The 70,069-nt window shown below is 35.1% G+C and overlaps 9 protein-coding genes across 11 annotated transcripts in view; 4 read left to right on the top strand and 5 right to left on the bottom strand.

Annotated features, from left to right (window-relative positions):
- LOC140890154 (DNAJ protein JJJ1 homolog) overlaps positions 1 to 270 on the bottom strand; it is a 3,477-nt gene extending 3,207 nt beyond the window's left edge. Inside the window, exon 1 of the mRNA XM_073297913.1 lies at positions 1 to 270. This exon is cut by the window's left edge and continues 256 nt beyond it. Within this exon, the coding sequence (XP_073154014.1) occupies positions 1 to 221 (221 nt within the window). The 5' untranslated portion in view covers positions 222 to 270.
- A 3,586-nt stretch (positions 271 to 3,856) lies between these two features.
- Positions 3,857 to 5,640, bottom strand: LOC140875290 (UDP-glycosyltransferase 86A1-like). The gene is made up of 2 exons (XM_073278945.1): positions 5,023 to 5,640; positions 3,857 to 4,914 (listed from the first exon to the last, which is right to left on the bottom strand). Exons 1-2 carry the CDS (start codon positions 5,540 to 5,542, stop codon positions 4,004 to 4,006), a joined length of 1,431 nt encoding a protein of 476 aa, XP_073135046.1. The 5' UTR covers positions 5,543 to 5,640; the 3' UTR covers positions 3,857 to 4,003.
- A 1,921-nt stretch (positions 5,641 to 7,561) lies between these two features.
- Positions 7,562 to 11,546, top strand: LOC140875239 (uncharacterized). Of its 2 annotated transcripts, XM_073278875.1 has the most exons (4): positions 7,562 to 8,640; positions 8,752 to 9,076; positions 9,668 to 10,002; positions 10,802 to 11,546. In XM_073278875.1, the coding sequence occupies exons 1-4, from the start codon at positions 8,236 to 8,238 to the stop codon at positions 11,501 to 11,503; spliced, it is 1,767 nt and encodes a 588-aa protein (XP_073134976.1). In that variant the 5' UTR covers positions 7,562 to 8,235; the 3' UTR covers positions 11,504 to 11,546. The 2 variants fall into 2 exon arrangements, with proteins under 2 accessions (XP_073134976.1, XP_073134975.1); XM_073278874.1 differs by having other exon boundaries at positions 7,562 to 9,076.
- A 704-nt stretch (positions 11,547 to 12,250) lies between these two features.
- Positions 12,251 to 14,041, top strand: LOC140875327 (large ribosomal subunit protein eL42). Its single transcript, XM_073278991.1, has 4 exons — positions 12,251 to 12,338; positions 13,181 to 13,360; positions 13,500 to 13,574; positions 13,820 to 14,041. Exons 1-4 carry the CDS (start codon positions 12,336 to 12,338, stop codon positions 13,877 to 13,879), a joined length of 318 nt encoding a protein of 105 aa, XP_073135092.1. The 5' UTR covers positions 12,251 to 12,335; the 3' UTR covers positions 13,880 to 14,041.
- A 593-nt stretch (positions 14,042 to 14,634) lies between these two features.
- On the top strand, positions 14,635 to 16,486 carry LOC140878717 (protein SPIRAL1-like 3). 2 transcript variants are annotated; one of them, XM_073282333.1, is made up of 3 exons: positions 14,635 to 14,734; positions 15,586 to 15,877; positions 16,165 to 16,486. In XM_073282333.1, exons 2-3 carry the CDS (start codon positions 15,605 to 15,607, stop codon positions 16,243 to 16,245), a joined length of 354 nt encoding a protein of 117 aa, XP_073138434.1. In that variant the 5' UTR covers positions 14,635 to 14,734; positions 15,586 to 15,604; the 3' UTR covers positions 16,246 to 16,486. The 2 variants fall into 2 exon arrangements, with proteins under 2 accessions (XP_073138434.1, XP_073138438.1); XM_073282337.1 differs by lacking the exon at positions 14,635 to 14,734 and adding an exon at positions 14,773 to 14,883.
- A 97-nt stretch (positions 16,487 to 16,583) lies between these two features.
- LOC140878711 (RHOMBOID-like protein 12, mitochondrial) lies at positions 16,584 to 21,313 on the bottom strand. The gene is made up of 8 exons (XM_073282326.1): positions 20,809 to 21,313; positions 19,188 to 19,308; positions 18,981 to 19,100; positions 18,664 to 18,774; positions 18,156 to 18,200; positions 17,289 to 17,393; positions 17,165 to 17,206; positions 16,584 to 16,905 (listed from the first exon to the last, which is right to left on the bottom strand). The coding sequence occupies exons 1-8, from the start codon at positions 21,144 to 21,146 to the stop codon at positions 16,804 to 16,806; spliced, it is 984 nt and encodes a 327-aa protein (XP_073138427.1). The 5' UTR covers positions 21,147 to 21,313; the 3' UTR covers positions 16,584 to 16,803.
- Positions 21,314 to 40,534: 19,221 nt separating this feature from the next.
- LOC140874608 (histone deacetylase 5) lies at positions 40,535 to 46,955 on the top strand. Its single transcript, XM_073277926.1, has 14 exons — positions 40,535 to 40,741; positions 41,372 to 41,573; positions 42,160 to 42,306; positions 42,432 to 42,544; positions 42,861 to 43,072; positions 43,857 to 43,921; positions 44,132 to 44,302; positions 44,483 to 44,569; positions 44,795 to 44,918; positions 44,989 to 45,110; positions 45,275 to 45,468; positions 45,699 to 45,828; positions 45,977 to 46,041; positions 46,531 to 46,955. Exons 1-14 carry the CDS (start codon positions 40,545 to 40,547, stop codon positions 46,694 to 46,696), a joined length of 1,995 nt encoding a protein of 664 aa, XP_073134027.1. The 5' UTR covers positions 40,535 to 40,544; the 3' UTR covers positions 46,697 to 46,955.
- Positions 46,956 to 51,576: 4,621 nt separating this feature from the next.
- Positions 51,577 to 62,764, bottom strand: LOC140875714 (uncharacterized). The gene is made up of 26 exons (XM_073279487.1): positions 62,506 to 62,764; positions 61,187 to 61,348; positions 60,134 to 60,299; positions 59,936 to 60,052; positions 59,725 to 59,852; positions 59,469 to 59,628; positions 58,530 to 58,597; positions 58,049 to 58,147; positions 57,839 to 57,954; positions 57,141 to 57,315; positions 56,943 to 57,053; positions 56,778 to 56,856; positions 56,543 to 56,686; positions 56,345 to 56,458; positions 55,111 to 55,232; positions 54,964 to 55,046; positions 54,754 to 54,878; positions 54,545 to 54,662; positions 54,192 to 54,329; positions 53,296 to 53,392; positions 53,064 to 53,180; positions 52,608 to 52,700; positions 52,423 to 52,528; positions 52,158 to 52,300; positions 51,983 to 52,060; positions 51,577 to 51,903 (listed from the first exon to the last, which is right to left on the bottom strand). Exons 1-26 carry the CDS (start codon positions 62,668 to 62,670, stop codon positions 51,760 to 51,762), a joined length of 3,168 nt encoding a protein of 1,055 aa, XP_073135588.1. The 5' UTR covers positions 62,671 to 62,764; the 3' UTR covers positions 51,577 to 51,759.
- A 2,871-nt stretch (positions 62,765 to 65,635) lies between these two features.
- Positions 65,636 to 69,487, bottom strand: LOC140889697 (probable LRR receptor-like serine/threonine-protein kinase At1g74360). Its single transcript, XM_073297423.1, has 2 exons — positions 69,163 to 69,487; positions 65,636 to 68,903 (listed from the first exon to the last, which is right to left on the bottom strand). Exons 1-2 carry the CDS (start codon positions 69,236 to 69,238, stop codon positions 65,722 to 65,724), a joined length of 3,258 nt encoding a protein of 1,085 aa, XP_073153524.1. The 5' UTR covers positions 69,239 to 69,487; the 3' UTR covers positions 65,636 to 65,721.
- Between the last annotated feature and the right edge of the window lie 582 nt (positions 69,488 to 70,069).

Raw genomic sequence — 70,069 nt, 5'->3', positions numbered from 1 at the left:
TCGTACCAAGCGCGCTCCCGAGCGTCGGAGAGGACCTCGTAGGCATTGACAAGCTCCTGGAAGGCGGCGGTGGCGTCGGCTTCGGAGACGCCACTCTGGACCAGCTTATCGGGATGGCGCTGGAGAGCAAGCCGCTTGTAAGCCGAGCGAATTTCGTCGGCGGTGCAGTCGCGGCTCAAGCCAAGGACTTCGTACAGGCATCGTTTTTCCGACGATGCCATTCGTAGAGTCTAGCCTAGGGCTGCCCTTTCTTCTTTCTGATCAAAAAACACCGACTACGGTTTTGACCAGATTTTTGACAAAATTTTAATTTTAATTTAAATGAATGCTGAGTTTCTTTCTTGTATTTACTCAAAAACAATATTAAAACCTGTTTCCCAAAAAAAAACATAAATAAATAAATAAAATAAAACTTGACGACAGAGTCTCAAATATGAGACCATGTCCAATTCTAACAAGCCAAATTGCACTTGAAATTATAAAATTATATTTTAATTTTATTTAAAAAAATTCTTTCCAAAATACATTAAAGATAATTATATAATTTCAAGTGCAATGTGTAACCCAACGTGTAACCTTTCACCCAACTAACAATCCCTTTATATTAGTTAAAAAAATATTGAAACTTAATATTTTTATTAATTAAAAATAATAATTTACCATGTATACCATTAATTAGTGATTTTATCAAATGGTTGAAAGAGATGTTACACAATATATTTTATAATATAATTAACTACAAAATATTTTTGTAATTGAAAAAAATAATATTTTAAACACAAATTTGAACATTCTAACCGTAACATTAGTTTTTTGGCAAAAAATTTTATGAAACGGTCTCAATGGTCATATTTATGAGATGGATCTTTTATATGGGTTATCCATTAAAAAGTATTACAATTTATGTCAAAAGTATTATTTATTATTATAAATATGTGTAGAATTAACTCGTCTCACGGATGAAACTGTAGTAGCCCGAACCCTAATTGAGTAATTAAAGGATTAATGCTAATTAAATAAATTGGGGATTGGACGGATCGGAAGCTCCGAAGGGACGATCGGAAGCTCCGATCGGGATCGGAAGCTCCGATGAGGATCGGAGGCACCGATGATATTACGTCATCCATGACGTGTGACTGGATCGGAAGCTCCGATCAGGACCGGAGGCTCCGATCACCCCTATCCGGAGTCAACAAATGATATTTTGACACGTGGCAGATCAGGATCTTCGGAAGCTCCGATGGCAGGATCGGACGTTCCGATCCAGGTTCGGACGTTCCGATCGAGGATCGGAGGCTCCGATCGTTGTCTATAAATAGAAGGCCGAGATTTCATTTCTCCTTGCCAATTCCGGATTTCCTCTCTATTTCTAGTCATATTCGAGCTGTTCTAGTCTTCTTAGGCTTGGTCCGGAGGTCGGAGAGGCGTTCGATAGTCGTAGCGGAGTTGTGCCCAAGTTTTGGAGGCATCGACATCAAAGGGCTAACGACGGACGAAGGTATAGCTTTTGCTTCCTATAAATATTTAGGAGTATACAATAGCTTAGTTAAGGCTTTTAGAGCACTGTAATGATAGTAGTATCATTTCGCTGTGTAGGCGGACTTTAGGCTTGGACTTAGAGCTGGTAGTGCCTACCTGGTATTTGAGGTACGAAAGTACTGTTCGAGATATCCTGACTGAGTATGCATGTATTATGTGACCGCATGATTTATATGCCATGATATTATGCTGCATTCATTTGCATCTTGCTGTATCTCCTTCGAGATGTCTGTTAGTAGGGTTGTACCCTATCCTGTTAGTGGATGGACTTCCATCGATTTGGGTCCGGCGTATCCACAGTTATCTCGGTATGGGAGCCACCTCCTGAAGCGACGGCACAGCGTGCTACATACCAGGGCCCGGTCTGTCTCTGTTATCTGATCCTTGACCTCGAGTTTATAGGGAGTTCACTTTGCATGCATGTATACTCATACTCTCGCACTGAGCGTTTTATGCTCACGTCTCGTACTCTGTATTTTCTGGACACCCTATTCCATGGGGCAGGTTTGCGATTGGACGAGGAGGGTGGATCCAGGAGAGGCTAGTCAGTGGTTGGCCGGCTGGAGCTTCGCTTAGGTTTTATTACTGTTGTTTGGGTTTATACAGCTATTCGATTTGGTTGTATATTATTGGATAATTACAGATTCCTTTACTTGGGATTGTATAATGTTATTGGTTTCCGCAGTTTTATTCTGATATCTGTTTTATTAAGTTAATTGCATGCCTAAGTTCTGTTTAGTAGGTGATCCGGGTAAGGGTCACTACAGAAACCATCTCACAAGAGTGTTACTCTATTGTTGTTGTTATTGTTATACCTAAATCATAAACAGTAATAACATAAAGAAACTATTTTACAACCTTCACGATTAATGTATTGAGTATTTTTGTTTTAAATAAATAAATCTAATATTTTCTCGTTGTTACAAATAAAAAAACGTAGTTTCCCCACATAACACTTCGCCACACATTACAAATGATAAGTATATAAATTGGTTAATAAAACATTATTTTTAAAGGTCACGAACACTTTTTTTTTTTATACGAATGATCCTTTAAAGAAAATACCCATGCACATCCTTATGCAACAATGCACATATATTTTGTTTTTTTTTTTTCAAAAAATAAAGATATACAGTTGTAAATAAAATATCTTATATTTGACTTTCGTTTGAAATTACCTTACATAGTCCGTGATAATCGTGGACGATGTATAGTCCTAAATCCCGCTACGATGAGTCCATCCACTATGTCCAAATCCAATCAACATTACCCATAAATTATAGTTAGGGCATCCGTAATCATAAATCTGTCGTAAAGGTTTATGCCCTGCCATACTGCCACATCAAAAGTTAAAAACCTCACACATTTTTAAAACCTTTTTCCGTTATCATAAATCTCTTCAACAACTTTTTATGGGCCCCACTTTCAATTCTCTTATTTTAATTCTAAATTTCATTTTTTTTATTTGTAATTTAATTTACCATATTTTCTTAATTCATATATCTTCAATTAAAAAAAATAATATTTAAATTTATTACTTTAATTTTTATGATATTAATAATTTAACCAAAATAAACTAAAAAACTATAAAAAATAAGTATTTATCGACTAGTTTGGATAATTTAAAATGTAGTTTAATGAAAATTAAATTATATAAACTAAGAAAATAATATTACATAAAATGGTGAAATAAAAAACAAAATACGAAATAAAAAGTACCCAAATTTATACCAAAACAAAAAAAAAAAGCAAAAAAAAAAACAAAAATCAGAAAAAAGAAAAATATAAAATAAAAATAAAAAAAGGCAGCAGGTCCCGCCACCTGCTTCCTGACGCGCGCGTGTAAATACACGCGCGTCCCAACATGGGGAGTGCAGTGCACTCCCCCTCCTGCGCCTACAACTAAAGTTAAAAAAAAAAAAGATAAACCGGTCCCAAGATTTTGGACCGGTTTATAGAAAAAATTATAAACCCCACCCTTACAATGGGGTGAGGTTTATAATGAGAGGTTTATATTTTTATAAACCTCTCATTACGGATGCCCTTATAACTTATAAGTTATAATAAAAAAGAAAAAGAACCAGCAGCCAGCATCTGACTTCTGAGCATCGGTTTCCACAGGCATTTGGTGAATTCGACGCTAAGATAGAGATAATGGGCAATAATTTTTTATTTTTTAAAGCTTAATTGCGACACCTTTTTTCTTATTACATGTGCCAAAGTCGAGAAAAAGACATGCATTGCTCATGATAAAGTTAATAGCACGAGGGATTTCAGACAAGATATCATGGGCATTAATTTTTTAGCTTCTTTTATCTTATTGGATCCACATGCTCTTAGTATCATTTTTCCAAAGTGCCAAATGAAGAAAAGTAGCAAAGATTGAGACTCAACTCTAAAAGAAAGAATCATTTATCTCCATATTCAATGGTTTCTCCTTGTTTTACACAACTTACGAGTACTTCTACTCCCATGACATTAGTTTCTTCTTCAAATCACTGATAAATTTATCGAGATTCCGGTTCGAAGATCCATCGATTTCGACGGCGTTATGCAGCTTTTCCATCAAGCTAGTAATCTCATTCCTCAAGTCCCCTGCAACGCCTCCGTTGATGAAGCCACCGATCTTTTCCGCAACAGCTTCCCTTTGAACCGAGACTAATCCATCACAAAGATTAGTCCCGATCCTCCAGTCATCAACCACTAGTTTCCTGTTGGTTGGTTGATCGAATGCTATGGGATAACAAATCATGGGAACCCCACACCAGATGCTCTCCAGTATCGAATTCCAACCACAATGCGTCAAAAACCCGCCAACAGCCGGATTCGAAAGCACCGTGATTTGGTCACACCATGGAACAATCAACCCTCTATCGACGTTGCTCAATGCGTCCTCGAATCCGCGGGGTAAAATTTCGTGATCTTCTCGAAAAACCCATATGAAGTTCACTTCACTGAGGAGGATCCCATATGCTATTTCTTCAACAACCCGCTTGCTGATTTTTACGAGACTGCCGAAGGAGACGTAAACAACTGAGCCTGGACGCTTCGTTTCCAGCCACTGGTTGCAGTCTGATTCGGCCCACAAACTCTTGGGCACGGCCGTGATCATTGAAGTGCCATTTTTCATGAAATTAATCGGCCCGATCGCATAATTTGTCTGGTTCTCTTGATTCAGAGAAGATAACGTGTCAGATTCTAGTTCTTGCACTGTGTTGTATAAGATAAAATCTGCCCTCTTCACTTCCTTAAATGCCGACACCATTCCCCTGTGTACCAAAGTTCTCGATTCAGATTCCTTCAAGTACGGCATCAAGTCCTTTGTGCTTATTGAATCAACTCCGGGCACGTAACTTATCAGCTCCTCCGTATCATCTGCCAGACAGAAATTAATTAAACACCAGCTAATATTAATTAATAGTTCATAAAATCAGCTAGCTAGCTAGCAAGCAAAATGTAAGTTTCGAAAGGAAGAATGCGTACCTTTTGCGGGATAGTGACCATTTTCTTGAAGAAGATCTATGTGATACCCCAAAGAGAAAACGAGGGCCGGCTCGGTCCAGAACGAAACATTCACAAGATTGTACTTAGTGGCGACATTCGCAGTCCAAGAAAACGTAGTATCGGTCACCAAGAAATGGACCGAGTGCGGATCAGACCGTATCATCTCCCCCACGAACTGGTCGGCAATAGACGGGAAACTGACAAACATGGACTCCCAGTACTCCTCTAAGTGGAGAGTACGATCGAATTCGAGCGGAAATCCGTCGCTGATCGTCTTGTAACATATGTCGAGCCCGGCTTCTCGTGCTTTTGAGAATAAATCGAGTTGATCTTTGTGGACTCTTGACAATGTGTGGTGAATATGCTCGGTGTGGACGAAAGTTATAGCAAAGCCAGCAGAAGCAATCTGGAGGGCGAGATTCAGAAATGGTGTAATGTGGCCTTGGTATGGGACTGAAATCATGATGGCATGATGCTTGGAGTGCATATTTGAAGCCATTTTCTGCGTCAAATAATTAACAGGGGATGTATATATATAGAGAGATGGATATCTATTGTAAAGCAGTTTCTCTATCTTTATGGACCTGATAAGAAGATAAAAAATAATAATTCGTTGCTAGCTTTAATGTTAATTACAAATTAATGAATAACACTGCCACATGGTTAATAAAGGTCTTTTTAAGCATATAAACCGTGGCGGTGCTTCAAAAGGTTCAAATAAACTGGTAAAGATGATATTTGATTAGGTTTTTTTATTTGCGATTTATAAATATTGTAAATTTTCTAACGTCAAGATCTCTTCTTTACATAAAGTTATCTTTTTTGCGAAGTGGAAATATTTATATATTGCTGGATCAATCTTCATGACGATGTACATTAATAATTCTACAAGTTGATCGTCGGCGTGCGTGCTCCCATCACGTAGGCACATCCCACTGGTCTACATTAATTTTTTTTTTTAAAAAAAATAACATTGTTAAATAAAATTTTAAGGAATTTACAAATTTTACTACTCAAATATATATATATATATTTTATATGTAGAGAGAGTTGAGAAAAAAAATGTTTTAATTGTATCTCAAATTTGAAACTTCGTTTAAAGTTTAATATCAAATAAACTACAAGTCATTCACGGTTAAGTCGATGGCATCCACACGGCACGAATTTTGATTAGTTGAAATCAGTGTACCCCACATGAGACCCACTGATTTTAACCAATCATAGGGTTATCAAATGTATTTTCTTATAATAACTCTATTTCTTTTTCAGATATTAAATTTTGGTTTTTTTACCTAAATAAATATATAGAAAATCTTTTTTTAAAAAAAATGAAATGTTATGTTATTTTCCTAAAATATTATGTAGAATGCATAAAAAAGTTTACAATAATTACATTAATATTTTAAAATTTTAAAATTCAAACACTTTAATTATTGTTTTTGAATTTCATATTTGGAGACCGAAAATAGTTATAGTTTACTTCTAACATTTTCCCAAATTTTTTTTACCGTCTATAAAAGTTTAAGGGAAAATTGTAAATTTAGTCCTATATATTTGTCACTTTGCGATTTTGGTCCTCTATTTTTTTACATTTCAGTTTTAGTCCGCTATCTTTATTTTTTTGGCAATTTTAGTCTTTTTTTCGACGTGGCGCTGACGTGGCACCAATTCAGTGCTGATGTGGAGCTGACGTGTACAGTGCCACGTAAACATTTTCGAATAAAAAGGACCAAAATTGCCAAAAATCAGAACATGCATGACTAAAACTGAAATGTGAAAACATAGAGGACCGAAATCGCAAAGTGACAAACATACATGACTAAATTTGCAATTTTCCCAAAGTTTAAATATATCAATTCTTAAAAATGATGTTATTGGTCATAACATATTTTTTAATTATATTTTTAAGATATTAAAAGCAAGGTTTTAAAAAATGTGAAGTACCATAATTAATATACCAACGAGATATATATTCTTTCTGTTCCAACTATATAGACTACGTTTCTTTTTTTGTTTGTCCCAAATATATAAACAGATATTATAATTTACATTCCTTTACTGATAATATATATCCATATTAATTATATATTGAAAAATTGTATAATTATTTTTTAAATACATTAATAAAAATAAAATAAGAAGTTTATACAAAAATTTGTTCACTTATTGATTTTTCATAATATGTGTGAAAAAATAGTTAGTTTGTTTAATTGGGACAGAAAAAATATAATTTTCTTGATGATTTAGAAAGAGAGGGAAAAAAAAAAGAAGAAAATTACAAAATAGCTCACCAAAATTTCTCCTGGTCCGTCGTCGTTTTGTGAGCTTGGGTCCTTTGATTTGCCCTCGTCCTCGTATCGTAACGTATCACGTGGCATGCCTCGCTAGAACCTACAAAGGGGTTTTTTTTTTTTTTTTTTTTTAAAGATATTGATCCTTCACATAATTAATAAAATTTATGCATTCTTTGGGCCAATCCTTTTCATTTTGCCCTTTACACATCAATCGGAGGCTCGCAGCTCCACACTTGCCTATTACACTGTCGCATTTTCGGTTTGGTGAGTTTGGTGAGAAAATGGGCCCTTCCCTTGTTGGGTTTTGCAGTTCGCATGTGCCTTTAGTTAGATTTTATTAAAGATCGTGAAAAACAAAGAAAAGCTCGAGTCTTTCTGGGAAATCGATTCTTTTTTTTTTTTTTTGCCCTTTTTGATGAGTCTTGCAGCTAAGGAAGTCTGCTATATTGCTGGCAATTGCATTTTCTTCATGCACTCAAAGTATTTAGGGATTCTGAGAATCGGTTCTAATTGATTGATGAAAGGTTAAAGGCGGATATGTTTGTGTGGTAATATTATTCTTTCCTGATTTTGATGTTGGAATTTGGATACCCTTTTGTACGAATCTGAATTTGTGTTCATATTTTTAAACTTGAATCCCGAGCTGTTCTATCGATTTGGATTTGGAAGCGGGGAGCGGCTATGTTGACTGTTTCTCTGAGATTTTACGTGAAGACTTTAAGATAAATTTTTAAACATACATTTCTTTCGATCCTCGACGAAGGCATTTATTGGGCATTGGTTAATTGGTTTGGTAACTCTATTTGTTGGCATTTCTATTGAGGGTGATACTTAAATCTGAAAGAACGAACTTGTTTTCGAGAACTGGATTAAAACTGAAGAGGAAAAACTAGTAAACATGGATGTTTGGTTTTTTGCTGCTGCTGCTGGTGCCGGCTATTTAGCTCAGCGTCTGAAGAATATTAATCATGATAAACACAAATTGTTGACTTCTAAAAAAAACCTTAATGTTCTCAAACAAGAGGTACCGGCAGTTCTGCCAAAGATTCAGGATAATATGCATAAATTGTACAGAGTGCTATCAAGTGAAAATTTAGGTGAATATGATTGTACAGAAAAAGAATCGGCTTGTCAGGATGCTCTCGGTCCAGAAATGGTTTCAACTGATGAATTTCAAAGTGAAACTTTGGCAGAGGATGCAAGTTCTTCAACCATAGTTTTAAGCGACATGGAAGGGGATTGTGGAGGCAGAGTATTCATTGACGACACCGATGATTCTTCGCCTCAACCTTCTAGTATAGAAGTGGGGTTTTCTTATGATTTTAGAAGAAATAAACGTAGCATTAGGAGTAGACAAATCAACAGTCAATTCATAAAACCTCGTACATCTCTTGAAAGTTGTCTTATTGCTCAGTTACTCGAGGAACGTGCTGAGATTGAAGAAAGTGTGAGCTCTGTCAATCTATCAAACCAACCGACAACGCGGCCTTTTCATGTGACTGATGAAAGCTCATTAATCAGCAGAGAACCCCGTGCATCTTGCTATGCAGCTTGGAGATGTAAGTTGCTCAAGAAAACACAATCAGAAGAGAATAATGATGTGCTAGGAGTTCCAAGATTGCCGAAAGCTGTACCCATGGAGTTACAGGGGAGCACCAAAGGCAGAACTGAAAAAAAACATACTCCAAGGAGGAACAACTCTAGCACAATGATGAATGGAAATCAGAAGATTGCACAAGGTGGTAATATGTCATTCACGTGATTCATTTTTCCTCTAGGCATATGAGCAACCTCGACCATTCGATATTTTAATATTTAAAGAATTAAATGCTTTCTATTTTACTTTGTGCTTTTAATGTCTCATATGGAGAGGAAGTAATGACCCATCAGTTTCATGGCTACATTCTTAATTTTCTTTTTGCTGTCCCAATTTCAAATCCATTTAAATCTATGTTTTTATGTGGAGAATAGAAATACAATACTGCTGCATCTTGTGAACTGTAAACTATGTAATGCGCTATTCAGTGTTAGATGAATGTCATGGTTTTTCCATCTGTGTAAACAAAAGCTTTAATCTATGCTTTCGTGTTCTTCGTAAAATTGAAACATTTTATTTCGAAAGAAAAGTCATAAGTTATCAATCAAATGTGAACTTGTTCAGAAACTATCTTTACAAGTTTGTATTAAAAATGGTTACATCATAATTATTTCTTTCTTCTCATACTTGATTATTAGGAAATTTTTCATTGCGGAATGCAGTATAAATTGGATATTGTCGCAGGATAAGAGTTCAGCTATGATGTTGATGATTTATCTTCGATTTTTATCAGGATCATCTGATGGGACTCTTCTTTTTTATCTTGGACTAACAATGGGAATGGTCTCGTCTTTTTTGAAAAATAAAAGAGAAATGGAAAAATTGGATAAGTTGTTGAGGCAGAAGGAGAACCTGGTTCAAGATTTGCAAGAGGAACTTGAAATGAAGGATTCGTTGACTGTGAAAGAGCTTGCTGTGGAGGATTATGAATCTCAAGACAATTCCTGTGATCAAATGGCTGAGGAATCATTGAGTAAAATCGAAGCAGAGCTCGAAGCTGAACTGGAGAGGCTGGAATCAAATATGAACTTGACTAGATTTGAAGCAAAACTGCCCAATGTAACTGAGGTAAGCATAGTAAGTCCATGATCGCATCTTTCTTTCTTGGATGTCAATAATCGTTAAATTAATGTGGGATTCTTGGATAATCACGTCCTATTATCATTACAGTATGGAAACATTAAGCTAAAAATTATCCTAAATTGGTCCCATTCAAGTACCTATTGGGCAGCACCTTTTCATGTTATATGTTAATACAATATGCTGCTGTAAATTTTCAATAGACAGTTTATAGAGATGTCTATATTTTCGGAAGGTCCATTTTTCGATGGGAAGATGCATATTTACAGTTGGATTGCTTGGCATCGTTGATTGGGTATGTAGTATTAAGTATATGCATAGTGATCCGTTGTTGACGAGTTTGTTGTTTATGTGTAGAAATGAAAAATTAAAATAAGCTTCTTTTGAGACTGCTGACTTCATTTTTTTTGGAGTTGCAACGAACTTAAATCGCTATGATCTTTATTCCTTCCAAATGTTGAATTTTGTGGTGTTAAAAAATGAAATATCGACCCAATTATTACGATAGATTCTTATATCCATTAGATATTTTTTTACTTCCGAATTCAAAATAATTATTTATCGATGGATTGAGGAGCCCACCTATATGTTAGCACCACCGCTGATTATGCTTGTGCTGGGGGAGAAAACCCTGCGCTATGTGACTATTCATTCATGTGACACTGACATTTTTTGCCTCCACCATAACAATTGACAGCAGAAATGGCATATAAAATCAGCACGTCAAGTAAATTTGTTTGGTATTAGGACGTATGTATTTGACATGCTCTAGATGGCTACATTGCAGCTTGATCCAGATTTTGTCTCAGATGTTACCGAGTGGGAGTTGAGAGCTGATTTGTTTGATGCGAAGAAGGACGCTCGACTATATACAAATAGACAGGGGAGATCCCCTCCCTCGGCCCAGTATCCAATCTCCCCCAGAGAACTAAGCTTGCGGCTACATGAAGTCATTCAATCAAGACTCGAAGAACGTGTGGTTGAACTCGAGGCAGCACTTGCAAACAGCCAGAGGAATGATATAATTGGAACGTCTTCCAGTCATGATAGCCCGGTTCCTGAGGACGAGCAAAAGTCTGTTATTTTAAATTTGTCGGGGGAAACTTTGGTTCCATATACCGAAGCATACGAGGAGTTAATGAAGGTATCTGAGTCTGATGATGAAGATATTCCTTTTCCGTTTGAGGAGAGAAACGGCAATCAAGATAACATGACGAAAGACGTGGATATGGTTCGAGATAACGCCTCAAACGTCTACTTGGAATGTTCTAACGGATGCATAGAAACGGAACTAAATCTTGGAAGTGTGAAAAATCTTGATGTTATGGATGATGTTGTGTGTGACAGTAGAGATGCGGTTGAAGGCGGTGGTGAGGAGGAGATGGAGAGGTTGTTGATAAGACAACTTGTAGAGAAAGCGAGGCAGGGCTCTCCTGTAGTTTTGAATGCTCAAAAGGCATTATTGTCAATTGAGCAAATTAAATTTTGATTATCAAACTATCAATCAAAGGGAAAAATTAATAGAAAAAATGTTTTTGCAGGATACAAGAATTGAAATGAACCAGTGGATCTTTCAATTTAACACCATTATATTCAAACAAACAACCTTAATATTTTATTCAATTGTGACAATTAATCATTTGTATGATTTATTTCATACTCTTTTTTTACATATAATCTTCAGTAACGAAATTTATATTTAGGTGAGAAATAAATTATTTGTTATAAAATAAAATATAACGACAATATAAATTATTGTACTCCATAAAAATATGCAAGTATCACGAATTGGTACAGTGTGGCTTGGACGGGATCATGGTCGGTTTACTGTATCTATACTATATTATAATATAAGAAACTTTGGTGCCGTCGTTTTTATATCATGAATTTATCAGTATAATTTAATCGAAATTCAATAATCATATCGTCTTAAATTTAAATTTTTTTATAAAAAGTGTGATCATATAAAATTAATGTATATATATATTTATATTTTTCTTACTACTACTATTATTATTATTATTATTATTATTATTTTATTTTTATTTTTTTACGTATGCACCCGCAATCCCGCATAGTGGTCACGGTACTAGTTTATATAATGTTTTCATATGTATGATGAGCCCAACTAGACAAGACTTTTGGGTCTGTTATTTTAATAAGCCCGAGAATTGAAAAGGCCCAGTTTTGTTTAACGGGCTTTCGAATTTGAACAATAACACAATGCCTATGCGATGCTATAAATCGGGCTATCTTCTTCGTGAGCTAGGGTTTTCAGAAGTCCTTCGGCCGATATTCAAGTCCATTCTTTGCCTTCAGCCATGGTAAATTCTCTTCCTTTAGCTTTAATTCGGATTTAAATGGATTTCCGATATGGTGGTTTATTATTGAAATTCATGTTTTTCCCCACGGGAGCGGTTCAGTTTAATGTTTTGGTGGATTTTTATTAGTTCGTGAATAATAGATTACGCTGTAAAATATGACTTTTTCTGAGTTTGAGCTGGTTCTTTTCTCTGGCATTCATACTCCCAACATTTATTGAGCTATAAGATCTGTTTATTATCATGTGGCATGTTGTTATAGAGGTTATTGGATTCTGTTTTTGAGTTTTTTTCCTCGTGAAAAGAGCTGATATTGACTTAGTTTTCCTTGCTTTGTCCAAATTTGATTAGAAAATTAACTGGCTTGGTTGAAGAAATTCGTTACTTTCACGATTTAACGAGAATGCGGGATTATGATTTTGCACAATGTGTTAGAATTATGAATTGGAATGATTTTGTCGAACTTTTGATTGTTGCTGGCAATGAATTACTAATCCATGGCATGCTTATGTTTTTCTTTTTTACTTGATTGAAGTCTATATTTCTTAGCACGCTTGATATCATTCATTGACTCGGATTGGACTCATTTACTAATTGTTCTTTACCCAAATTGCACTTGTTATGTATTGGATTGTTTGTCATTGTTTATCGCACCGGCTTTACCTTATTTTCTCTTGATGTACAGTTTTGCTTCTTCGTGATTTGGGAATTTCGAAGTCATGATTTGTGGCTTATGTAGTTCATTTTTTACATGTTTCCTAGTTCAGTAAATCAACCTATAATATGTCAATGCTTAGTTTATTAAGTTTTATTATCATGGAGTTGTGTCTGATTTTGAATTTCAGGTGAACGTACCCAAGACCAAGAAGACTTTCTGCAAATCGAAGGAGTGCAAAAAGCACACCTTGCATAAGGTTACCCAGTACAAGAAGGGAAAAGATAGCTTAGCTGCTCAGGGGAAGCGGCGTTATGATCGAAAGCAGTCAGGTTATGGTGGGCAGACCAAGCCTGTCTTCCACAAGAAGGTGTTAATGTTTGACCTACTTAAACTAGTGGAAATGATGAATGTGCTGTTAGACGATCTACTCAATATTTTGCATTTTTGAGATCAAATACTCTTTACTTTTTTGGATGAATGTAGCTCAAGTATTCTTTGTTGATCAGGCAAAAACAACCAAGAAAATTGTGTTGAGGCTTCAATGTCAAGGTTGCAAACACGTTTCCCAGCATCCTATCAAGGTTAACTTTCATAGCTACATTTTCGTTCTGTTCGAATTGAGCCTTTTTTTATTTTTATTTTTCAGTACGATTTGCCAATTTGGGGGAGAGGGAGGGTGTTTTGACCAGCCATACCCCCCCCCCCCCCCCAACCCCCCTCCCTTGAATGGGAAGTATTAATGCCTACACAAGTAACACAACCACATGAAATGTTGACATCTTTTTTTATTCTGTTGGAGACCTTATATAATGTACGACATTTGCAGAGGTGCAAGCACTTTGAGATTGGTGGAGACAAGAAAGGGAAAGGAACTTCACTTTTCTAAGTACACCCTTACCCAGCAAATTGTGATGCTTTGGATTTTGGCTCTGTTTTGTGGACTTTTGTTGTCTTTAATGTTAGATGGAGAGAGACCCCATTATGAATCGCCGAGACATTTATATGTTTTGTCATTTATTATATTATGTTTTTGAGGCCGTCTGAAGTATCTCTGTTCATTTTGCTGCTTCCTTTTGTCATAATGATGATGATTATTATAAAATAATTCAATCAAACTATAATTATATAATTAGCGTGTTCATATAATTTAATTAAACGCGGTCTCTTGAAGTATAATTAGCATGTTCATATAATTTAATCAATGTTCAAGTTCTTATCTTCTTCAGCAGCACACCTCTAAACAAAATAGTTCTTTTCATTATCATATTATTATTTAATTTATATTTTAAAGTATCTGTCATACGGCCCATGTAAATCATTATTTTCATGATAAAACATTGTTTTTATCGTAAATGTGAACAAAGACCGAAGGTAATCCGCCTCAATGTGAGACCGCAAGACGGCAAGAAACGTGCTCTTATGAAAAACCATAACGAAACATGCACCGTTTTGTTCCAATAATAATTTTTTTTTTAAAAAAAAAATCTTGTACAAAAATACCAGAACTGAACCAGCCGTACAAAACACCGACAAAAATTTTATTTTAATTTGAAAAGCCTCAACGGTAATTTTAAATTGAAAAAGCCTTTTCATTAAATAACGGTAACAAGCAATACCACGGATTTAAACAAAGAGTAATCAGCATTCACAAGTCTCTCGGGGTAGTGTGTGTATATATATGTTTCACTCATTCACGAATCACACATAAACAGCGAGAAATTTCAGTGATTTGACAACTCAGGTCCAGCTACTTTTCATTCTCTCTGCATTTTCATTCGGGGAACAAATTGTATTGCTTTCACTGTTTCCAGATCCACTGTTTTGTGCTAACGAATTCGCTAGCGGCATTACTCAAATCTTTATGATTTTCATCCCGATCACTTAGATCTGGTCTTCTTTTTATCACATCATGTTATTTGGATTTTGTTTTTGTTTGATCTGATGATGTTTTTTTTGTTCTCGGTAATATCTAATGGTTAGGTTTATATTTTGTTGATCAACTTGTCATGTGTTGGAAAAATCTTTTTGTGGCTAGTAAATTTGATGTAAGAAATATTAGCAGATCTCTAACACTAACTCCAGATTTTGAAATAAACCAGAAGAAATTGAAGCAAATCTATTTGATACCATGTATTATTATTCCTACTCAATATTTTCTGTTACATCGTGTAATTTTCTTTTGATGAATCGAATTTTTTTTACAACATGAGATTTTATTTTCCCTCGAAAGGTTCAGTATGATATTGTAATCACAAATTTAGTACCCCAGAATTTGGAAGCCACAAAATATTTACCACCAGCATATAATTTGACACATTGTTTATTCTTCTCAAATAAAATACAAGTGCGAAACTTTTGTTCATGTAAACACATGGTGGCTGTTAGAAATCCTAACAATAGAAATGAAATTGACTGATTTTTCCGGGAGCTGGACATGTCTTCTAGGATAAGCAAATGTAAAATACTGTATACTTTTTTCTACATCGATTATGATCAAGACCAATGTTTATTTTAAATCTGTTCTATTTATTGCAATTGCAGTATACTTATATCGAGATAGATGATTTGAACTGATTTTGTTTTTACACGCAGAAGTTGTATTGAAGAAATAATGGGTCGAGGAGTTAGTAGCGGTGGGGGGCAGAGTTCATTGGGGTATCTTTTTGGAGATGGTGGAGCCCCTGCTCCAAAATCTTCTACAAACAGCACAGTGGAAGCTTCTCCTCAGAACGCGTCTACCGTGGTTAGTCATGTACAAGAGAAGGTTCTAGCTGCTGCACCACCACCAGCTGCTGCTGCAAAGCAGATTCCGGCTGTTGTCCCTGGAAGCCGAATGAACAACTACCACCGAGCTGATGGCCAGAACTGTGGCAACTTCCTCACGGTAATTATTGTTGTTATCTTTGAAGTGTTGTTGTACCATGGAGTCTTTATGTTTTGGTTAGTTTTCATGCACATATGCAATTGGTGGATGTTCTACTACATGATGTCCATGACATTTTGGTGGTGATTAGTGTAAAATTGATTCTTGAATTTGATATTGATGGGCCAACTGTGAGCCCTTTTCAGTATGGGCATCAATGTAGTAGAACATCCCACCACTATGCATGATTATATGCTGCTAGATTTTGATTCACATGATATGAATGAGGGACGTTTTTCTTGTGACAGGATCGACCGTCGACTAAAGTCCATGCTGCCCCTGGTGGTGGTTCTTCCCTGGGATACCTTTTCGGAGGTGGCTCCAACTAATGCCTTCAAAATTCAAATAATGGGGTTGTGCACTGTAGGGCACTTTTGTGATTCAGTCACTGTAATTCAAATTACACTAATTTTCTATGAATTAGCGTTCACTTTCAAGTGAAGCGTAATTCTGTGTGAATTTATTATGTCGAACTTTTTAATTGTAAAAAGACCATATTCAGCCAACCAAGATAAACCCGATGTTCGGTTGTATCAAAACTACGACAAGCAGCTCGATTCCTTGCTCGGACATTATATCCCATTCTTATAATTAATATTTTTTTAATATCATGCAGCTGTATTCAACACTACGTTCATTTTGAATTCGTATAAATAGTAAAATTATATTTTAACAGTATCTGTATATCATTGGATACTATCATACTAATGCGTTATATATCATTAAGGCTGAAGCAAAAGAGCTAAAAACAAAGGGTTTCAGATGATATGTCTTTCAAATAGACTAAAAGCTGTCATAAACCCCCTTGGTCCAAATAGATGTGGAAAGGTCGATGGAACGAAAGCTCAAAGGCGACAAATTTAATGAATGCAATTTGAGGTGCCAACTTAGAAGAAGCGTCCGAAACGCCCCCTCCTACTACGAGCCCATGCTATGGCTGCGACCGTAGCCCCACCTAAATGAGCAGATCCAGAGATTTGGCGATCTCCCTGAAAAAAGTTAAAGCTGGCGTGAACTTCTCATTTCTAAAAAGTAACGCTAAAATAACTCAAATGGCAACTGAGATTTGCAACGAAATAGGAAGAACATATAGGTTAAATAGCTGAACGAGAGTTAGAATAGCAATGCTCATCTAACATACAATTTTCAAACTGCGGTTATCAGTAGTTATGAGCTTTATTGAAAGAACATAGAATGCATAGTGGAAACACCATCAAGCATTTCCATAAAAGATTCAATAGAACATACCTCTAGTATTCTCAACATATCTTGGCCAATGAGAAAGATTCCCTATAAAGAGTGAAGTGAATCAAACAATTTACTTTATACAGCTACTAATATTACTTGTGCAGAAAGACAAGTGTAAGATTACCAGTAAAACAGCTGGAACAGGTATAATGAAATCAATATATAGTGTCTTTCTCGGATAGAGAAATATATCAAGCAGCATTATCGCATTTACTGCACCACTAGCGCCCTAAAAGCATAGGCAGAATAATCAGAACACACACACACACAGAAGAAAAAGAAAAAAGAAATATGGCACTGTTAAATCATGAAAAACTTGCAGAAAATAGGAAACGAGTTGAAGTTCAAGCATTTCTAAGGGAAATAATAAAAAAGCAACTCTTTTCTTGGTGGATTTCATCCTTGAACTATAATAGGAATAGTGAGCAAACGTCTCTCCTTCGGCTATAAATAGCCAAGGGTTCATAGATCTCCCCTTAAACTTCTTTCTGGAGCTCTTCCAAGCTTTAAAAATGGGAAGGTTCATAAATCTCCCACCTCATGTCATCGTACGGTGCTGCATTTGATGAACTTCTAGGAGGCAACACATGCCCTCCTTGAATGGTAAAGTGCAATATAGACAAGTCTTTGAGGGGGATAACTTCATTAAGCAATGTGTTTTGGAAAAAGGATCTTTGCCCATGAGGGAAATATCACAAACTTGAATGGGGCAAGATGCGTTTGTTGGTGGCCGTAAAATTTCGGATGCGAGTCGTGAGTGAAATTTGCTATTTTCCTTTTGTAAATAATCATAAGAACCAAATCTAATTAAAAGCAATAGTTAAAAGGCAAGACCAAGATAAAGCTAGGAACTTAGGAAGCTATAATTTCATTGATAAGTGCTTTGTGTTAACTGGAGATCCTCCTTCACTGACAACATATATAGAACATTACTACATAATTAGGTACATTTTAAAGAAAAACCCATCAAAATAGACTAGGTGATGCTTACCAATCCTGGAACTTTTGAAGGGTCGATACCTGACATTTGGCTTCTCTGCACATAGCAAAGTAAGAAATGACAATCAATACCCATAAAACATGGTATATTGAAGTTTCATTCGCTATGTATGAATACCATTTTCTTGGCATGATTCGACTCTTGATGATACAGTATTTCATAATAACCAAAGAAATGCCAAAAGCTAGTAGAGAATGGACATACAGCGGTTTTATGATCACTTTGCGCAAATGTTTAGAAAGTAAGATAAGAAGAAAATCTACTACTAGACAAACAAAATGTGTAACACAACCATATAATTGCAGTTTAAATTAGAAAAAACACGAGGACCAAATACAAACAAGCATTAGACTGTCACTATCCATTGCGACAATGTGATTCGAAAAAGAAACCGAGAAGAAACAACCTTGTACATTAATCTGCAGTTACGAAAGAATTAAAATTTAAAAATGCAACTTTTAAGGCATTCTTCTTTTGACAGGGGAATCAGAATATTTACCTGGTATAACGGAGCTATGAAGGCATTATATACCAAATAAAAGATCGAGCCAGCAAGTGCTCCAGAGAGATACAACTTCATCAAATATTCAGGTCCAAAATTTCTTCCAATCTGGGCAATAAAGAAAAATCATGACAGGTCTTCACACAAAATCACATATAAACGGACGCCAATATAATAAACCCGACGTTGTAATCATGCATATATAAATAAATGGATCCCAACTCCTTTTTTACCAAAATATTCCACCAAATGTACAGACACAGGGATATATAAGTAAAAAATTGAAAGAAAAGTATAGAAACCATTTATCTTACACTCGATCCAAAGAAGTAGAGGCCAACCATATTAGAAATGAGATGCCACGTGTCTCTATGACTGAATGCAGACGTTACCAATGTGTGCAACCGGCCACTTGTAAAATTGTCAACTGATATCTGAGCAAAAAAAAACGAGGCAGGTTCTAATATATTTGTCTTAAGTGCTATACGACTTTCTGTCAAATTCGCGTTGCAAAGGCTCACCATGAAATTCTTCAACATGAACTGAGGGCTTGCAATTCTCCATAACATAAAAACAGCGACATTTGTTATGATCAAGCCTATCACAACTCCATCAGTTGTGAGCCTTCTAAAAGCTGATTTCCTAAAAAAATGAAAAGCAGCACGGTTTTCTTACATTTGTATTTCTCTCACTTCTCAAAGTCTGAATTCTCAAGGAATGGAGTGAGTTCAGGTGTTTTGCATAGTGAGACTTCATGGATCGCCATGAATAATTCACTTAAAAGCTTCAAAATTAAGTAATAAAAAAATTTAGGAACAGATGTTCCAGGAATTTGTTTCAAAAAGAACGGGCTGAGAGAGATCAGAAAGCACTCAACTATACTACCTATGGTTGAACACTAAAAAAAAGGCATGAAACTGCTTAGTTTTTTTTGTCAGAACGCGAGAATGGTGTTTTGGTAACTCTGCGATCTACTTTCAATTGGATAGCTTTGTCCTTCAGGACATCATTAGATATACGTGCAGTGCATGCTCTCAGACCCAATATTAACACATGACCTCGTGTGAGGTGAATCAAATCAACTATAAATCAACAATTTATACATAATTGAAGTTAAAAAGTCACATATTCAAGAACAAGCAGCAGTTCAGGATGCATGAAGTCCCGGAATTATGTCTTGTATTTTGTTATCTCAAATTTATAGTAGAACAGTAGAACCTAAGGTTCGAGAACCATTAACCAGATATACCACATCCATATACTCAAACAAAACAAATAATTATTTTCGGAATCCAAGAAATTCATTTATCTAAATAAGTCAGAATATTTATTACGCGATATTGGGATGAACATGGGACAGCGAACAGAGCATACTATTCCATCACAAGTTTAGGGTGAAACCATGCCAACAACCATTGAATAGAATTTCTTCATCTTCCGACATGGGGATACATTATTTTTATAAATGTGGCCTCATCGCGTGCAACTGTATATGATCTCGTCCATGGAATTAAAGATCAGGTTGGTTGGCAATTAACCAATTTCGACAATTTTCAGTGGAAGAAGGGGACTTTATGTTTGCCCATTCACTGATAAGAAGAAATAATAGACCACATTCTGTGAAATATTTTCAAGTCAAATGTACGCCTAAAGAAATTTACCATGTTGACAGACAGCAAGCTTATTGATTCCTTGAAACTAATCTCTGCAACTCAATTAGCAATAAAACAAAGATCTAACTTTGTTATGAGGAAGGTGGAAAGAAGATGCAGGGCTTAATGATTGATTTAACTAAGTTAATCACTCTTTCAGTGGCTACCTTCGGGGTAGTTAGGCTTGTCATCCACTACAAATCAATGAACCACCACCAAAAATCACGAATTCATTTTTTTCTTCAACAATGAATCATGAATAAAATGTATATACCACACATTCATTTTTCATTTATGCTCACATGGTCGGGAACTCTGAAAACATTTAAAACATCGAGATAGGAAACAGCATGTCTTACATTACTATTTCCAGCATACTCGCCTCCGTGGCAAATGGTAACCGATAAAGAAGATGAAGAAATGAAAGAACAAAGAACCAACGAACGCACGTATATGCCAAGTGAAGTAAAGAAAGTGCAAGGAATATTACCAGCCACCGTACTGGGAATCAAACGAATGAAAACATCTTCTCGGAGGAATCCAAACCGTACCATTGACAAGACCTTTGCTTTGCCCCTTCAAAAGGGTACTTGAGAAAATCCTCCTACAAAGAACTGGGCTTGATAAAAACCCATTTCGAATCCCCCCTGTTACTCCATTGAGATCGGGTGTTTTCCATAATTGAGACCGAGAAAACGATTGCTGGTGCAATGTTGGGTTACCGTTGCTTTTCAATATGGATGATATGAAGGGATTTTGGGAAATTGAGTCGCTGCTGGCATTTCTAGAGATTTTAGAAAGAAGCTTGTGACAGAGTTGCTTCTGCATTTTTCGATTTGTTGCTCAAAGATTATGATTTTCAAATTTCTTGATCATATATATCGTACACCGGAATGCGTTTCTTGTAAGCTGCTTCTTTTTCCCTTTTTCCTTTTTAGTATTTCTGGTTTGCTTGCAGGTTTCAGCTGCAGCCTGCAGGAGATGCAAAAATCGATTTTATTGTTGTTTTTGTTTGGAAATAAATTCGAACACTGTGGTTGGATTATATCACGTGAGCCTAGTATATTGTTATGGAAATTAACATATGTATTGATGATTTATTGGTTGATATTTGATCGCATTATGAGAGGAAAAGTATTTCAAGTGTAGCATAGAATAATTCGTTTGAAAGAGTTAAAAATGAGATTTGAAATTCTTGGATTTAGAATTCAATTTTAGTGTTTAGGTAAAGTTATTTAGAAATTGGATTTGATAGTTAAAATTAAGGGCAAATTATTTTAAACTCCTCACTACCAAACTTCTCTTTAACTTAACTCTCTACGACTCTACCCACCCCTTTCTTTATTTTCATTCCCTAGTGGTCCCCATATTTGAATTAAAATATAATTAAAACTAATCCTTTGTACGTGGCTTTGTTATACCTATCGAACCAGTCCCGGCCATACAAGACTATTAGTTACGCAAGGTTTCTAGCCGATATACTCCAGATTAGGGTCCAACATGCTTCCGTAAGATGAATTAAATTTAAATACATTTTTGGCCATAATGTCTTCGGGTCATACCTGCCGAGTTTTACGAAGTGCTCCTCACTTTCCAACCACGCAGTCGCAACAGATGGTTTCTGCACAACCTCCTTCAACGACACTCAGCACAGCTTTAATTCGTTTTCTACCTTAAGGCGTATGATATATAAATTTAATTATAAAATATGAACATGAAAGAACGAAAGATTTAGGAAATTTATTCAGACATAATATTATTACATAAATCAACTCCTTTGAAGAGGAGAAGACAACTTGTTTAGCTACTCATAGTAGCCTTGTTCTTGAAATACATAAAAAAAAACTTAATACAAAGAGAGAGAAATATTACAACAATTTATTTGTAAGAAAACTGAAGGGAATGATCGATATTTTTAGCTTCCTCAAATGCCTGTATTTATAGTTGTAGTTCCACTCGTTTCACCGAGAAACTTCAGGGAATCTTACAGCTGTCTTGTATTTCTTTATGCCATTATTGATGACATCTTTTACTAGTGGAGGAGGCAGCTGTCTTGAATTTTTTATGCCATTATTGATGACATCTTTTACTAGTGGAGGAATCACATGTCTGCCACTTTCTTTTGGCTTTATTCTCCTCATATGTCTGATTTATTGTTGTCGGGGCATCTTTTGCTTTTGAAGTAGGCACCTGTAAAAACGCATCTTCGGTGGTCCTTGTCCACCTTTGATTGTCTCGAAAAAATCCTTTCGATCCGTTCGGGGTCTAAAGGTTTTTCCAAATTCTGGCTCCTTCTGATTTGGGCATTATGGGCAGATATTCTCTGACCATCGTCCAATATGAGCCATGTGACAGAATTTTCGGCGAGTTTCTTTACTCCCCGGCAGCTTGTTGTTCCACAAAAGATTTCTCTTCTTTTCGAAGAGTTCTTCCGCAAATGCTGTAGTTTTTCCTGTCATTGTGTTTAACAGGAACAATCCATTCACAGAATTCTGATAAAATTTGAATGGAAACTTGACTTTATCCATCTCAGTAAGACAGACCCAAATACCCCATGCCCTTCTGGTTGAGATCTCATTTTCCCCGAAAGTGGACACCAAGGGTATTTCTTCAGTTTTAGGATCTTTGATAAATTTATGACTGTTTATATCAGGTCTCCTCAGCTTGATAAAATGAAAGGGTTCGTGTGATCCTATCACTGTTGGTTCTAGAGCTGCACTGAAAAAGTATAACTCAAGCACATCTCCTCTGGCCAAATGATCATTATTTGCCCATGTTTCTTGGACTGCTTCCTGGATCCATTTTGGTAACTGTGATATCTCCGGAAAGCTTGGTGATGTTGTATAAACTGAGGCCAAAGCCCCAAATTCATACCAGAGTTTTACATCTTTAGGATTGACATTGTTTTTTAGCCAAACCCTTGGATATATTCCAGCAACATCAACCCTGCAAGTGTTCGGGTTGATTTCACTCCTTGTATTCAATTTCTCCCACCTTTGTTGATAAACCTGGAATGGAAAAATAATAGATGGATTAGTATCAATCTTAGATTTGCCCTTGCCAGTGTTGGGCCTAAGATTGATCTCTTCCTCTTTTACCCCAGAGGCGGAGGGTTGACTTGATGAGTTATCCTCATCAATTGTTGCTTCATCCAGATCATCAAAGGCTGATGATAGATTAGCACTTGTTTCTTGAGTTTTAGATTCCTCAACATCTTGTTTCACAACCGGTGGTTGTATTTCTTGTTCTTGTAAAATCAATGGTTTTAGCATATCTTGTTTATGAGAAACCAATGGTTTCTCTATAGCCTTCATAATTGGCCCTTGAATAGCAGCCCATAGTTGTGTTTGAGCTAGCATACATCCTGTAATTAGATTAGATACTTTGATCCGATCAGCTTGTTGTAACCTGCCGGCCATTTCAGCATTAATGGCTAACTGGTTGAACTCGTTTTGAAGCAACCCAAGGTGTTTCCTGAGATGCCTCTGCATTTTCATGATGGAATCCACGTCACTGCCTTCCATCTCTTGTTAAGAAATCTGCAAGAATATTTTCATGAGATTTAATAATAACAATATCAAAAATATAATTTTGACATAATGCTTGCCATCTCAATAACCTAGCTTTCTCAGGTTTAGATTCAATCTTATTTTTTAGGAAAGCTTTTACCTGGGTGTTATCAACCTTCAGAGTGAATTTTTTAGCAAGTAAAAATAATGGCCATTTTTCAAAAGCCCTTTTAAATGCATAAAATTCCTTCTCGTTGATATGTCATCTAATGGCCTCAGATTCTGAAAAAAGACCGCTACAGTATCTGCATGATATTTCTCCACCTGGAGTGATCTTGGTAAGGACTGCTACCCACCAATCGTCACTGGTATCCGTAAATAATACCAGATCATCTTCATCTACGGGTATAACCATTTTTGGGAGATTCTTACATATCTTTTTTAATTGGTTTACCCCTTTAGTATGGTCATCGATCCATATAAACCTAACATCCTTTTTTAACAAAGGACTGAATACTTTTCTGTACATTGCTAGATTGTTAATGAACATCCCTGCAAAATTAACTACTCCAAGAAAACTCTGGAGTTGTTTTACATCTTTGAGTTTATCTGGAAAATTCTTTACCTTTTCCACAATATGGGGTTGTAGAATTATTCCAGTTTCATCAATCTCAATACCTAGGAATTCAATTTTCCTTGTTGCTATGACTGTTTTCTTTTCAGATAAAACCAGTCCTTCTTGTTTACAAATTTTAGAGAAAATCTCTAAGTGTTTAACGTGTTCGTCTATATTTTTTGATGCTATAAGAATGTCATCAATATAAACAAACATAAAGTTGAAATAATCTTTAAAAAGGTTATCCATCTTTCTTTGAAATATCTGGGGTGCATTAGCTAATCACATAGGCATAACTTCCAAAATATAGTGTCCTTGTGGAGTAGAGAAGGCTGTGAATTTCTTACTTCCTTCTTCCATTCGAATCTGGTAAAATCCAGACTTACAATCAAATTTTGAGAACACTCTAGCATTTCGTACACAGCTAATTAGGTGTTCTCTACTCGGTATGAAGTATCCATCAAACTCCAGGATTTTATTAATACCTTGGTAGTTAATAACTAGCCTGGGTTTCCCTCTTTTTATTTCACCATGATTTCTAACCAGAAATCCTGGGCTGCTATATGGTGAAACTCCTTCTTTGATTAAACCAAGGTCCAAATGTTCCTTGATAATCATTCTCATATCCCTTTGATATGTTATGTTCATCGGGATAGACTTATATCTGACGAATTCATACTCTTTGTCTTCCTTTAGAGTAAGACTGGCTTTGAGTTGATTTCTATCCCACCATGCCAAAGGATGCTCGTTGTAACTTTCTTTGAGCCTCTTTTTGACATCTTCAAGGGATACTTTATTCTCTAACTCTATATCTCTGTGATTTAGAGTTACCTTGAGAAACTCCATATCCTCTGTTTGGAGTTCTTGTTCTGTTGTTATTTTTAACATGGTTTCTCCAAACCTTCTTGGATCTTTCATTTTTGGGTGAAAAAGTTGTCCTTTATCACCACGCTGGCTGCGAAATATTATCGACAATTGTCGATAAAAAGCAACCTTGAGTCTTTGAACGATAATTTTATGATCACAAATTGTAGTGAACATAAGTCTTCTTGACTCATTGTCTTGTGTGTACTTCTTAAAAATTTGTAAGAAGTTATTTCCTAACAGGATATCAGCTCTTGTATCATGGAAATAGATTGGTGGTGTTTTTATCTTGTACCAAGGTGTTTGACCTGCACCTCCCATAAGGATCTCTGCTTGTTTTATTCCTTTGCAAAGAATTAAAATTCTTCGAGAGAAATCTTGTCCAGCAATTTTTGGCAATTCCTCTTCACATTTTTCAGGGAAAACTTCTCTTTTTGCTGTACAAATTCCTGCTCCCGAGTCAATATAAGCTGCAAAATACTCAGCCTTATATTGTTCATATAACATCCCTATCGAAATGTATATGGAGAAAGGACTTGTTGTCATTTTTTAAAGAGATTACTAAATGGCCCCGCCATTTTTAACAGACTGCGTTGTAACTCAGTAATCTGATTAAGACTATTTACCTTTAGTTTCCCTAAGGCCTCAGAAGGTAGAGTATGGTTACTCCTTTCTACTTCTTCAATGCGTTCTAGTAAATCATGTTCATGACTTACTAATTTCAACTGTTGCTTCTTCCTCTGTCTGTGAACAGAGTTCTCGAATCTGATTAAGGGATTGTCCCTTATCCAATTCTCTTGGTTTTCCATTTCGTAGAATTCTTATTGAATCCTCCAAGTCTTTTTCTTTTGCCATGAACTCTATTCCTTTTTCAAGGCGTTTCCATGGTTTATGGTCCTCCAGGAATTCTAGACCAAGAATGAGTTGATCCATTTCTTTTCCTGGAATTCCCCATATTTGAACTTCCAATTCTCCAATATTTATCACTCCTTGGTAAGTTTTTTTTTCCTGTTGTTCCAAATAGTAAATCGAGTTACAAGGGAACAAGTTCCGATGACTTGTAATTTCGAATACTATTTTCACTTCTTTCCATCATTCTGGAGATCTAAGTTTTCCTATTCTAGAAAACTCTTTTTCTTCTGGTGGAATTTCTTGAATAGGAGATTTGTCCCATCTCCTGCTTGTCATTCTGTCTCCTTGGAAAGATAACCTTCGGGGTTCTATTTTAAGGTCTCTGTATAGAACCGGTCTGTCTTGAATTTGAATGTCTGTTTCTTGAATTAAAGGAAACTCGATTTGATGCAAAGTCAAGGCTCGACTAAAATCTCTATCAGCTAAATTGTAGGCTATTCTTGGATAAATAACTCCCATAATTTTTTCTGCACATAAATTTTCCGAGATAGTTCCTAGAACCGCATCTTGTATATTCCCCATTCTTTTATCGCATACTACGATATCTATGGGTGAATCTATTCCCTCTTTAAAAGTAGCCTTGATCATAATCTGGATTGCTCCAATATGAATCCAAGACATTGTCTTTGCTACTTCTACTTTTAATTTATGTAATTCTTCTCGAATTTCTTCAAAGGGAATTAACTGCATTTCAATTTGATTACTGGTTAATTCCATAGGGATCGCCATTTCCCTTCTGGATACCTTATAAATAAATTATGTCTTCTTTGTCTTAGCCCTAGGTTTCCTAAGACTCTTTCAACTTGTCCTGCCGAAAATCCTTGGTACTTCTGTAATGTTGGATTTTCTCTCATAATCCTTTGGACCATATTATGAGATATCATGGTTTGACTAAAGAACCCAGCCAAACTTTCATGTGTTTCATGGCGAAACACTTCCTCTTTACTTTGATTCAGATTCTGATTCATCTTCAGAAACTTCTCGACTAAACAATATCTCTTCTTCGTATATGCTTTCATCTGAGGGGATATCCTCAAATTGATATACTTGGACTAGATCTTGAAAGAAGACCGCATCATCCATATCTGGTGTTGCTTCAAAGAGTTTAACTCTTTTTTTCTCGTTTTCTGGACAATTTGTAGATATATGTCCTCTTGCTCCATATATCCAGCAGTTGCAATCCTTGAAACTTTCACTTGCTCTTGTATGAGTTATTCTGAAAGTTCTTCTTGATGGTGTTCTTACCCTGCTTTGTGATGAGCCTGTTGCTGGGGATGTTCTTGTAGGTCCACTTCTTCTACCTGATCTATAGGATCTGGCCTTTTGTTTGGACCAAAATTTTCTTGGTTTCCAAGACCTTTTCATTATTTTATTATAGAGATTATTTCTGAATTTCTTCCTTTTAAATCCTTGTGATCTGTTTCCAATGATCGTTGGAAGATCATTTTCTCTACAACACAAAGATGTACGCTTATCTATACCTCTTATTTTCTTGTAGTTCTTCTGTAATGCTGCCATATGGTACCATTCTGCTAATTTTCCTTTCAAAAGGAGGCACGTCTTGCCAATGTATCAAGATTATCTGGAACATATTCTTTAATCAGCATTTTTCTCCAGGGACTTGGCATTTTTGCAAAAAATAGCTAAATAGCTATATTTTCCTCGACTCCCGAATTCCATCTGTATTTAGTGAATAACATAATGTATTCATCAACTAAGCAGATATCATGTAACTCGAGGCTATAAAGAGCTTGAGTATATCTTTTTTTTTTTTTCTGTATCTTGATTATTGAAATAGTCTACCCCTATGAATTGTGCTTTAAATAGTGTGGCCATTCTTTCTCCAATCTCGCTGAGTGATTCTCCTGCTAGGATTGATTCCTTAGTTTCTTGCATAGTCATCCCCCATGCGATCTTAACAGATCTCATTAGACTCATTTTTAGAAGTTTAATGAATCCTTCTTTATTGAGATCTAATGTCACTGCTGCTATTCTCATAGATGACGTCCAATCATCTATAAGATCTTCTCTGTTTTTAAAGTCCAAAACATCAAAGTTTAACTGTGACGACCCGAGTTCTAATCTCTCATTAATCAAATCATCATAAATATTAGACAAAGAATCAAAGTCTAAATAAAGTAAAAAAAAAATTATTTTTTTTAAAGTGAGCACCTCGCTCGATCGGAGGTTTTCCCTGATCGAGTGAACCATACAGCTCAACTCTCGGGTGAAACAAATTGTGGCCTCGCTCGATCGGTCAATATGCACCGATCGAGCGAGCCCAAAGTGCTCAGCTTTCTGCCTAAAAATTAAAGGCCTCGCTCGATCGGCATGAATCGCCCGATCGAGCGAGCTCAATTCCCAGAAAATCAGCAGGAGCTTTTGCTGTCAAAATTATGCACCTCCTCCAACATGCTCTAGTAATTCATGGTATAATTGTACAACAACAATTCAATCTTGTAATCACAACTAACATACATCCTAAACATGATATAGTTGAAGAGAAACAAGATCACCATATACTAGAATAAAATCTCATGCTAGAATTACACATCCTATAAGAGTCATTATGCTACATCATGTTGTCTTAAGGATTTATAACATCAACTCAAATCCTATATACATCAACAAGACAACAACTTAATAACCAACAAGTCTTGGTACAAATAGCTATAACAAGATCATGTTTTTGGACTCAACTTTACCATTGACAGCTCACACAAACCATCTAAACTCGGATCATCACGCTATTCTCCTCATCCCTTGTTCTTCAAGTTCGCTTTTGCCCTGTTCCACTCCCGCCTATTGCCATGACACGTACAACACAACAATAGCCGGATAACTCCAGTGAGAAATATATTTCCCAGTAAAAGCAACTAAACATGCATATCAAAGCATATATCAAATTCATGATATAAAAGTAACTACAATACATGTTTTAAAACAAGGTTCTCTAGTTCATCGTTTGGGATCCCGAGAAGAAGATATCATAACTAACCACCGACTCTTCCGATCGAGGTGGGGCTACTTATCTTGCTTCTCTAGACTTTGAAGCCATTATATATGTATATTAGACGCTAGACTAAGTCAACCACCCAGGCCGTACATATATAATCCCTCAAATCATCTATTCGAACGTTTCCATTCATTTCAAAATCAAAAAATAAGTCTTGCAAGATGAATGCAACGTATATCATCATAAAAGAATTCATTAACATCAAAGACTCATTCAACAATTCATATAAGAGCATATAAAAGCAAATAAGCACATAAGTATGTGATTTAGGGAACTCGATACAAACCATCTCGAGTTATAATCCCAATCGAATCCTAGTTCACTTTTAAATTTTGAATGCGAGGTTTTAAGGCAACTTCAAGCTCTCCAAATCTGAACAACACAATAACTAAATCTGTATCAAAATCTGCCCTCAAGTTCAATCCAATTCTATTGGCAAAATAGACTCCAAACCTTGCTTCAACTCGTTCCCGGTTTGACGTTGACGTTCTTGAACTCAAAATACTTCAACCACAATCTGAAATGAAGTATATACATCCAACAACATCAATACAATTCAATCATATCCCAACTCAATAAAAGAAGATAGCAAAACAGTCTTGAATCATAACGTCGGCGGCATAACGGTAAAAGTCGGCAACCGAAACCCAACTACAACAATTCTAACATTCATATCAGTTGTATATGATTCAAAACCAGCATAATTCCTCAACATATCAACAAGTAAACTATCAAACAATAAGCTGGAATCATAAGAACATAATCAAGATCCATTCTTCATCCCAACTTCAACATAACCAAGAATACAAGCTCATCAACCATATTTCAAAACAAATCTGATCTCTGCCATTTTTGAATTCTCAAATCATGATGAACTAAAAGAAAACTTACATCAAATCGAAGGTATTCTTGCAAGGAGTCCAGAACCTTTTTCGAAATCGAATTCGGACAACCGACACAAAAGATATCAAACTTTAAAGATTGAGAATGAACTTGGAGATTTCTTTGCTCTTGGAATTTAGGTTCTTCCTCTGAATGTCTGATGCACTTTGTTGTATTAAACGTGAATGCATATACAAATCACAAGTGTCCAACAATTTTCAACTATTTGCACTTTGGCCTCTCAAGTCTTCCAAAATTGCAATTTGGTTCTCAATTTCTCAATTCATTCAATTTCAATCCTAATCAATTTAAGAATATTATAATTTAAATCAAAACTCAAAATATTCTCAAATTAAATATTCTCGGATTAAAATTAAATAATTCCGGGCGTTACAATTCTCCCCCACTAAGACATGATTTCGTCCTCGAAATCTCTAGTACTATCAACACATAAGATATATCAAATAACAAAAAACTAACGAAGAACTCACATCATTGAAACATTTTTGAAAACCGTTGCCTCATATCTGATTCTGTCTCCCAAGTTGCTTCTTCAATACCATGACGACTCCACTGGACTTTCACAAGCGGAATAGTCTTCGTTCGAAGTTGCTTGTCCTTACGATCAAGAATCTGAATTGGCTTCTCAACATAACTCAAAGTTTCGTCGAGTTTAGCCTCATCAGGTTGAAGCACATGAGATTCATCAGCAAGGTATTTTCGAAGCATCGATACATGAAAGACATCATGTATTCCAGATAAGGATGGAGGCAAAGCTAATCGATAGGCAAGATTGCCTATTCTCTCCAAAACTTCATACGGACCGATATATCGTGGAGACAACTTCCCTCACTTGCCAAATCGTACAGTGCCTCTGAATGGAGAAATCTTCAGAAACACCATATCCCCTTGTTCAAAAGACAAAGGTCGACGTCGGATATTGGCATACTTCGTTTGTCTATCCTGTGCTGTCTTCATTCTTTTCTGAATAAGCTTCACTTGTTCAGTCATATCTCGAATCATGTCAGGTCCAATGTCAGGTACTTCAGAAATATCATCCCAGAAAATAGGTGATCGACACTTTCTACCATACAGAGCTTCAAACGGAGTCATCTCAATACTCGATTGATAGCTGTTATTGTACGAGAATTCACAAAGTGGTAGTGAATCTTGCCAACTAGTGCCAAAATCAAGCACTACAGCTCTCAACATATCCTCCAATGTCTGAATGGTACGCTCAGACTGTCCGTCTGTCTGTGGATGATAGGCTGTGCTCAAGTGTAACTGAGTACCCAAAGCACTCTGTAAACTGTGCCAAAAGTGTGATGTAAATCGAGGATCACGATCTGATACAATAGACTTTGGCACTCCATGTAATCTGACAACTTCACGGACATAAAGCTCTGCCATCTGATTGTGTCGATATGTCATACGATAAGGAATAAAACACGCTGATTTCGTCAATCTATCGATAATCACCCAGATAGCATCACAACCTCTAGAAGATCGAGGTAACTTTGTCACGAAGTCCATGGAAATATGATCTCATTTCCATTCAGGCACTGATAAACTCTGTAACAAACCAGGCGGTTTTTCCTTTCAGCCTTCATCTGTTGGCAATTAAGACATCGAGACACAAAATCAGTGATATCGGACTTCATTGGTTTCCACCAATATCGAGTCTTCAAATCGTTGTACATCTTCCTCCCACCAGGATGAATACTATAACGACTACAATGCGCCTCTTTCAGTAGTTGTTGTCTTACATCAGAAATATCAGGCACTACAAGGCGATTGTTTACATACAAAAGATCATCTCGAACCTGGTATTCAGATACATGCCCTGATCGGACTTTCTCAATTGAATTCTGCACATTCTGATCAAGTTTTTGAGCTTCTCTGATTCGCAATAATAATTATGGTTCAACTTGGATTTGATAAAGTCGAAGAGGCTGATAATTCGTATCAAATACTAATCCCGATAGATAACAGTTTTCAATCAAATGTGATACACCAATCGTCGATAAGGACAAAGAACATACATTTCGACTCAATGCATCAGCTGCTGCATTTGATTTTCCCGGATAGTACTTAATCTCACAATCAAAGTCTTTGAGCAAATCAAGCCATCTACGCTGTCTCATATTCAGTTCTGACTATGAAAACAAATATTTCAGACTCTTGTGATCAGAATAGATCTCAAACTGTTCCCCGTACAGATAATGTCGCCAAATCTTCAAAGCAAATACAATGGCGGCCAATTCAAGATCATGAATCGGATATCTGGTTTCGTGATGCTTCAACTGTCTCGAGGCATAAGCAATCACATTCCCTCGCTGCATCAAAACACACCCCAAACCTCGATGAGATGTATCACAGTAAACAGTGAAATCACCAGTACCTGAAGGAATCGTCAAGACTGGTGCACTGGTCAGTCGCTTCTTCAATTCAAGAAAACTAGATTCACAAGCTTCAGACCAGATAAAAGGAGCATTCTTCTGAGTCAACTGAGTAATCGGATTCGCAATACTGGAAAAATCTTTGATGAAACGACGATAATACCCAGCCAAACCCATAAAACTACGTATCTCAGGAACAGATGTTGTTCTCGACCAACTGATCACTGCCTCGACTTTACTTGGATCAACAACTATACCATCTCCAGATATGATATGTCCAAGAAATACAACCTGTTTCAGCCAAAACTCACATTTTGACAGTTTAGCATACAATTTCTCAGATCTTAGAGTCTTCAACACAGTTCTCAAATGCTCAGAATGATCAATCAGATTCTTCGAATATATCAGAATATCATCAATAAATATTATCACAAAATCGTCGAGATATTTCTGAAACACACGATTCATCAAAGCCATAAACACAGCTGGAGCATTTATCAAACCAAACGGCATAACTATAAACTCATAATGGTCATACCTGGTTCTGAACGCTGTTTTCGGAATATCAGAATCCCTTACTCTCAGCTGATGGTATCCAGATCTCAGATCGATCTTGGAATACACAGAAGAACCCTGCAACTGGTCAAATAAATCATCAATACGAGGCAAAGGGTATTTGTTCTTTACCGTTGCCTTGTTCAGTTGCCGGTAGTCGATGCACAATCTCATTGAACCGTCTTTCTTCCTAACAAATAATACTGGAGCTCCCCAAGGAGAAACACTGGGTTGAATGTATCCCTTGGCCAGTAAGTCTTCCAACTGATCTTTCAACTCTTTCAATTCCACTGATGCCATTCGATAAGGTGCTTTAGAAATCGGTGCAGTACCTGACATCAGTTCTATGTTGAAATCAATCTCACGATACGGAGGTAATCTTGGAATCTCATCAGGAAAAACATCCGCAAATTCACTAACCACTGGCAAGTCAGCCAGGTTCGGGCTAGTTTTTGAAACATCAACTGCATAAACAATAAATCCCTCCGCTCTTTTCTGCAAAAGTCGGTCATAGATAATACAGAAATCAGAGGAATCTTAGCACGAGAACCCTTATCATAGAATTTCCATTCTCCAGCCATCTCAGATCTGAATCTCACTATCTTCTGAAAACAGTCTACGATAGCTCTGTACTTGTTTAACATATCAATCCCAATAATGCAGTCAAAATCAGACAAACCAAGTACAAAACAATCTATCTCGATCTCATTACCATCATACCGTAGCACACAATTCTTAACTGTCTGAATAGATATAAGACCTCTCCCCAAAGGAGAATAAACAGATACTACAACAGGTAATGTTTCAACAGGCAAAGAATGTAATGAAGCAAATCGTGCAGAGATAAACGTATGGGATGCACCTGTATCTATCAATACATATGTGGGATAACCATAAAGAGAACAGTTACCTGCAATCACGTCATCTGGTGCTCCCTGTGCCTGTTCCTCCGTCAGTGCAAAGACATGAGCCTGCTGTCTCTGTAGCTGACTACCTGTCTGATTCCCTCCTGGCCTTGGCTGTTGCTGTGGATGTGGTGGTTGAAAGGAATGAACAGAAGAGGCTTGCCTTGCAGGTTGAGCCACTGATCGTGATGACTCTGCACCTTGTGGCTGTCCAGAACCTCTTTGAGGACACACCCTCGCAAAATGGTCAGTCTGATGGCATATATGGCACCTCCCAGATACACCTCGACACTGATCGGTTGGATGACCTCCACCGCAATTGTTACAAAACACTCCTGACTTCTGTTTCATGCCACTGGAACTCGAATAACTGCTTTCTGACTTCTTAAACTGTTTTCCTCGAGCTTGCAAATACCCTTTCTTGCCACTGCTACTGCCACCACTTTCAAATCGAGGAGATTGTTGTGGAGTTTGTGCTGGGGGTTGTGACTGTCTCGGAGGCTGAGCGATATACGAAGCTCCTCGCTGTTGTATCAAACCAGCTTCCGCTCCTTTGGCACTGTTCAAAGCATCAACAAAATTATTCGGTCGCCTTGTGTTCACCAAAGTAAAGACCTTCGGAGTCAGTCCATTAATGAACTGATCAGCCATTGCCTCGTCACTATCAGCAACATGTGGAGCAAAACGTAGCAATGTAGTGAATTTTGCAACATAATCTTCAATATTTAAGTTTCCCTGCTTCAGGTTCGCAAATTCTGCACCTTTATCTTTGCGGTAAGACACTGGAAAGAAGCGTTGGTAAAACTCAGTTTTGAAGACATTCCACGTCAGTACAGTTCCTCTACGCTCCAAAGCTTTCTTGGTCGTGGACCACCAGCTCTTCGCAACCTCATGTAACTGATGTCCAATTAATCTGACTCTCCGCTCATCACAATAATCAAGCGAATCAAACAACATCTCCATGTCATCGAGCCATCCTTCACATACAACTGCATTTTCAGTACCGTTCAGAGTAGGCGGATGGTATGATTGAAAGCGTTTAAGCAGTGTTTCCATCGGAGTGGCAGTCATATCTGTCATATCTCGAGAGGTACTTCCCTGTTCATTGCTCGGGACTGTAGCTTGAGGTACTATCGGTGTTACCACTGTCTGTTCCGGCAGAGGAGTAGGAACCTGAGGTCTAAGAGGAGGTCGTCCTGGTCGTCGAGACATATCTGATTATCAAAAGGTTAGGATACCACAATCATCAAATCTATCTCAGTCTTCCTCTGATCATCTTACCTCTGATCAAGACTCGGTTTTGATTCAATCTTAAAAAATAATAATCGAAGTACTCAACAAGACATGCTTCCAATCAATTCCGATAATCAGGTAGCATATCATAATTTATCAGAACACATGCCTCTAATCATTCCAGATATTTCAGTAAGCATGCGTCTTTAATCATCATAAATCATACTTTCAAATAAAATAAATACAACATCATGTAATAAAATACTTGAAAGTAAATCATGCTAGCATTTAAAACATGTAATTCAATTATGTAATTAAATCATAGCATTATAAAATAAATAAGCAAGGAAGATGACTCGATCTACCCCACTCACTATCTAACTCAATCCAGAATTTTCTCGCTCTGATACCACCTATTGTGACGACCCGAGTTCTAATCTCTCATTAATCAAATCATCATAAATATTAGACAAAGAATCAAAGTCTAAATAAAGTAAAAATATTTTTTTTTTAAAGTGAGCACCTCGCTCGATCGGGGGTTTTCCCTGATCGAGTGAACCATACAGCTCAACTCTCGGGTGAAACAAATTGTGGCCTCGCTCGATCGGTCAATATGCACCGATCGAGCGAGCCCAAAGTGCTCAGCTTTCTGCCTAAAAATTAAAGGCCTCGCTCGATCGGCAGGAATCGCCCGATCGAGCGAGCTCAATTCCCAGAAAATCAGCAGGAGCTTTTGCTGTCAAAATTATGCACCTCCTCCAACATGCTCTAGTAATTCATGGTATAATTGTACAACAACAATTCAATCTTGTAATCACAACTAACATACATCCTAAACATGATATAGTTGAAGAGAAACAAGATCACCATATACTAGAATAAAATCTCATGCTAGAATTACACATCCTATAAGAGTCATTATGCTACATCATGTTGTCTTAAGGATTTATAACATCAACTCAAATCCTATATACATCAACAAGACAACAACTTAATAACCAACAAGTCATGGTACAAATAGCTATAACAAGATCATGTTTTTGGACTCAACTCTACCATTGACAGCTCACACAAACCATCTAAACTCGGATCATCACGCTATTCTCCTCATCCCTTGTTCTTCAAGTTCGCTTTTGCCCTGTTCCACTCCCGCCTATTGCCATGACACGTACAACACAACAATAGCCGGATAACTCCAGTGAGAAATATATTTCCCAGTAAAAGCAACTAAACATGCATATCAAAGCATATATCAAATTCATGATATAAAAGTAACTACAATACATGTTTTAAAACAAGGTTCTCTAGTTCATCGTTTGGGATCCCGAGAAGAAGATATCATAACTAACCACCGACTCTTCCGATCGAGGTGGGGCTACTTATCTTGCTTCTCTAGACTTTGAAGCCATTATATATGTATATTAGATGCTAGGCTAAGTCAACCACCCAGGCCGTACATATATAATCCCTCAAATCGTCTATTCGAACGTTTCCGTTCATTTCAAAATCAAAGAATAAGTCTTGCAAGATGAATGCAACGTATATCATCATAAAAGCATTCATTAACATCAAAAACTCATTCAACAATTCATAGAAGAACATATAAAAGCAAATAAGCACATAAGTATGTGATTTAGGGAACTCGATACAAACCATCTCGAGTTATAATCCCAATCGAATCCTAGTTCACTTTTACCTTTCGAATGCGAGGTTTTAAGGCAACTTCAAGCTCTCCAAATCTGAACAACACAATAACTAAATCTGTATCAAAATCTGCCCTCAAGTTCAATCCAATTCTATTGGCAAAATAGACTCCAAACCTTGCTTCAACTCGTTCCCGGTTTGACGTTGACGTTCTTTAACTCAAAATACTTCAACCACAATCTGAAATGAAGTATATACATCCAACAACATCAATACAATTCAATCATATCCCAACTCAATAAAAGAAGATAGCAAAACAATCTTGAATCATAACGTCGGCGACATAACGGTAAAAGCCGACAACCGAAACCCAACTACAACAATTCTAACATTCATATCAATTGTATATGATTCAAAACCAGCATAATTCCTCAACATATCAACAATTAAACTATCGAACAATAAGCTGGAATCATAAGAACATAATCAAGATCCATTCTTCATCCCAACTTCAACATAACCAAGAATACAAGCTCATCAACCATATTTCAAAACAAATCTGATCTCTGCCATTTTCGAATTCTCAAATCATGATGAACTAAAAGAAAACTTACATCAAATCGAAGGTCTTCTTGCAAGGAGTCCAGAACCTTTTTCAAAATTGAATTCGGACAACCGACACAAAAGATATCAAACTTTAAAGATTGAGAATGAACTTGGAGATTTCTTTGCTCTTGGAATTTCGGTTCTTCCTCTGAATGTCTGATGCACTTTGTTGTATTACACGTGAATGCATATACAAATCACAAGTGTCCAACAATTTTCAACTATTTGCACTTTGGCCCCTCAAGTCTTCCAAAATTGCAATTTGGTCCTCAATTTCTCAATTCATTCAATTTCAATCCTAATCAATTTAAGAATATTAGAATTTAAATCAAAACTCCAAATATTCCCAAATTAAATATTCTTGGATTAAAATTAAATAATTCCGGGCGTTACATTAACATAACCCCGTGAGGATGTATTGGATCTAAAACAGTTTTTTCGTAAGGAGTTTGATGGAGTGGAATTTTACTCCATCTCGATCTGGTTCCTGCTGGATGTGAATTTTCTCCAACCTGGAACTCATTATGTGGTTCTTCTGTTTTAACCACTTATCTTGGGGGATTCCTTATGGGTTGTTCACCCTTAGGGGAATTCATTTTTAGATTTATTACTTTGAGATTCGCAAAAGAATCCGCAAGATCTTGTAGATCCTCGAGATTTAATCTTTCTAAAGTAGTCATCAAATAGTGTTTTTCTCTGATACTGCTTTTATAAGATTAATCATCATTTCATTATTGGTTAAAGGTTTTTGGACCATTTTGGTTTTACCTTTCTGATGTAACAAAGGTTCGGTACCAAATGAGAGTGGTAACCTTCCTCCTGTATTTCCTTTTCTAGAACCCGAAGTGTGTTCTAGATTTATAATTTTATTTTAAAGATCCTTTAGGTTTCCAAGAATTTCTTCTTGTTTCTTAAGGATTTCTTCAATTTGCCTAGGTATTTCATACAGCTGATTGCTGTAATATTGTACCGTCTTTTGAATTTCTCTAAGATCTCCGGAGAGTTTAGAGGAATATGGGGTAATCTCTAAAAATTGAGAGTTAGAAATCATTTTTTTTATCTCTTCAAAATTAAGAGCATTAATCACAACCTGTTGTAAGTAATATTTTGTGAATAGATTAACTTATTTATAGGATTTCATATGAATAAAATCCTCTTGATTCAAACCTTCGTTTGAAGTCATATTTTTTTTAAAAAAAAATCTTCTCCTCAACAAAGAAAAACATGAATTAACGAATAATATTATGTCTGAATAATTAACCTAAGAAACTGATACCATTTTTACGGATAATTCTTTGTACCATGAATAAGCACAAAATCTTCAGATTTTAGCATAAAGTCTTTAGATTTTAAGCATAAAAAAACATAAATCTAGTACAAGAATTAAACAATTAAATATTCAAGTTTTGTGATCCTAGGGAGCTTTTGCAAAGAATCTTATGGGTAGGGGAGCTAGGGCAAAGTCAAGTTTGGGTTTGGGGATTTATCACCAATTTGCTCTAAAATTAATCTAATTTTATATTTAAAAATATTTGTTTTACTTAGTATTTTTAAAATATATTTCTTATTAATAATATTTAATATTCACATATATTTTTTTATATATGGTATTTAATAAAATAATTTATAAATATAAGGAAAATATTTATTATTTATTAAATAAATTTTTTAATAATGAAAAAAAGTTCATCAAAATAAAATTGAGATAAAGTCATCAAATTATGCTAAATTAAGTTTTTAGCATTAAAAATAATTGAAGTTCATCTTAAAAAGAAAGAATTTACATAATTTTTAAAATATACAAATATTTTAAAATGGTTTCAAAATAATTTTTCAATTGTATGATAAAATATTTATAGTGTAGAGACTAGAGAGAACATCACTATTCACTGGTGACCAAAAAAAAAAAAAAATAGTTATCATTCTTAAAAAACAAAAACAAAAACAAAAACAAAAAAATAAAGTTATGAGTCCCCCAATCTTTTCATTATTTAGAAAGATCTATCTGTTAATTCAGAAACAATTATAATTTAAAACATTAAAACTCGAAATATTATGTTTTTGTTACATTTTAACTACATAATTATTATTACCTCAATTCTATATATATTCACATATTTTCCTCAAACTATCCATACAATTTTACCCTTAATTATTTCATGCTATATATAATATTCGTCTACCAAATCACTACTGAACTTTTTTCCCAAAGTATGAGCAAGAGATTTGACTTGAGTGTCATCAAACTCACTCTCCCCCCTCCCGTCCGTGGACCCTCTTCGTATTAAAAAAACGGGAAATTAATTATTAAACGTATAATCATTTTTAAAAATGGCCTTCTTTACTAAATATTTTGCATTATGTCTTATATAATTTAAAAATCATAGGATTATACTCTTTTTTATATGTTGAAATTAATTTTTTTTACAAAAAATAAAAAATTATTACATGAAAAATATCATAAAAATTTTATATTAATTATATTTTTGAATTATGTTTATTGTGCGAGTGTTCAAGACTTAAGAAGTATAATTGGTTTTTGAAGTATCTTTCATCATTATATATTACAGTAATTGATATCAATCGTATGTTAAAAATCACAAAATCAATCAAAAAATTTGAAAATTTATAGACATTAATAATTTTTGTTTTGGTTGCAAAGAAAAAGATGAGTGGATTAAAAATTTTTTTTTAAGAAAATGAGAAATATGTGAAGATGAAAACATATACGTATATTTTGAAGATAAGAGAGTGTGAGACACAGAGTAGAAGAGGAAAATTGAGAAAAAAAAATATGTGGTTATAAATTTTAAATAATCCATTTAAATCTTTATATTAAATCAAATATATTTTTTGACAAATTATAATTGTGCGTTAGACATTAATTTCTATATGTGAATAAATTTCTTGAAATTATTATAATCTATTGACATTTTGAATAAATTTAAACTTTTAAATGCAACTCACTTTATTTTTGAAACTCGACAAAAATCTAATTTGAATACAATTTGAATAAAATTTTAAAATCTACCAAAATTATTAATAGTCATAAAATCTTCGGAATAGCCTACACCCCAATTTGAACATGGAGCCAGACGTTGGGACTGAGAGTAGTTTGAACGGAGGAAACACCGATGACCGTCCAGTGCGGCGTCGTGTGGGACTTCTCTACGACGAAAGAATGTGCAAACACGAGAACCCAGATGACGAGTACCATCCGGAAAACCCAAATCGCATTCGTGTCATTTGGGACAAGCTCAATTCCTCTGGAATTTGTCAAAGGTGATTTCTTTGTAACCCCTTTGTTTCTGAGTGATCATGTTTACGATATGAAACTGTGAGATGGTCTGTACGAAATCTGAGACCCATGTTTTTTGGTGTCCTTTTTCTTTGGGGGTGGTTGACGATTTATCTGAAAACCAATTGAAAGAATGATTTTTTATGGCATTTTCTGGAAATTGATTGTTGAGTATTTCTCCAAAGCAGAGTGTTTCTTACACTGTGATCAGACGATGCTTTGTGATGGTTGTAAGTTCTGTTGTTTGAAGCATAACGTTGATTGCTGTTTTTTTCTCTGGATTTTTAGTTCGTGTCGTATTTTTTTTTTCTCTCCTCATTTAGCCTTTATCGTTCCTCTAAATTCTCACCACCCATTCCCTTTTCACATTTTCTATGGGCAGTCAGAAATTCAAAAATTTGAAAGCAAAACGCGCCAAAAAGGGGAATGCTTTACTTTTAATATTATCTTGCTGCTCTAAATTTGGTCATCTACTTTATTAAAAATGTAAAATTGCTTTCTTTTTAGCAGAATTTGTTTATGGTTTTTTAGTGAAGCCATATTTGCCCTCGACAATGAAGTTAATGTTTCTGTGCTCAATAAAAAAAATTTGTATCAATGCTTGCCGATTCCAGATGTGTAATTCTGAAAGCAAAGGAAGCTGAAGATAACTCTTTAGCTTTGGTTCATGCCAAAAGTCACATTGAGTTGATCAAGAATGTTAGTTCGAAATACTCAGGCTCAAGGAGAAAAAGAATGGCCGCAAAATTTAACTCCATTTATTTCAATGATGGCTCATCGGAGGCTGCTTGCATTGCTGCCGGTTCTGTTATAGAGGTATGCCTCTTGGGATTGATCTTAAAAAGAAATAATCCAAGATTCTTTTATTGTGTAGCTCATACATTGTTCAAATGAAGCAAGAGAATGTATCTAACATATGTGAGAAAGGACAAATCAGTTGTCAGAAGATTTGGACCTTCAATGATGTTGTAGTCTGTGATGTTTGAAATTTTATGGTACATCAAATCTAGGTTTTGTACTCAATTACCAGTTAACTATTCGGAATCAGAATCTTGAACTTCTTTATCAACTTGGGTTCAGTTGTTTGATTTTTTTCTTTTCTTTTTTGTTTTTCCTATAATGATGGTCTGCTGTCTCTAAGAACCTTACTTTGGGATCAGATGCAAACTTTGTATTTGTAAATATGTGGTGAGTCTGGGTGAACATCTTGTCCTCTAAATTTCCAAATTTAAACCTTTATTATTACTACTATTATCATTTGTTATAAAAAATATATATAAATAGTTAAATACCTAAATGGTTGATGCAATTTTTCTTTATATATAGATAACTGTTAGTTATTGCTTTGTTGAGATGTGCATCTATGATTACATGAAAACTCCGTAACTTTTCTTTTCCGTAGGTCGCAGAGAAAGTTGCTAGAGGGGAATTGGATTCTGGATTTGCTATTGTTAGGCCTCCTGGACACCATGCAGAGCAAACCGAACCAATGGGATTTTGTCTTTACAACAATGTTGCTGTTGCTACAAGTTATCTATTGAATGAAAAAGTGAGACCTGTTTTAGTTTTAATGGATCATTCCGTATTTGTAGATTTTTTTAGAATTTACTGCTTTCGATGCTTTTTATCAGTAGATTGATTCAACTCATTTGAGTCGTTTATTAAATATTGTAGCCGGAGTTGGGTATCAGCAAAATTCTTATTGTGGATTGGGATGTACATCATGGAAATGGAACTCAAAAGATGTTCTACGATGATCCTCGAGTACTTTTCTTCTCTGTACATAGGTGTGTATATCGAAAATTTCAATCTCAATTTCTATGATTGTTCTCAAAAGCTTAGATGTGGAAATGATATACCATATGCTGCACTGGATAATTACTTTTCAATATCATATAATTAATTATATTTCACAAAAAATTGCAGTTGTTTACCTGTCCTATTAGGAGCCCTTAATCTTGTTGATCTTCACACTTGGCAATATATTCATATGCATTTTCTTATTGGATCAATATACTTGGCCCATCAGAGATGGACATTTAAAATTGCTTAAATGTTGTTTCTCATAATGGTGATAGTATTTTGAATGTCTATTTGAATTAGGCATGAATTTGGGAGTTTCTATCCAGCCGGTGATGATGGGTCATATTTCATGATTGGAGAAGGACCAGGTTCCGGGTATAACATTAATGTTCCATGGGAGAACGGGAGGTGTGGAGATGCTGACTATCTTGCTGTTTGGGATCATATATTGATTCCTGTTGTCAAGGAATTCAATCCTGAAATGATAATTATCTCAGCTGGGTTCGATGCAGGTTGACCGAAAAATTGACTGTTTCATTCATTTAATGATCTCTTGTAGCACTTCTTACTCCCTTTTCTGTGCTGCTTTCATGTTTTGAACGCCGTGCTCAATAAATTGATTTATCAGATTTATCTATCATCTTGAATGTATCTTTGATCTTACAGCATAAAGAAGTATAGTGTTCTTGGAGTTTTCCTGAAAAACTAATGTAATTTCGCAATTTGAATTTGAACAAAAAGGGGCTTGGGATGTCATTTATTTAATTTTTACAAGTTAAGACTCTTTTTTCTAGATAACAGATAACCGAAGTTCATATTTATTGTTAACTTAGTAAAATTGTATTGCACAAAGGTGGCATTCAACCTTACACATGGATAAAGCTACTTTATAAAATTTGGGGTGGTAACATTAACCTTCATTTTTTTTGTATTGCGACTCTGTGAGCTAGACAATTTAACATGATCACTATTGCACATAAAAAATTTAAAGGAGCGAAAATTTTCTTTCCTTTACGGTTTATAAGTGAATACATCGGCACATACTAATGTATTTGAAATGTGAAGCTACACCTGATCTAAACTCGAGTTCTGCTAAGTTCCTTCCTGGTTAAATTTCTATACGGATAGATTGCATGGGTTCTTGTTCACATTCCTTTGGTCATGGAGCTCATGCCACCTGATTAGAGTTGTATTCTGTTTTTGCTCACTTTTACATTGGAGTTCCTTGATACGCTGTGCGATTTTCTTAAAATATGGCTGTTTCATAATTTTGTGCTTGTAATCGTGATTGTACAGCCATAGGTGATCCTCTTGGGGGTTGCCGAGTTAGTCCGTATGGATACTCGATCATGCTTGACAAGGTTAGCACTTGAACATTTATCATCTGAATCAATCAATAAATAGTTCTCACACTCTCTCTGTTTCGTCTACTTTCCGAGTATTACCACAATTGGATATAAGGGCCATTTTTTCTTCTTCGCAATTTCCCCAGAATCTTATTTCATATAATTGTAGACTAAGATTAAAAGGATTGGTTATTTACCTAGTATATTCTGAGATGCCTTCTGCAGTTGATGGAGTTTGCGGGGGGGAAAATCGTCATGGCACTTGAAGGAGGATATAATCTGATTTCATTGGCAAAATCTGCCCAAGCTTGTGTCGAAGTATTGCTAGAACACAAGCCTATAACAGGGTCCTTGGAGGCTTATCCACTAGAGTCTACTTGGCGTGTGATACAGGCAGTAAGTGTTTGTTCAGATTTTTTTTTAAAATTATTTATTGGTTGAATGTTTTATATTTAGAACTGTAGGTGCTATGTTATTGTTATTGTTATTGTTATTGTTATTGTTATTGTTAAGCTTGGGTTTTTTTGATTTTTAAAGGCGAAGCTCAACATTTTATTTTATTTTTTAAAATCTCAGATATGCCAGGAATTAAATGAATATTGGCCAACCCTTGCTGCAAATCTAACTGAGACCGTGATAAGCAGGAAAACATCTTATATCGAGGTAAAAATTTTTTTACCTTCAATATTGATGATTTCTTTTAAACATATTTGTTGTTTCAGCATCTAACTCAAGTGATGCATTAAGCTACAATTATTAGTTGTATCAATTTTTCTCCCTTTTTTGTAATATCTTTTACATTCTTCAATCATGAAACAGAGAAACTTTTACTCTGTTCCTCCATTATCATCATCACAGAGTCGTCTTCTAATACACTAAATTTTGCAGATCGCTAGCTCTGATTCTGATACTGAGGATGAGAATAGTCTGCACACTGTTACGGCAGAACTTAATTTCGTGGAGGATGTTGTACAACCCTTTTTTAACCTTAAAGTAACTGAAGATGGTCAAGGTAGTAAACATGTAAATATTTTTTCCGTGTCAAAAGGGTTGCTTACGTAGATGAAATTTACTGTATGTAGATAAAGAAGCTGTTACTGTGCCTTCTTGGAGATCAGAACTTTCAAAAATAGACATTTGGTATGCTACGTACGGATCAAACATGAATGTGTCAAGGTTTTGCTGCTATATCGAAGGTGGACAGGTAGACTGGTAGAGTACGTAGCTGCACTTGTTTTGAGCAGTCCCTTTTTTTAGAACTAAAAATGTCTTGCTTGAGGCAGACTAATCATTGTATCTTTATTCGAGTTTCTCATAGGTTGAACTTGTTTTTCCCGGTTTGTTTCACTTTTTGTGCTTGATTTCCAGATAGAAGGAATGCGAAAACAGTGTGTTGGTGCAATTGACAAAAGCCCGTTCAAAGAGATTATGTGGAAAACTTTCCCTCATCGATTATTCTTTGCCCGTGATTATACTGCTACATGGGGTCCCGGAGGTGTTGCTTTTCTTGATCCGAAAAGTAATTCAGAGGAGAAAACTTACATGTGTCTGTACAAAATAACGTTAGTTCCACATACATTTTAAGCCATCTTATATTGATATCATCAAACATTCCAAGAACTTGCTAGTCCTTATCACTAACAATCTTCAACTGCAATCTGCGAACTCAAATTTGATAAGACGGCGTTTAAGTACTTGATGCCGCGCTCTGTGATGTTTTTGTATTCCAGCTTTAAGATACTAAAATTAAATTCTAATCAGCAAATTATCTGCGGTTTTTGGCTTTTTGCAGGCTTGAACAATTTAATGACGTGTTTTACCAGGAAAATATTTCCAGCAACGACATGAGTCGGCCCTTATTTGATTTTACTGCTTTGCAAACTATAGAAACCAAGAAGTGCATTTCGGTGGAGTTTGTTCAGGTATGTGGTGTAGGGCCGGCCTGTAGGGCACCTAGGTGACTAGGTCAAAATTTATACTTTCATTTCAAACTATTTGCTCACACATATATTCATGACGTCTGCTAACATATTTGCTTACACCATCATTCTTTCATTCTCTTTCACTCAGAGAGGCTGGTACCATAATATCGTCTACTTGGGGAAGGAGAATGACGTGCCGATTCTGACAATGACGTAAGTATTTGTACATTTAGGTACCGTTTGGTTCGAGGATAGGATAAACAGTAATTTGATAAGTAATATAATGTAATATAAAATAAATAAAAAATGATAGTTAATATAGTATTTGATTTGATTGATAGATTATAGTTTATTTGATTTGATTGATTGAATTTTATATAAAAATAATAAATTATCATTTTGTCCTTTTTAAGAATAAATAAAATATAAATAATATTATTTATAAGGGTAATATAGTAATTTAAATTCAACGATTTGATTGATATAAGATAAATGATTAATGATTTGATTGATATAAAATAAATAATTAATAGATGGATATATAATATGACGAGAAGAACGGAGTATTGGATAGGATAAAATATACCAGTATTAATTGTACTGGTACCATACAAGCCCTTAATATATTTTGTGCATCTTTATGTTTTATCCTCGAGCTATTGCAGTTCATTTCTTACATCTATCATATGGTTCTGAATTCAGGTGCACGCTTTCAGACGTTGATAATTTCATGTCTGGTGTGTTTCCCATCAATCCACCTAGCAAAGAGTACACGAACACGTTGGTAAAAGGATTGGCAGAAGGAAATCAACTCACAGAAGAGGAAGCCCTGGCATACATAAAGGAAGCATCCACCAAAGCATTGTGATTTTCATTTAGTAAATCACTGGTTAAATTTTTATTATTTCCTGTCTAGTTAGCTTTTGCCAATATTTGAAATGCCATCATTCATAGGATGGACATTGATTTTGGCCAAAATGCCTTTTTTTCCCTGAATTAGGCCATCTTCTGTCATTGCTGCTTTGACAGTAACATTATGGATTGTGTAATTTATACTGTATATAGAGGTTGGTTTTGAAGTTGTGGTAGCTTTGGGAATTGGAATGGAAGGTTTTCTATCTCAAAATGAATGCTGTGCCAATTAAATTTACATTTACTGCTCTGCGTTTTACTACTTGCAAAGCATTTGTGAATGGATTTCGTTACTTCTTTATTCCATTGATCCAAATACAGTAAGTTGACAAGGAATAATATCTGTCACAATAGTTTGATGTTGTATAAACCAAAGTCTTCTAGTGAATTTCTTCTTTCGTGAAAGAAGGGAGACGTAAAAGCAGTTTGCTTCGAACTTCCATATATCTTGTCTTATTTACTTCAACTGTTTATGTATTTTATCATTTGTGCCTATTTGAATATAAAGATATCACAAAACATTTGGACTGTTTATCCGCACTATTTTTGTAGGTCAAACTATTTTTGAGGATAAAAAAAATAGTCTTAATAGTTAACACTAATAAGATTGCTCGCGCAGAGTTTGAAAAATCATAAGTGTGCATTCACCCTCTTGACACATATTCGATCCTAACAAGTGGTATCAGAGCGTATTTTTCTTTAACCACTGATATATTTTATACTCATAATAACATCTGCATTTAATAAAATCCCTATGTTCTTTTGAGAAGATTATGATGACTGAAAGATTCGTATGCAGACACATCTTTCAGCATAAGATGATGACATGTGGTATGTCATCGAGTATGGTCCCATGAAAATCACCAAAGTCAATATCGTCTCAGCTATGTCAAGTGGTGAACCTCAGATTGTTGAGAAGCACAAGTCTGAATCTACCACTGAGTACAAAAAGAAGGCAATCTTGATAAAATGGTCAAATATATCTTTTACAAAACTTTGGACAAAACTATGTTCAACAAGATTAAGATGTGGACAACCGCTAAAGAAATATGGAAATAGCTTACTTAACTATGCGAAAGAAATGATAAACCAAAGAGAATAAGCTCACGGTGGCAATCTAAAAATATGACAATATCAAAATAAAGCCTGGAGAAACTATGATTGAATTTGATGAACGATTTAGCAGCATCATATGTGAACTTCTCACTCTAGGTAAAGTTTATTCTAATCGAGAAATTGCTACGAAAATTATACGTGCTTTGCCCAGGGAATGTGATGTGAACACTGTAGCAATGTGAGAGTCTAAGGTCATGAGCCAAATAGAACTGCACGACTTATTCGTTGATCTAAAAACGTATGAATTTGAGCTAAGCATTCGCACCGAAGAAGAACTGTCCATTCCTCAACCAACAAAGGCTTTGGCTGCAACTGTTGTTGCTCCAACAACCGAAGAAAGATCTGGAAAGAAGACCGCCGAGCTAATCAGTAATGAAGCTATGTCTTGCTTTGTAAGAAAATTTGATAAATTTATGCGCAAAAATCAATCTAAGTTTACAAAACCCTACAATAAAAAGGACCATAGAAGTGATGGTCCTACAAGCTTTAATTGTGGTAAACTAGGGTATTTTGCTGCAAATTGTAACAGGCCAAGAAAAGAAGTAAAGAAGTTTTTTGAGACAATCCACAGATGATAGAAAGCACTTCAAAAAGAAGAAAGATCAAAAAGTGCTGATGGCCGAAGAATACAAGAAATGGGATGATTTAGACTCAGAATCAAACAGACATTTCTGAGAAATCCTCCGGTGAAAGCGAAGATGAAGGTTCAATGCTAAATGGCTAATGTAGAGATGGATAATGAAGAGCATAGTGATGAGATATTTGATTTTGGCTCTTCTAAATTTACTCGTGAAGAATTAGTAAATGCATTACATGAAATGACTAAAAAATACATAAAACTCTCTCGATCATTCGAGGAAGTAAAAACAGAAAATGCTAAACTCAAAGATAAGTAAAGTGAATCAAGTTGCTTGCAACGAAATGAACTTTACAATCTTAAGGTAAAGCTAAATATGTTGGCTACTAAGAATGATATCATGAAAAGAATGTTCCAAGCTATGTTAAATGAAAATCAAAAGTTACTTAAAATTATAAATTCTTGGAAAAAATCTTCTGTTTCACTAAGTAAGATGCATGATAATAAAAAACAGTCAGGCGATAAGACTGGCCTGGGTTTTCATTCAAATAATTGCACTGTTACTGAGACAAGTTCTCAATCGCAACTGGAAAAGGGCAAAATAAATACGATAAATTTTGTAAAATCCAGTAGGATATATGATCATGGCATGCCTAAGATTAATACATATCAGAAAATATCTTATGAGAACAAAGCTAAGCATAGAAGACTAGGTTATGAAGAACCTAAGAACATTTATTTGGAAAAATTTGGTTAAAGCCAGGACCACATGGAACCGATCAGGGTAATCAGTCAAGTTCCACCGGGTCACGGAAAAAATCAGACCACTCTAGATCAAATGTTCAAAGGGAAAATCAAAGACAGTTCTTTAATTGCAGGTCAGTTTAAAAGAGGTATAGACTTAACAATAACAATCAAAGGTCTACACAACATGTGGTTATATCTAGAACAGTGTATAATATGCAAAAAGCTAACAAATCCATAAAATTTCTGAATACACACACGATTAGACCTTTTAGGATAATTCAAGTATGGATTCCAAAAAGAATAATCCATTGGGTACCAAAGTTTTTTTTTTTTTTTTTTTTTTTGGTGACAGGTTGGCAAGAACAAAACTATTGGAAAGATCACTTGGTATCCAGACATTTGGTGCTCGAGGCATATGACTGAAAATAAAGAATTGCTAATTGAAATAATTGAAATCGAAGGTCCAAAAATCATTTTTGGTGACAACTCTAAAGGTAAAACCGTGGATAAAGATCATCAATGTATTGCTTGTTAAAAATCTTTGTTATAATTTGATTAGTATTATGAGGTATAAATTTTGGGTTCTTCGACGAGGAAAATTAATTAATATTCTACACCAAGAAAAGGAAAACAATTTTTTAATTGCCCGCTTGTTCTCTCTTGAGTCTCTTCCAAATTTCCAATTTTTTTATAGTTTAATATTTCAAAAAATAAATCATAATTAATAATATGAATGCCCTATAATTGTTTAGCATTTATTTTTGGCAAATTATATTTCTTTTCATCGATATTTATGGAGTGATTGGTAGAACTCCTACAAAATATTTCTTAGCTTTCTAGCTGCATGAAAGTGTTTGTGAATGTTAAATTAAACTTCTACAATTTTTACCCAAAAACAAACAAAAAATTGATTTTTTTTTTGGCTTCTGGTTTTTTGTTTTTGTTTAAGGTATAAAATTACAAGTTGACATTTATACCATTAATAAACTTATCATATTACGTAATTACCCTAACTTCCGTTGACCTAAATTTTCTCCTCGTTCTTCACGCCTCTTCCCAAATCAGCGGTGTCAGAGGCTATTTTCTCTTGTATACTAGCATAATCGCACACACGCGTTGTGTGGGTATAAAATCATATAATATATTTAATATTGTATGTTATGTATAAATATTATTTTTTCGATAATATTTAAATTTTTTTATTTATAAAATAATATAAAAATAAATTTAAAATGTATTTATCAATTTATCTTATCTATAATGTTTAGTTGAGAAAAATATGGAAATTTGAAATACCAAAATTTCAAAAAAATAAAAGTAAAAGTGTAATATTTATATCACATAAGGACAATTTTGGTAAATAAAAAGATAGTGTCTAAGGGGAAGATTCTTTATATATAGGGAGAGATTAATACAAAATTGTCATTTTCTTATATTTTTATTAATCTTATAAAAATTTTGTCATTTTTTTATTAATCTTATATATATTTTCAATTATTCATGTTATAATAAAAAATAAAATATTTTGGATACAAAATTCATAATATAATAATAATAATAATATGTAAACACATTTTTATGGTGTGCTTATAAAAAATTAAATAATTAAATTAGGTAATTGTTGTCATTTAATTAAAAAATTAAATTTGGAAACAATTATTTTGCAAACACTAAATTTTACCTTGTATTACTTTAAACTTTTATTTTCAAACACCGTTCCTCATCAACTTCAAAATAATCTCTACAATACTCACTTTTAAATAAGTAAAAACTCACCAAAACACTCCTTTAATTCTTTGAAATTTGGGATTTTGATATTTTATGTCGCTCGAATTCAATGTTACATCAACAATTTCTTGGAAAAATGAATAAAAAAATCCTAAGTTAATAAAGAGTCAAATTCGATAATCCAAAGAATCAAATCCTTGAAAATACTTTAATTTCAAAAAAAAAATCCTTGAAAATACAAATATCGAGACAAAAGAAATACAATTTATTCTTTATTTTTTAGCCGAGTCCCAGATTCATTCATTATTATTTTTAAATGAAACCATATTCAACAAAGGTCTCAAATTTCATTTGCAGAGTAGTTCAACTTAGAAATTAAAAAGAACGATTGATTGAAAGGAATGGTTTTGTTTTCTTTATGTTTTTTCCTTGGCCCTTCCCAATAGGACCCTGAGTTGAAAGGTCATATTCATCTTCACGCAGCCATTTTTGCTGCAACAAAGGAACCAATCCTTGTTTTCTTTCACCCACGATTCTCACTGAATTTATGGCACTTGATGAGGACCTAATTCTTTTATCATATGTCACGTAGCTTTAAAAATCAAATAACTTTCCAGAAATAAAAGCTTAAAAACAAAAACAAAAACAAAAAAAGAACCAACCAACACTTCAAAAGTATAAAAATGCTAAAAATTACGTACACAATATTTATACATGAAAACTAATCCCAAAAATAACTCAACAACTCTCCTACACTTTTTCTACTTCAAAGGGAATAAAATCCCTAATAAACTTGCAGCTTCTGCAAAATGAGCGCAAACCTCTCTCTCAAAATCTCGTTGGGCTCACTCTTAAATACGTTTGGATGTACACCTCTTTAGTATTGGGGTCTTGAGAAGATGAACACTTTTTATGAATCCTTTACCCAGTTTACCCATAGATTGTAGCGAATCGAATAAATTGTCATCTTCTGAAAACTCATCTCTTCGCCTTTTCTGAAATCATATAATTAAGGGTCAACAATGAAATAGTCACATTCATGAGAGACTCAACAATGAGAATCATGAGGTATACCTTTGAAACGAACGTGAGACCAACAGCATCGCCTCCCAAAGAATCATACCACACCTTGAATACATTTGAAAACTCTTTCTGCATAAAGGAAGGCAGAAGAATAGATCTCAAATTTCAGTATAAACAGTGCATTGATACCACTCGAATATATGCCATTAGCAAATATGTTACTAGCCTCGATGTCCGCTACAAGACATTTAAGTGGTTCAAAGTTCACCATCAGATTATTCTTCAGTTCCTCCGAGCTTCCTTCCATGTCCTGAGACGAGAAAAAGGGCAGGAAGGTTTTGCTAGCTCTCCCGCATATCACATGCCACCCTGCTCATGCGACAAATTGCAAGATATGTTCCAGTAGAAGGGAAAAAAGGACAAATCTAAAAATTTATGGTATGGATACGTAGACAAGGATTGTGCTGAACATAAATGTGGAAAAAAAAAACCTTGCTCGACTTCGGATGGAAATAGAAGGTGGTGTGGATAAGGCAGTTTATCCCTGTGAAGAAGAATCACAGCATCGTAGTTGCTCAGAGGCGTGCGGAAAAGACACTGCAGGGGAAACGATGCACCATTCTAAATAAATGTTGCACAAAATAGATGATATCATTAAAAAATAGTGGCCACCTACTTGCCATTGGTATGGATCAATCTGATTCTGCATAATGATTCTGGTTAACAATTTTGAACTGCTGGCCGTATATGCTACCAATCTCCTCAGCTCCTTATATATAAAATATACATATGTATCAACACCCAAGACAATGACATCCAAAAGTAATAAATAGAGTGGGGCTAATTGTATTCACACCCCCTGTGAAAAGTCTAAAAGGCATAAAACACCATGTGTAAAATTAATAGTATGTTAGACCCTATATTTTAAAAAAATTAGCATAAAAACCCCTATGAGAGGGTATAAATGTGCCCGGGTTTGTATAACACAGGGGTGAAATGTGCTACATTTTAAAAAACTGAGGGATGCATTAGCCTATTAATATTTCTTAGGGGGTTTTATGTCTTTTAGACTTTTCACAGGGGGTGTAAATGCAATTAGCCCAAATAGAGTCTGTCATTAAGAGCTACTCACTGCCGCAGTCGGTCTTTGGCTGGTCCAAGTTTCCGATGCCTTGTCGTATGCAGTAGCCACAAACATAGCTGGACCTGCATTCTGGGACTCCTCTTTTCTAGTCGACATGAAATTCTCCTACACAGCATAAATATGTGACCATGGTTTCAACACGACGAGTTCTTTTGTAGAAAAGGAAATTAAGAAATAAATAATTATCCATTAAAATCAGTTTTTAAGTTGCAGCACTTACATTAATTTCTTTGTCATCATCAGGAGTCAAATCACCATTGATGTCAACAATCAATGGAGAAAAACTCCAATCATACTGCGATAATAATCTTAGGAACCTGAAAGTAAGAAATTATTCTTCACGGTGAAAACAACCCCAAAAAAAAATTAACTTCTTGTAAAATCAAACTCAATGAGAGTCATTGGGGTCATCTGAACTTAAAGTCATTGTAAAATAAAAACTAATACAATCAAGCATCATTTTTAGCTAATCAATGAATGAGAAATGTCAGAGTTGAGGTGGTGGATTTTAGAATATTATGTCTGCTAACCAATAATATCAGCAGATCCGATTTAATATTTCTAGCTAGAAAATAATACGACCCCATGGATAAGAATTCAGTCTTCCCACTTTAAATCAAAGATGCAACACCGAACTCACCAAGAAAACAAAATAAATTGACAACCTATCACTTCTTTCTGACAACCTCCTCTATAATATGATGCAATGCGCAAGCATTTAGACTAAAAAGATAATACAATGATAAAATATCTAGAAACCCACAGCCAACTTTAAACTACATACAATTACCAACACATAATGAGTCTCCACTCATAATCAGACATAGTGAATCTTTCACATCATCAGATGGAAGTTATAACACTGCAGAACATCACAATGCTATTAAGCTAAAGCCAAATGATAAAATAAATATCCAATCACCAAAAAGTTTGAAAGAGTCAATCAACAAAAACCAGCAATTTAGAAATATATGTTAGTTGCATTGAATGAAGTTTGACTTAGCAAAAAAGTTGACAAAAAATCAAAACCCACCTGAGATAAGGGGGAGGGGTGTTGGAGATAAATAGAAGGACCTGAATCTTTCACACACACAAGCATATGAGAAAGAAATTAACCTCAGAAATCCAGTTATTCGGGAGCATGGAGGTCTGAACGGCAAAGGCTTCAAAAAGAGATGGGCCACTAACAGCTCAATGGTCTCTTCTGAAAATGCATTTGAAAAAAGATGTGCAGATATCCAGCGTTTTGCAAGTCTATAAGACAAAGAAAAGAAAGTGTCAAAAGTTCAAAATCTATCTTAGTTTAAAAGATATTCCTTTCCAACTTGTACTTCCTTTTCTTCACATTTGTTAATTTCTTTTAGTTTTTTTTTTCTTTTTTTTGTGGGGGTTGGGTGGGGCCGGGAGGGAAGAGGGAGGGTTGGGGTGGGGGTGGGGTTGAGTATCTCGCAATGAGCCCAAATTCTCACCGAACAACTTCCCCGTATATAGGAAAGCGGCCTCGTAAACCATTAATCATGCTAGAATGTTGACTGAGAAGGAAAAGATCTTTATCCGAAGACATAACCCCCTTCTTTTGAGCACCACCTGCAAATGAAAAAATCATTCTCAACTTCCTACTATATAGAAAGTTACTGCTATGAAATAGGAAGATGGTTAGGAAAATAGAATCTCTTACTTTTTCGATTTGCCAAGCTTAATCCTCTCTCATGCAGTATTTTAAGGCGAAACGCATATCCAGACATGAAAACATCAACATCATCTTCTGTAGCTGAACATGAAATCCCAAATTTGTCCTGAAGGCTGTAGAGTTGTGCGATTAGATAAAACATATAAACACTGGAGTTTTGACAAGAAAAGAAAAAAAAAAAAACATAGCAAAACCAACCTCTCCGCAATTTTGAGGAGAAATGCTGATTTAGTTTTCTCTCGTGCCTGCTCATCCATTGGCCAGTTTCCAGAACCTTCCAACTATAAGGAAGTAAGAAGTTGTTCTTGAAAATAATTGATAAATAACTAATTATCCTCTGCTCACCTGAATCAAGACCGCAAGTGATTGTATACAGGTAGTGTATTCTTTCTCTAGTTTAACACGGATGCCTTTTTTATGTGCTAATGGATGCGGAGAGGGAGGAAGGACAGATGTCAACCTAAAAGCTGCGGTATGAGTAAGTATAAAGCTAATCATTAAGTGCAAAGCTTTGTGCTGAAACAGACAGTATGAAGGAGATCATTTATTCCCAATGAAGAGGCTTCCCAAGGTGTATAATGTATTTGACTTAATACAGATTGTTAAATCAAAAGATGTCACAATTAAAAATAACATACATTCATCAATCTCACACCTCTTCATCATTCATGAATTTTAGATAACTGTACATTTGTACTAGAAATTTAACCTACAAAATGAACAAAGCACCTTATCCATTATATCCACTCAAGAAACATTTACAATTTTCCAATAACTGTTCATTTTATGTTTTGGTGGTTATAGATCAACAGTTTCGTGACATTCTTCGAAGTTGTTTTATTTTCAGAGCCGATTGAGACAGTGGAGCATATCCATTAGAGCTTAGCGGAGATAAGAATTCTACATCTTGACAGGGAATACAAAAAACTCTCGTTGTGTGCTTTTCAGAAGTAAAACAATAGGAGGATTAGTACACAGAAATCATAAACTTGTCAATAATAAATAAATGTTATTAAGGCATCTGACTAATAGTTTGGCTTCTTGTGAAGTTAATAACAAAGCAGCAAAAATTATTGCAGGATGGTATATTTGCTAAAGAACCAAACATGAAAACAAATGGAAATAATTGTCATTGTTGGAAAAATGCGGCTCCTTGGCAACATTCTTTACTAAAACTATGTAGGAAGTAAGAAATATCAGGAATGTTAGCAAAGCTGGCCAGTCCTCAGCCTGACCTCAGCTGTGGGCATGACGAGGACTGCTCATACCAACAGCAGACATTTTAAAATTCAGTTTAGCATTGGGTGAAGATTGGGCCATTCTGAATTGCATGCCCACTCAACATATCAGCTTTATTTTCGCTATACAGAACCTGATGTTAGAAAACAAATTAGTTCCTTTTAGTTAAACTCTGCCACAAGTATCTACATTTGTTCAAAAAGTATTGCTTAAGGCAATAAGTGGTAAATGTGAGAGGAAAAAACCAGTTCCATAAGTCGATGAGTACAGCATCAGCCCAAATTATCTAACAATGCTAGCGTGAGAGAAGGTGGAGGGTATTAAAAATTGAGCAACAAACCTGAGTCTAGAGGCTGGACGCTGGATATCCTGAGAGGAATGTCATCAAGGAGGCGCAATTGCTTTGACAGATCATCAAATGCCTTCAACAGATTCTTAGAAAATGATATAGGATCTGCAAGTCATGAATCCATATCAGTGATTAATTTTGTTTGAAAAGAATCTACAGAAAACCATCATTACAGAAACAAATCCATACCTCTATTGCCAATGTGGAGCGCAAAATCAAGTTGGTCTACTATAGACAACATATTTTGTTTTGGAAGGGAGAGATGCCGCTGTAGAACATGCTCAGTTATTTCCTTTATAACAAGATGCTTTTGCCATTCCTCATGCTCCCACACTAATAATTAAGGTTGTGAGTGAGGCGTTTTTTTCCAAATTACCATTAGCATCACGCAGCAACAAAGTAGAAACCAGTAAGCATTCCTTACCTGCAACTTCTGCAATTTTACCATCACGAAACCATCTCAGGGTAGCCTTATCCCCCCAGAACTTTCTAAATGCTAGAGCCTATTTCAGTATTTGTAACCGTTCAGAAATTGATCAAAGCTACATAAATACACATAAATGTAATGAGGTACACAGAAGTAAACCACCTTATCTTTGTCTTCAGAACTAGGACCCACGATGGCCTGTTTGAATGCCTCTCCCACAGAGCCTATTGCAATCCCAATAAATAAAGATTCTCCATCCGGCGTAGATAAACCCTATAATTAGAAGAAAAAATACAAATCCATCAACTCATGACATAAACTTCAAGCATTGCTTTAGATAACTATTTGTACACATCATACATCTTCAAAATTGCATTCAGAAGCAGCATTCCTCCAGATTACTCGAATCAGCTTAGTTCTCCCCGTCAATGCTTGATCTATGATATTAAATACCTTCTGCTCGTATGATCTCCAACATTCTTTATCCAAGCAAAATCCAGAAACATGAATATCATGATTGGCCTTCAAATTTAATCTAAAAAATTCCATGTGTGAGACGAGCATCTAGCACATGAAGTAATGGGCAATTCATACAATCTTATGCATCATAAGAAATCCTAAGTCAAATATTTTTGTGGTGCATTGAATCCTCTTCCACTGCTTTATCAACTCAATGGTAAAAAGAATAACAATCAGCACATTTCTGAAAGAAATTACCAACTTTCACCTTAAATAATCTCTCTTTTATCTTTCATCCATCCTCAAAGAAATCCATGTAACATTTAAATAAAGTTTAATGAATATTGTCTTTCTCACTAACAGGAAGTGTTTGAAAATAAGCAAGCATACATTTACAACTTCTTGTCTACTAAAAGCAAGATCTGTTAATATGCCACAAAAGTTTGTTGAATTTTCAAAAATATAAAATATTCTCCCGTCACAGGCATAGGGTTTATATATTGTTGTTCATAGCTTTCAATTAATTAAATTAAATTAATAAAAATGTATTAATCTGTCTCTCTCACAAACAAACACAATTACATACAACTACAATGTACCTTGTGCAGTAGTCATATTTGGCAGGAAAATCAACATCTGTCATAAAGATCTCATCAAAACCCGCATCTTTACATTTATCAATGCAAGTAATTGCCGCAGCAGCCTCATCGCGAAGCTAAAAATAATTACTTATTGTTAACCATCTACGAATAAGTATGGTCAATCTGATGACTGTATGATGGAGAATGGAGATCCATAAAAGAGATTACCTCTTGGAAACCACTCAGCGAGACCCGAAATGCCATATTGTATCTAGCAAATGAATCACAAATGTTTACAGGAAATAACTGCAATTGCTTCCATTTATCCTGTGATTCCAATATTGAATTAACATACAGGAAACAAGATAATATTAAAAGCGTGGGAATATCGATGTCAACATCAAGATCCTATACTAAATTCAAGAGAATTGTAAAGGTTAGCTGTAACATATGATGGGTAGCTGAAGAAAGGGAAACCCATCATGGTTTTCTTTAAACAGATACCAAGTTTGCTGGCTGATGAGATATGCACCAAGGTCAAAGTTCAAAAAGACATTTCGAATATACAGCTCAATGAAAGCAAGTTAATAACTGCAGGCCATTTTTTTGGAAATTAGAGGAAACTCCCCACTTGCTAACAGATATGAGAAATGGAAATTATCATAAAGGTAGATCGAACTGAAAGAGACATAAACAATGAGTGTAGTACCTTGTTCGGAACACTATCTTCCCCATTGGGCTGAAAGAAGAGTCCAGTGTCCCATAGTTTTGAATTGGCTGAAAACAAGATGCTTGTTATGTTAACAGGAGATAATTTCAATAGGTAACCCATCCTAGTGGTTGTCAATGGTATCACACTTCGTAACATCAAGATGAAAACCCTAGATAAGATCAGTCTGGTGTTTGCGCAAAAACAAAAACACACTTGGTACAAAAATTTCAACGAATAAATGAATGATCTTCCCAATCTAGATGTTCCACCCAGTTTCTTCAAAAGTCTTGGCGGAACGAACGAAAATTTGACAAGAACTACCTTGGCAAGTTGTCTTGACAAAAAGAATGCAGTTAAACTACAGGAAACACTTTACTAATTAATCAAGTAACATTACTTACAAATGTAGGTAACTACTGAAATAACAACTATGCTTTATGACCCAAAAAAAAAAGAAGGAAATGACCATCAACATTGAAAAAGGAGTAAATGAACATCTCAAGGAAGATTTGCAAAAAAACATTAAAAATTCAATAAACATGCATTTAAAGGCAGAAGGAAAATTACTAAAACAGAAATGCCAAGGCATTTTATTATATTGAACATCTGACAGCCTCAGAAATTCATGGCATATCATTCACCAAAGTTGAATAGGTGTACAAACCCCTATCATATCCACGAAATCATAAGGGAAATTCACAGGACAGAGCATCTCAGGCATATATAATTGCCAAAACATAAGATTCAAGTTAAAGACAATACAACACATCCAGAATTAGTATAACTATATCAGCAAAAGATGGTAACCATAATACTACCACAACATCAACAAAATTATTTTTTAAGGATAATTCTGATTCCTGAAACTACCTTACATCTACAAAGCTTACACAAAAATGTGTATGACGCATGAGGCAAAAGGATATTCACACATACCAATAAAGTCCAGGGTGATACGCAAAATCTGAATAGCATTCATTGATCTGTTGATGCGATTTTTACCGGACTTTGAGGCGAGATATGTCATTATGATGGTGATCAGAAATCCACTTAGACAGTCATGAACATATAAAGAACTTCGCTTCCGAGCCCAAACCTACTTCATAACACAAATATAATATTCCATGCGAAGGAACAAAACTACTATTAAGCAAGAATAAAAATGAATACAATACTATACAGCTCATCATACTTTGATCAGTAGCAAAGCTTCTCCTAGTTCCTTCCATCCAATGAAAGTTTTCTTGACGCACTCTGCATTATCTTCAATAAACATGTCCTCCAAAATACTCATGTTGTAATTTGGAGTAGCTTCTAAATCTTTATGATATTAAGGTTGCATTTAGTTGAAAAGTTCAACAAAACTCAAAGATGACAAATATAGCAACGAGTGAGATTCAAACCTTGATTCATGGCGCGGATGTTGTTCCTCGTCATGTCCAATTTTGATACCTTGAACAAAGATGGTGCTGTAGGAATTATTTTCACTAAAAATCCAACGTCCCCAGATAACCTTGCAGCTGATACGTTCAAGACGTTTAAGAAAATTAAAGGATAATTATCAACAAAAGCAGAGGAGATTAAGTATAAGAAATTAAAACCTGAATAAACAACCAATATAGGTTTCCGCGCCTCATTATGGAATGTGGACCATCTCACATCTTGAATTAAAGACGAACATTTCAAATACTTTTTGATCATGCAAAGATAAAGAAATCTTTTTGCATGGTAACGATGATTGAGATAGTCTTTTTCATGAAAGACTTCCTGTCATAAAAGAAATAAAAGATAAACACTTGATGTAAAGTATTGCTAAAACATGCTTTGTCCATTACATTATGAGATAGTTGCGTCTCAGAACATTTGATAAGAAAAACAACTCCATACCACAAAACTTAATAGACAATAGACAGGGGGTTACTTCACATGTTCATGATCATAAAATAAAACCGCGCTGTTAAAGAAACTTGCTGCTGTTAGATTGCTAGTAGCATCTTCTCCATATCAATCTAATCCTTTCACCTTCCGGACCAAAATATTAGAAGTTAGAGCACAATTTTTTGAGATTCTATTTTAAAGGAAGCACAAAATATCTCTTTCAATATTTTCAAAAAAATGTGTTCTTTCGTAAGAATGGCAATCCATAAGGTCATTAAGCATTTAGCAAAAAATGGTGGCATAAAAACAGGTGGGCATCAAGATCAGTTTTGCAAAGCATTTAATAGAAAAAGCCAAACACAAAACAGAATGGTAACCATATGTGAGTCACAAACAGATTTGTAACAGGTCTTAAGAACCTGATTCCATTTTAAAACCCACTTTCAATTTTTGGATAATTTAATAATTATTAAAAGAAGGGGCCAAGCAATATCAAGTGTAGTAATTTCACCAAAATAAAAACATTAGAGATTACAAATCTCACAAAACCTGAGCCCAGACAACCCCAAGTTTATAGAATGATGCCAAATCACAAAAACAGAATCCTCACATGAAACATTCAACAGAATTCTCACTTATGTCTTCCAATCAAAATCAAAACACATACTTATGTTTAATCAATCGATAGTCAATGTTTTAATAGCTAAAGATAATCAATCAAAATCAAAACACATACTATATCATTATTATTTCAAACTGTAAGTAGGAAAAATTACCTTGGGTAACCTGAGAAAAATATCTACGTTCACATCCGGCCTTGCAATGGATTGAAATGAATAACTCCCCCCAATTTCTACAGAATTGGGCTTCCTAAACTTAAAGTCTACTTTATCGGCACAAATATCACGCACAAAGCCTGATGCAACAGCAGCCGTAACCTACCACAAATAGCAAAAATTAAATCAAAATATATTGGCAAATTCCAAAGAAAGGAAATCACAAAACGCAGAAAAGTATTTCTAATAAGAAACAAAATCTCCAAAAAAATATAAATCACCAAATAAAAACATTAAAAAATTCGAATTGATGACTTTAAAGACTTTAATAAGTTTCAAAAAGCGTATTTGGCTGAATGATGGAGTACACTAGTAACAATTTATTGGGAGAAAGATTTCGTCATTTTATCTTTTTTGTTTGAATTCATATCATGTAACAGTCACTATTGGTCAGATAACACATGCCCAAATTTGTTCACATTCACCTGATGGCATGCAAATAAAGCAAACTCAATATTGTAATATAAATAAAGTTTGATATTTGTGTGTGTTGTATTATATCTTATGCTACTTTATTTTTTAAGCTAGGGATGGTCATTAGTATGATTGATTTTTTTTTTTTTGAAATAAGTATGATTTGATTATTGATAGAAGAATTGAATTAATGGAATCAATTGAAAGTCTGCCAACCAAATTCACCAAACTGATTTTACAAAAACAATCCAGGTGAATCTGTTTAACTAAATAGATCAAATAGAAATTCTGATTAAAAATTGAAGAAAGAAAGAAACTCACCCCAAATGTGGTTTATTCATTTTGTTTGACTTTGAAAAAATTAATGACAATCGAATCAAACAGAGAAAAAAAATGTATCCAACAACTATCTAAAAAAATTATTAGTTAGTTATCTAAACGATTAAATCAGATTGCGAAACTAGAGTCTTAAGGCTGGGCTGGAAAGGGTTTGGTTCGAAGGTGCGTTATACTTCCTACTTCAACATTAAAGTCGACATAAAAAATCTGGAAACTATCTACCGATTAAAAAAACTATCAATTTTTTCTGTAAAATTTTCGGTACTTTTTTCCAACATTCGACTTTTTCTTTTTCTCTTTTTCCTTCTTCAAAATCTGCAAGTTCATATCTTTCCATTCTCCGGCTAGTTGTTTCACATAATTATCTTTCAATCTTCTGAGTATTTTCTCTTGCAACAAACTATCGGTTACCTAAACCTTTCCAGGACAGAATCAGCGAACAAAAACTTTTCTAATGGTAGAAGAAACCGTGAAACTGGAAAACGAGAAACTAAACTCGAACGTACCTGAATATCATCGGGAATTCCATCTATAGCTTCTTTGATCGATGAAACAACATCATTGATAATTTTAGTATTGGAAGGAGAGTAGTCGAGTTGCAATTCCTTCAATAGCTCCCTCAACTTCAAATTCCTCGAATCGGTAGAGTTTTTCACCGCCTCGGAAGCCATATTTCCGTTCTAGTCTTCCAGACTGCGTTTGAAATAGCACAAGTGAGGGCCAACCCGAAGGTTTAAGGAATGTGTGTGTAAACCCTGGAGAGCCCTCTTCTCTATTTTATTTTTTTGTTTAGAAAAATGTTTATTATACAAATATGAAATATGTTAACTTCAAATTTGAAATTTTATATATTTTTTGAATAATTTTTTTTATTGGTAATCATACCCTTTAATTATAATACCACATAATAATGAACGATTTTTTTAAGGGTAATGAACGGTTCTTTAAATCAATAATGTTTTAAAAATTTGTTTGTACACTATATTTTAAAATATTGACAAATATAACAATAATATTTTGAGTTGTTATAATTTAGAAAGATTATTTTAGGATTTTATGAGACTATTAAGGAATTTACTAAAATTGATTAAATGGTAATATAGTCAACTTATAGTAGAAAAATAATTAATGGATTGTATGTAACAAAAATTGGAGTGTCAATAACATTTTCAAAAAAAATCATATTAATAATTCGGGAAAACTGCAATTTTGGTCATTTATATTTGTCATTTTGCGATTTCGATTCTTTATGTTTTTGTATTTCAGTTTTAGTCCTGCATGTTTCGATTTTTGGCAATTTCAGTCCTTTTTATTCGAAAATTCTTATGTGGCACTGTACACGTCAGCTCCACATCAACATTGCATTGGTGCTACATCAGCGCCACATCGAAAAAATGACTAGAATTGACAAAAAATAAAGATAGCGGACTAAAATTGAAATCTGAAAATATAGATGACCGAAATCGCAAAGTAACAAAGATACAAGACCGAAAAAAGCAATTTTTCCTAATAATTCTAACATGTATTAACAAATTTACATTACAACATCTTTCAAACGTATACATATAACCAAATGATAGGTTAAAAACCCTAGTATAAATTGCAATAACATAGAGGAAATCAGAATGTCTCGAATTGCAAAACAAACAGATAGTAAATCATTTGTCAAATCGTAATTATATTCAGTAAAAAACACATCAAATTTTATAAATTCTTAAAAAATCAAAATGAAAGGGTGACAAACCGATCGATAGTATAGTGAAGTGCTCGCAAATAAATGTGGTTAAAAGGTGGCACAACATATTTTTAAGCTTCACAATTATTTTCCCCGATTTGATTTTTGTTGGTAATTAGATTTTATATTGTTTGCCTGTTTGGTACGGGATTTTTAGAGTTTAGAATATTTAATAGATTTTGGTTCGTGCCGAGGGTTTCAAGTCAATTTGGAATTAGAATCCATGGTGTGGGCCATACATTTGAAGCGTGGATGTGGACGTGGATCTTTGTACATATAAATTTCTTAATGAATATAGTCATGTTTTTTTTTTCGACTCGAAGGTTGCATTGTATTTATGAGAATGGTTGACCTAATCCATGATGCAATGAAAAATAATGTTTTAGTCATTAAAATTAATTTTTTTCAAAGATTTGGGTCAAATTGGAAATCAGTCTTAGAAAATTGACTCGCGATGATTGTTTTATATATATATATCATCTAATATTTAATATTAAATTATCAGGCATTATCTTGCATAGGAATTTCAAATAGGTATGTTCGGTGTAAACATATATAAGTTGATTGAATATTCACAATATCAGGTTTTGTGTTTCCTTTGAAGTTTAAGTTTTTGAACCTAAAGATACTTTGAACTTGAAATTTTGGTTCACGGGTCAAATATAAGAATTGCCGAGGTTTATTTTATGGGTGGAATAGGGTTGGGACCCGTCCCGTAACCTTTCTATCCAATTTTTGTCTTGAAAATAATTGAGAAACTATTTTTTTCTTTCGATTTCGTACCCGACACATTTCGGGACCCGAATATTTGGGATCCCGTCGGGTAAAGAGATTGAATCCCGAATTTTTTTTATTTTCAAAATTTGGTTCAAAAAACAAAAATAAATGTGATTATTTTATTAAAAAATACTATTTAGACTATATTTCTAAATAAAAAAATAAATATTCAACTTAAAAATATTTAATTTTAAAATATTTAGGAAAATGCTTCAATGTTTTATCAAGAGAATAACGTAATACTGTGGAAAGAATAATTGTTAATAAAATATTTAGATACAAATTGCTAGATAAATTTTGTTAAATGGATTGTCAAATTGCATATTTTATTCTACATATTTTTCTAATTAGATTAGATAATTCTAAATATAAATTAATTAAATTATTGATTTAATATTTTAAATAATACACAAAAATAAAATGTCATTTCGTGATTCTATTATTCGATCGTTCAACAATAAACACGTATGCGAATTAAGTCCATAATGAATTGTTATATGGGTTGAAATACAATAACATTTAACTCAATCTATTAATAAAATTACTAATAAAATATATTATAATATTATTTCGGGACGGGACGGATCGAAAATCCCGTCGGATAAGGTTTTATTCCCGATTTCTCTCCCGATATCAATCGGGATGAGAAAAATCACAAAAATTTGGGTAGAGAAAATGTCTGTTCCGATCAATATCGAAACCAAAGATTGGTAGTTGTGACTGTGTGACGCCCGGGGCTCAAGAAGCGGGGAGTGATCGCCGGTGCCAAGAGGTTGCACGGACAATGAGCGGCTCCTGAAAGGCTTCTAGGTGGAGGAAGACATGAATGAATCGATTCTGCCGGAATGAGAGGGATTCTGAGACTGTGTAGGTATGGGACTGCATAGTTGAGGAGAGCTTAAAAAGATTTCATATGTGCTACTCATATCAAGAAGGTGCATCTTCTTTTCGAAAGCTCATCACATAAGAACTCCAAAGTTAAGCGTGCTTGACTTGGGGCAATTATAGGATGGGTGACCCCCTGGAAAGTTTTCCAGGAAGACTCGTCTTGATACAGTGGGTCGTTTCAGACTGTTCCTCCTCTTTCTTAAAGTTTGCTAGTTGAAATCTAAATGGATATTTTCTTCAAGAACTTGATAATGTATATTTAGTTACATAAAGAATCTGGCAATAATGACTATACAGTGCTGAAATAAAAGTTGCACATCTGCTATCCTGAACTCACATCTGGAATTTGTCTACAAGAAATCTTGAATAACATAGCTAACACTTCCTTCATACTAGGCCTCAAATGAGGACTTTCGGCAGTGCATCGTAGACCGATTTTGAGCAATTCACTCATCTCTCCCACTCCTTCTTCAAGACCTGAAATCAACTTGAATACATTTTTTTCTTCTTCCACAACCCTTTTAGCCCATTCAATCAAACTCTCTTCGCCACCATCAATGGCTTGTCTTCCAGTTGCTAGCTCCATTACCAGAACTCCGTAACTGTAAACGTCCCCTTTTGTCGTTGCTTGCCATGTCTGTCCATATTCAGGTGCAACATATCCTACTGTTCCTGCCACCATTGTGCTCACATGAGTACCTCCAGCATCCACCACTCGTGCTAGCCCAAAATCCGTGACACAAGCCTTTCCATTCTTATCAAGAAGCACGTTACTAGCTTTAACATCTCTATGAAGTACACTTGGGAAACACTCGTGGTGTAGAAAGACTAATGCTTGTGCGACATCAAGTGCTACATCTAGACGACCCCTCCAATTGAGCCTTACACGATCTGTTATGAGATTTTCGAGGCTTCCCCCTTCCATGTACTCGTAGACAAGTAATTTCTCCATCCCATTTAGGCACCAACCGTATAGTGTGACAAGATTTGGATGCGGCCACCCAAATCCGTTTCCACTCAACAGCTCCATTTCAGCTTTAAATTCTTTTTCGCCTTCTAGACCGTCCGTTCTTAGTTTCTTTACTGCTACTTCCCTACCATCAGGTAAATTTCCTCGATAAACGATTCCAGATCCCCCTCTACCAATGATTCTGTCATCTGAAAAGCCTTGAGTAGCCTTCAAGATGTCATAATGTGTGAATGCCATTTTATCCAGTTGGATAACTTTCACCATGCTTGATTGTGAAGATGAACTTGAGCTTGATGCAAATTCAGTTTGATCACAAGAACCATGAGAAATATATCTTGATTTGTTAATCGAGCGTTTCACAAGGCTGCAACCCATAAGTGATGCACAAAATAGAAAAGTGAGGGTAAGAACAAAAGCCGTCAAAAATGAACTTTGAACTCTATTGTTCTTATTTCTTGCCTTCGTGCTTTCTGATGTTTGATTAGTATCATTTTGCATGAATGAAGGGAGACGTAACAGTGGATCACCAAGAAACGACCACTTATCAAAAGTTGCAAGTTGACCTGTATCTGGTATAACACCAGTTATATGTGGATTGTAGGATAAGTTAAACTGGTTCAGATCACTCCAGTTGCTGAAGCTAGCAGGAAATACACCCGAGAAATTATTATACGACAAATCCAGGTTCTGCAAACAATTGATGTTGCCAATCTGCCAGGGAATTTCTCCAGAGAAGGCATTTCTTGAAACATTGAGGACTACTAGAGACAAGTGTTCAATCTCTGAAGGAAGTTTTCCATTGAATTGATTGGATCCCAGATTCAGCACACTGAAATTGACCATATTTCCAATCTCAACCGGGATGCCACCGGATAACTGATTGCCACTGATCTGGACATATCCCGATATCTGATTAGCCCGAATCTTGGAACCCGGCAAGCAGATTGAAAATAGACCATCCCCTTTTAACAGCTTATCCCAAAGATTTCTACAGTTTTTACTTGTAAGAAGGTTGTATACGAAGCTAAATGGGGGATAATCTGCGGGAATCCACCTCTTCATAGCCAAGCATTCCCCTGAGCCAGCAGCAATCTGATCGTCATTTTGCCTATTGAACAGAAACGTAGGTGTCACATTCATGCCAATTCTTGTCAACTGAGATGGAATCCGGCCTGAAAGTTGGTTATTTGCAAGATTTAGCCATAACAAGCTGCCACAATTCCCTATTTCTTGTGGGATTTCACCGGTTAATGAGTTGTTGGCAAGCATCAACCACAGAAGGGAGCTTAAATTTCCTAAAGTCGGTGGGATTGAGCCGTTTAACTTGTTGTAGGAAAGATCAAGAGCTTGAAGTCCTGTGAGATTTCCGTACTCAAATGGTATATTTCCAGTGAACTGATTATAGGCGAGAATCAAGAGCTTTAAACTTGCCATTTGAGAAATTCCAAGTGGTAATGACCCTGAGAAATTGTTGAAACTTAAGTCCAATCTAGCAATTTGGGGCAGATTAAGAATCCCAGACGAATATATTCCTCCAGTGTATGCATTATAATGCAACAGGAGAAATTTCACTTGAGTCAATCTCCCAAATATCGTTTGTATATCTCCTCCAAAGCCATTTCTGCTTAAATCAAGAAACTTCATGTTTCTTAGGTCGATTAAAGTTTCCGGAATCTCTCTTGAAAAATTGTTTTTACCCAAGTAAAGTGCTTGCAGATTGGGTAATGACCCTATTTCTTTTGGAATTCGCCCGCTAAACTTGTTCCCCCATAAATTTAACACCTCCAGATTCTTGCAGTTAGAAATTTCTGCAGGAAATTCTCCATGAAACTCATTTTCAGACAATTCCAAGACACGAAGGCTGCAATTCTTGGTGAAAATCAAGGAGGGGACTGGACCTGAAAATCTGTTGTTTGCCAGCGAAAGCTCTTCAATACCATCAAATCCGGGCCTTATATCTCCCTCCAAATGATTTACACTTAGATCAACAAACTTCAAATTCTGACACTTTTCAAAGATTGCCTTCACGTCACCTGTGATATTATTACTAGAAACATTTGCAACTACCAAATTTTCGCATTTTCTTGGAACAACTAGCAAAACATCAACCTCAATTCTATTAATGGACAGATCAAGAACCTCCAAATTACCAAGTCCAGTCAAGTTAAGCTCCCCACTTATGATATTATGTGACAAATTCAAGAACCTAAGATTCTCACACCGGCCTAAATCTTCCGGTATGGCCCCACTTATCGTGTTTCCTGATAAATCGAGATACATTAGTTCGGTTAAAGCAGAGAAGTTACTAAAGACTTTTCCATTTATACTGCTATGGAAAAGGTCGATGCCAACCACACGATTCATGGTTTCATTGCAAGAAATTCCAGACCAAATGCAAGGTGATGAATCTTTTGGATTCCATTTCCTATATCTCCCTTGATTTGCAATGACTGGATTTTCTTGCTCCAGAAATGATCTGAGCTGCAACAGAACTTGTTTATCTGTCTCCAGTGAATCTCCAAGAACAACTTTTCCTGTGATTTTCAGACAGAATACAAAACTTTCAGTCCAAATCCTTGAAAAACCCACAAAATTGAAAGAAGGAAAAAGCTGTTTTCATGCAGAAGCAACACTTGAAATCACAAAAGCTCAGTGCCAAATGTTGCACAACGGGCGTAAGTGTGGAATAAATATAACTTTCCATCGAAACAAAGTTTGATCAAATTCTATGCTAAAAATATCAACAGTTAAATCCCAAGAAAGAAGTTCAACATTCAGAAAAGTGACGAGTACCTGCAATGAGAATCAAGAAACACAGAGAAGCCAAATGAAACCGAAAATGATCGTCGTAGTCTTCTTCTGACATCATTATAAGTTAAACTCAATCTTGTTTCTTCCCCAACTAGGAATAACCTTCAGCTAACAAGTTATTGGGATCTCATGCACGAGGGAATCGATCACAAGTAAGAAAAAACTTGAAATTATGAAAAATAACGGGTTTTAGTTAGACCAGTCAAATCTATGGATGCATGGACTTAGATGCAATTGCATGAACACGAGCTATTTTGTTTCTTGGCGGCATTTTTTGATTGGAATCAAAGTCTACGTACGAAAAAGAATTGAGTTGAGTCGAAAGTTTTGAAAAATATGGATTCATTGTGCTGTATAATGTTGATCAGACAAAAAAGAGTTTGATTTTTATTTCGCAACTTCGGGGAACTGCTAAAAGTGGAGCGCATATCATGAAGCCGCCGCCCATGTGGACCAGTTTAATTTCCATTTTCTTCTAGGCTAAATTTGAATTATCGACACTAATCCGATGGTAGCCCTTTCCTAGGTCGCCCCTTCCGCTACGTCGGCTCTCAACGAGAGCACCAATGTTAGGTTATAAAACCATGAGATGTCCATCCTAAAAGGCTTGCCTATTGGGTGAGGTTGTCTCATAAATTTATAACTAACTCTTTATTAGTTTAATATTTCAATGTGGGATATCATAACATCACAACTCACATCCATATTTGAACTCGTACCTTTTGATGGAAAACTTGTTTCCAGATATACTTTTATATATATATATATGCTTTTGGAAACGTTTGGTCTCATTTTTAATTAAATATTTCAAAACACTACTGAGAGAGTGCGTTTTTCTAATGTTTATGCATTGGTTTGTTCTCTAACTACACACATAAAATTTAACTAT

Source organism: Henckelia pumila, chromosome 1 (genome assembly GCF_033568475.1).
Source record: "Henckelia pumila isolate YLH828 chromosome 1, ASM3356847v2, whole genome shotgun sequence".
Classification (NCBI taxonomy): Eukaryota; Viridiplantae; Streptophyta; class Magnoliopsida; order Lamiales; family Gesneriaceae; genus Henckelia; species Henckelia pumila.
This window is presented reverse-complemented; position numbering and strand designations above follow the sequence as displayed.

Coding starts and splice junctions, on each gene's coding strand:
- LOC140875290 (XM_073278945.1), bottom strand. CDS start 5,542: ATGGCTTCAAATATGCACTCCAAGCATCATGCCATCATGATTTCAGTC. Junction 4,915..5,022: donor TGGTCACTATCCCGCAAAAG/GTACGCATTCTT, acceptor TCTGTCTGGCAG/ATGATACGGAGGAGCTGATA.
- LOC140875239 (XM_073278874.1), top strand. CDS start 8,236: ATGGATGTTTGGTTTTTTGCTGCTGCTGCTGGTGCCGGCTATTTAGCT. Junction 9,077..9,667: donor AAATCAGAAGATTGCACAAG/GTGGTAATATGT, acceptor GATTTTTATCAG/GATCATCTGATGGGACTCTT. Junction 10,003..10,801: donor AACTGCCCAATGTAACTGAG/GTAAGCATAGTA, acceptor GCTACATTGCAG/CTTGATCCAGATTTTGTCTC.
- LOC140875327 (XM_073278991.1), top strand. Junction 13,361..13,499: donor AGCCTGTCTTCCACAAGAAG/GTGTTAATGTTT, acceptor TTTGTTGATCAG/GCAAAAACAACCAAGAAAAT. Junction 13,575..13,819: donor TTTCCCAGCATCCTATCAAG/GTTAACTTTCAT, acceptor CGACATTTGCAG/AGGTGCAAGCACTTTGAGAT.
- LOC140878717 (XM_073282333.1), top strand. CDS start 15,605: ATGGGTCGAGGAGTTAGTAGCGGTGGGGGGCAGAGTTCATTGGGGTAT. Junction 15,878..16,164: donor ACTGTGGCAACTTCCTCACG/GTAATTATTGTT, acceptor TTCTTGTGACAG/GATCGACCGTCGACTAAAGT.
- LOC140878711 (XM_073282326.1), bottom strand. CDS start 21,146: ATGCAGAAGCAACTCTGTCACAAGCTTCTTTCTAAAATCTCTAGAAAT. Junction 19,101..19,187: donor TCATGTTGAAGAATTTCATG/GTGAGCCTTTGC, acceptor TTTTTTGCTCAG/ATATCAGTTGACAATTTTAC. Junction 18,775..18,980: donor TCTACTTCTTTGGATCGAGT/GTAAGATAAATG, acceptor TTTATTGCCCAG/ATTGGAAGAAATTTTGGACC.
- LOC140874608 (XM_073277926.1), top strand. CDS start 40,545: ATGGAGCCAGACGTTGGGACTGAGAGTAGTTTGAACGGAGGAAACACC. Junction 42,545..42,860: donor CTTTTCTTCTCTGTACATAG/GTGTGTATATCG, acceptor TATTTGAATTAG/GCATGAATTTGGGAGTTTCT. Junction 46,042..46,530: donor GTGCCGATTCTGACAATGAC/GTAAGTATTTGT, acceptor TTCTGAATTCAG/GTGCACGCTTTCAGACGTTG.
- LOC140875714 (XM_073279487.1), bottom strand. CDS start 62,670: ATGGCTTCCGAGGCGGTGAAAAACTCTACCGATTCGAGGAATTTGAAG. Junction 57,316..57,838: donor AAATATGACTACTGCACAAG/GTACATTGTAGT, acceptor GGAATTTTTTAG/ATTAAATTTGAAGGCCAATC. Junction 52,301..52,422: donor TCCATCCGAAGTCGAGCAAG/GTTTTTTTTTTC, acceptor TCGCATGAGCAG/GGTGGCATGTGATATGCGGG.
- LOC140889697 (XM_073297423.1), bottom strand. CDS start 69,238: ATGATGTCAGAAGAAGACTACGACGATCATTTTCGGTTTCATTTGGCT. Junction 68,904..69,162: donor TTTCTTGATTCTCATTGCAG/GTACTCGTCACT, acceptor TGAAAATCACAG/GAAAAGTTGTTCTTGGAGAT.